At 38.0% G+C, this 72,089-nt stretch overlaps 4 protein-coding genes and 1 long non-coding RNA gene across 9 annotated transcripts; all 5 read left to right on the forward strand.

Moving 5' to 3' along the window:
* Positions 9,601-10,823, forward strand: LOC18770542. Its single transcript, XM_020568899.1, has 2 exons — positions 9,601-9,948; positions 10,002-10,823. The coding sequence occupies exons 1-2, from the start codon at positions 9,601-9,603 to the stop codon at positions 10,821-10,823; spliced, it is 1,170 nt and encodes a 389-aa protein (XP_020424488.1).
* LOC18770633 lies at positions 13,546-16,580 on the forward strand. Of its 4 annotated transcripts, none has more exons than XM_020567769.1 (5): positions 13,546-13,642; positions 14,670-14,760; positions 15,039-15,123; positions 15,585-15,737; positions 16,306-16,580. In XM_020567769.1, the coding sequence occupies exons 4-5, from the start codon at positions 15,615-15,617 to the stop codon at positions 16,363-16,365; spliced, it is 183 nt and encodes a 60-aa protein (XP_020423358.1). In that variant the 5' UTR covers positions 13,546-13,642; positions 14,670-14,760; positions 15,039-15,123; positions 15,585-15,614; the 3' UTR covers positions 16,366-16,580. The 4 variants fall into 4 exon arrangements, 2 of the variants coding, with proteins under 2 accessions (XP_020423358.1, XP_020423359.1); XR_002272442.1 differs by lacking the exon at positions 13,546-13,642 and adding an exon at positions 13,725-14,319; XR_002272443.1 differs by lacking the exon at positions 13,546-13,642 and adding an exon at positions 13,725-14,315.
* LOC18770924 (microtubule-associated protein 70-2) lies at positions 22,329-28,486 on the forward strand. 2 transcript variants are annotated; one of them, XM_007204158.2, is made up of 11 exons: positions 22,335-23,012; positions 23,337-23,422; positions 24,952-25,017; positions 25,117-25,287; positions 25,597-25,767; positions 25,887-26,042; positions 26,144-26,290; positions 26,838-26,909; positions 27,017-27,550; positions 27,640-27,827; positions 28,085-28,486. In XM_007204158.2, exons 1-11 carry the CDS (start codon positions 22,793-22,795, stop codon positions 28,104-28,106), a joined length of 1,833 nt encoding a protein of 610 aa, XP_007204220.1. In that variant the 5' UTR covers positions 22,335-22,792; the 3' UTR covers positions 28,107-28,486. The 2 variants fall into 2 exon arrangements, with proteins under 2 accessions (XP_020424167.1, XP_007204220.1); XM_020568578.1 differs by lacking the exon at positions 28,085-28,486 and having other exon boundaries at positions 22,329-23,012; positions 27,637-27,750.
* On the forward strand, positions 38,198-40,123 carry LOC18769831 (probable LRR receptor-like serine/threonine-protein kinase At1g34110). The gene has a single exon (XM_020568900.1). The coding sequence runs from the start codon at positions 38,198-38,200 to the stop codon at positions 40,121-40,123; it is 1,926 nt and encodes a 641-aa protein (XP_020424489.1).
* LOC109950278 lies at positions 65,898-67,774 on the forward strand. Its single transcript, XR_002272596.1, has 3 exons — positions 65,898-66,340; positions 67,519-67,678; positions 67,729-67,774. It is a non-coding gene; the product is annotated as an uncharacterized LOC109950278 (long non-coding RNA).

Here is a 72,089-nt window from a genome sequence, read left to right on the forward strand (position 1 = left end):
GATGGTGGTTATTAGTTTATTCCTATTGGGTCATGTATGGTGAATTTGAAGTATTGTGTGTTCTCTTTTTTAACAAAATTATATTTGTGGAATTTCAATTTTTTTTAGATCAAATTGTTCAAAAAATTAAATTATGAAGTTATTTAAAAAGATTAAATGAAGAAAAGTTATCCATGAAAAAAAAAATAGACTTAAACCATTTTTAAACAATTTAATAAAGTTGCAGATTTTGGGGGGAAAACCGGTTTGAGTCCGGACAAACCCAATGGTTACTTTTTGGAGAGAGGAAATTTGGATTTAAGTCCAAATGGGTTGGAGAAGGCCTAAGACCATCTCCAACCATTGGGGTGGAAACCCAAATTTTCAATTTTAAGTCCAAAATTCTTCTCCAACCCATGTATTTTGGGGGGTGGAAATTTGAGAAATGTCAAATTTGGGGTGGTCCAAGTTTTGCCTAAACTGGTATTTTATGTGGAGCCCAAAGTTTGCTTGGAAGTAGGGCTCATCAATGGACCGGGTCGGGCTAGCCCGGCCCAAATTTAATGGGCTTGGGCTGGGCCGGACTTTAAAGAGGAGAGAGAAAATACCGGGAAGGGTTTTTTTAGAAAATTTTAAGCCCAAGCCCGATCCATGGGCCAAGCTTGGAAAAGCCCATCGGGCCGGGCCGCAACAGACCTACTTCATTCGAAAAAAATCATAAACTTAATCATTTGGGCATTTTAGTCCAAATTTGAGATTAAACTCACTTAATTCCAATATTTTCATATCAAACCAAATTCATAAAACACCCAATAAAGTCATACAACTTAATAAGATTTTCCACAAAAATAATAAAATCAAGTATTACTTTTGAGGTTATTACATAATTAGACCGTAATACGTTTTAAGAAATAATTTTAAAAAATAATAAGTAGAAAAAAAAAATTTAAGAATGGTATGAATAAATATACAAATGTTTGGTGATGTGTTCAGGAAAAGCATGATTATATTTGGTGGTACAATTATGTTTCGTGATATGATTATATTTGGTGATATGATCTGTTGTTCATCTTATTTATATATATATATATATATATAATTGTTGTATTAATAATTGACACAAATTAATGTGCTAATCATCCAATTATAAACTAGGAATGAGTAAAGAAAAGTAAATGAAATGAAACAAATTATATATGTGATTTAAGTGATATTATCCTAATCCTAAACTCTTTATTATACATAATTATATATGAATGCGGGCCTAACGGGCTGGGCTTTAGTGGGTGGGCCGGGACGGGCTTCAGACACCCAAGTCCAAGCCTAGCCTAGCCTAGCCTAGCCCAAGGCCAGTTGGGCCATCTCAAAGCCCATAACGGGCCGGACCGGACTTTTTTCGATGGGGCGGTGGGCCCCCATTGGCCCATGAGCCCGCAGACCAAATGATGAGGCCTATTTGGAAGCCCATGTGAAGAAGAAAAGTTGATGGGCCCCGGGAGACAGCTTTGCTGTCTGGCCAACAGATTTGTGCCACATAGTTGGCAGCTCCAGCAAAAGTGATTCCAACGTCTAAAAATTCAAAAGCCGTGCTGTTTTTTTAAAAAAAAAAAATTATTTTTATAATTCCAACATCTATATTTTGCATCAACAATCAGGATTAATTTTAGGCAATCCAAACTGTAAAATTTCACATCCAACGACTCAAATTTTAATCTAACGATCAAAATAATATTTATAATTAATCTAAATCAGATCCAACCCCAAAACTTATTCCAAACTCTATAAATAGCCATTCATTTGGTAAATAATCCACCAAAAATCATTTTTTTCCTTTCTCCCTTTGTTCTATTTTTTCATTCTACTTTCATTCTTGTGAGAATGGCCCCAAAACCCCAAAGAGGTGTGAATTGGAAACCACAAGAAGATGAGGCATTGTGCAAAGGGTAGGTTTCTATCTCTGAAGATGGGCCTATTGGCACCAATCAATCAAAAGACTCATTTTCGTTGCATGTGTACCAAAAGTTTTTGGAAAATCATCCGGGCATGAGCGGAGCTGAGGTACGATGACAACAAGCTATTGCTTCTCAGTTCAAGATCATCAACCAACAATGTTCTCTATGGAAGGCATGTATGATAAAGACCGATGCAAGGCATGTGAGTGGCTCCAATCTTGAAGATGTGGTGAGTACCCATTTTTTTCAATGCTTAAATTTATAATTCTAATTCTTTTCAATTATTAACTTGATTTTTATTTTATTTCATGGGTATGATATGAATGCAAAAACACTTTTCTTGAATGATAATAAACCTCCAAAATAGACCTTTCAAGTTGTATCATGCTTGGCAAATCTTAAAAGATTACCCAAAATAGAACGACCTATGTGAATCTCCCACACAAACATTCAAAGATTCTTCTCATAGTGGCAATACAGTCAATTAGGAGGAAGATGAAGATGATGTGGTCATGCCTACTCCAAGGTCGTTGGGAAGAGATAAACAGAAGGATGAAAAAAAGAAAGGGAAAGGTGTTGAAGGTTATCTCAACCAAAGTGGAAAGTTCTTGTTTGAATTGGTTCAACATGCCTATCAAATCCAACAAGATAATGAGGCCAATGAACAGAGGATAATGTCTATGGACCTATCCAAATTTACTCTAAGAAAAAAGAAGTATTGGGGAAATAAGCAAGATGAAATTATAGAGGCCCAGATGAATACAATTTCCCCTTACAATCCAGAAGACAACTCTAGAGACTATTATCCAAGCCTTCCACATAGTGGTTATTAATTTATGTTTATTTGTAATTGTTGATTATCTTTATTTATAATTATAGTTTATCTTTATTTATGATTGTCATTTATTTTTCTATGATTAGTCTTTTTTTAAATTCAATGATAAACCACAAAATTCATTAAAATCACACAACCACTTTTATAATTTAAACACACAACGTAGCTCATTGCCTCTCTCATTTGCATCTCCAAATGTGGTTGATCAAATCATTTCTTAGATTGTGATGCACTTGCGAAGCATGGACTCTATTATGACGGACCATGTAGTCTGAGATAGTTTGTTTGTCTCGGTTTATATTGTACGTGATTGTTGGCTCAAGCTCATAAGCAAGTCTTTCTCTTGCTCTTCTAGATGTTCGTGGACAATTATCACCATCATCAGATTCTGCATCTAGATCTTCATACTCATCCTCAACAATCATGTTGTGCAATATTATGCACGTCATCATGATTGAATGAAGTTGTTCTTTAAGCCACATACGTTCAGGTCCCATAACAATTGCCCATTAAGCCTGAAGTATTCCAAAGGCTCTTCGAAATCATTCCTATAAGCCTCTTGTTTTTGGGCAAATAGTCTTTTTTTGTTTTGGAGTATCTGGTTGGGATCGTCTTAACCAATATAGCCCAATGAGGGTAGATACAATCAGCCAAGTAATAACCCAGATTGTGTGGCCAATTCGGTAGAATAACTGAAAGGACCCGCCCCGAATTTCCCAAAACCCGAGGCGAATCCTTTGGAATTCCCGACATCACCCCAATGCCGGGCCCACTTACTAAAAACCGAGACTTTCTGCCGAAATTTTGGTAGAGTCTCTCCTGTAAATTGGACATTTTCCAAAACTACAACCTGCATAAGAACACATTTAATAACCACAACTGGCAGCATGCACAATATAATTTCATGCAATTCATGCAAACGGCCTTCGGCCTTCTAATAATTCTCAATAAACTACCAAGCATGCTAGCAAATCAATTCATGCCTTAAACAAGGCAAATGATAAATTCAAATATAAATTTATGACTACTAAATTTCAACATACATCGTCTAACTTTTTCAATTTCAGCATACGAGGTTTTAACCTCCTAACACAATCACATCTATGTTCGTGGCTGCACCTAATAACCTTAGGCTGCTTATGTACCTTCACTGAGGGATCAAGCCACACGTAGTTCTTCCCTAAAACCTAAGTCCACACCTAGACAATACCTTATTTCATTTCTCTGTATATCACATAATCTCCCCATGCGCCGGTACTACCAACGCCACGTATGGGGCCTGTCAACACGCCGGATAACCTACGCCACATGCGACCATACCATACTATCACAATATCTCCCCATACGCCAGTACAACCAACGTCACGTATGGGGTCTGTCTCAACGCCAGATAACCTACGCCACGCGAAACCTACACATCATATCACATATCTCTCCATACGCCGGTACAACCAACGCCACGTTTGGGGTCTGTCAACACGCTGGATAACCTACGCCACGTGCGACCATACCATACTATCACAATATCTCCCCATACGCCGGTGCAACCAACGCCACGTATGGGGTCTGTCTCAACGCCGGATAACTTACGCCACGCGAAACTTGCACATCATATCACATATCTCCCCATACGCTGGTACAACCAACGCCACGTACGGGGTCTGTCGACACACCGGATAACCTACGCCACGTGCGCCTCCACATATTATCACGTAATCTCCCCATACGCCGATACTACCAATGCCACGTATGGGTCCTGTCCGCACGCTGGATAACCCACGCCACGTGGGACCTAACTTTCACAGGGTGTTACTTGTAGTGTAACCAAAATCCGGGGAAGTACCTAGGGTAGTGCGTATAGAACTTCAAAGTGACATTCTAGACTCTTTTGTACCCTTGTGCAAACATATAATTATATATATATTAATACTAATATTGTGTAAACCTCAACAATAGTCTAGCACCCGATAATCCCCCTTGGAAGGTGAGATTACTCTGGAAGACTCACGGTCAACCAAGGGTCAAACTACCATATCCCTGGTCAAACAGGCCTATGGTGCCCACGACCTCCAAATTCTGATCCGAAAGTTCCTATGGGTTCTACAAGGTATAGGACACTCGTCCTGCAAGTTTGGTCCAGATCGGACGGTCGGATCGCTCACGATCACACGATCTGACGATTATTATAAAACATAAACTTTATATTTATAAATCGGAACATCCGGGGCTCCGATTCACGATCCGTGAATTCCTACACGATCCTAGAAATACCTAAATTAACATATATTAAATTTAAGACCATCCAACGGTCCTAACCTATCGAACCCGAATAACGCGCAATAGGCGATATCCGTTCGATAGTCAAACGACGTCCGAATTGAGATCCGCAAAATCCTACGCACTCGTGACACCCTAAGGATCTCATTGAGACATAGTGCTAGCCCACTACCCTAGCCCACGCACCGCCACACGCGCCGGCAGCTTTGGGTATCCAAAGCGATTACGCGTCGCCGGAAAATCTCAAAACCACGGCTCCAAACTCCTACCCTAGGTATAACACCCTATCTGGAGCCACTTTTGTTCTTGGACCTACCCCAAAAACTGACCAGAAGTGGCTGGAATTGCGATCCCAAAACTGGCCAAATTTCAATTCGAAAATCGAATTGCCTACGCAAAGAATCGATCTAATCCTACCCAACCATCAGCTAGAGCATGAAGAGAGGATGAATTTCCATACCTTGATCGCCAGAAATGGCAGCCGGAGGAGGGAGATCGGAGCCGGCGAAGTTCGGGCAAAAACCGAGCGAAAATCGCCTTTTTCCGGCGGTTGGAGCGGCGGCCGATGTCGGGGGAGGGATGGGTCGTGACACCGAGGCCGAGCTGCTCCTTTTGGCACCGGTCCTGTCCGCAGCCGCGGCCGGTGGCCGGAGATACGAAGAGAGAGAGAGAGAGAGAGAGAGAGAGAGAGAGAGAGCTCGCAGGAGGGAGAGAGAGAGAGAGAGAGAGAAATCTGATTTTTATAAAAATCTCATTTCGAAATAATTACGATTGTGCCACTGGGTTTCTTTTGACCATATCTCTCTCGTTACAACTTTGATTCGAGCCCACTACGTGTCTACGAACTCGTCTCAGTACGACCTATCCAAAAATACTAGTCACTGCCCCAAACTCTCTCCAGGTAAGAAAGTGACCAAAATACCCCTATCTCAAGGGTAAATTTGTAATTTCCCCTAAATAATTCAATAACTTAAATAAGGGTTAAATTTGAAGTCGGGGTGTTAAAAATAACACTTCTTAAATAGACAAGAGAATGAGATGACCTACATGTCTAAAAATAATTGAATGAAGATAAGGAAAGATAGGGAAAGATAAGGGAATCCAATGAAGTGAGATGAACAAAGATGAGCAAGGTTCAGAACATGATTGAAACCAGACAATAAGAGATGGGAAATGGTTGAGAAAATAATTGAATGAAGATAGGAAAGATAAGGGAATCCAATAAAGTGAGATGGACAAAGATGAGCAATGGTTCAGAACATTATTGAAACAAGACAATAGGAGATGGGAAAGGGTTAAAAAAAAATTGAAGAACACATGTGGAGGTGGGCAAAAGTTCAGAACATTATTGGATGAGGAAAAAGGAATCCAATGAAGTAAAAGTAAAAGTAAAAATGGAAGACAATTATGGCAATAGCTTCAATGAAGGGTTCAAATTATTCCGGGCATACGCTAAAGTAGCAGCTCCAGCGATTGCTACCTCTTTAAAAAAAATCGTGTGGTTCCATTGTTCTTAATATAAATCATGTGCTACTTGTTTTTACTTTCAAAGTCCATGAAATAAAATGTTGTTGTACTTGTTTTTTTTTTTAAGTGAAATTCTATTTTATTTTTTATTTTTTAGTTTTTTAAGTAAAAATGTTTAGAAAATTAAATCACAAATGTTGAAACAAAAATAATGTCAAGAAAAATTAATGAGGAAAAAATTTTAGGGGTTAATTATTCTTAAATAATTTAATAAAGTTGTGGACTCAAAATATGAGTCTGCAAGGTTGGAGGAAAAAAAAATTTAAGTCCTAAAAATACATAATTAGTTGTATTTTAGACGATAGAAATTTGAATTTAACCCCAACATAGTTGGAGATGGCTTAACAATGGATGTCCGTGAGGGGAAACTATATATGGTTCAGTAACTCTGAAAAACCAAATTTTTTTTAGGATTAACTTCGCTTTAGTCCCTGTAGGTTTAGTGTCAGTATCGAAATGGGCCCCAAAGTTTGAGTTTTATCAATTTCGTACCCTACATTTCGAAATATTACCAATTTACACCAGCCGTTATATTGACCGTCAAAGTCAGACGTTAAATGCTGACGTGGCAGTCGTGGGACCCACATCATAACCAAATAGCTGTTAGAAAGCGACGTCACGATGGGCAATTTCGGAAGAAAAAAATCGAAGGAAAGGAAGAGTTCGCATGCGTTCCAAGGAAGAGTTTGATTACCTGAGTTGGAAAAATTGAACCAACTCAGTTTCTGAGTTGTGTTCGTACTGAAACAGACATAGAGGAGAGGTTGGAGAGGTTTTGAGGGTTTGTTCTTGTTTTGGAGTGCAAAAATTTGAAATAGACTGCAAAAATCATACTGAAACGGAGGTTTCCGAAAAGATCTGAAGAATATGAGTTGAGGACTTCGTCCGGAAGGATATGGAGAACCTTTCTATGGTACGTATGGCTTACTGTTCTAAGGTTATTGGCAGATGATGTTTTCGAGTGAAAGTTTCAAATAGAGTCAGTTTCGAGTTTGGTGTCGACTGAAAGTTTGGCTTTTATAATGGATTATGAGTTTCAAGGTAGGTGTCGGTATCACTGTGTCTATTTAATTGGTAGATGGAATGGTGTGAATGGTAGGTGGTATGCGGAAGTAAACGTTGGCTTTTGCATGTGGTCCTACAACCACTGGGAATCTTACCTTTTGTATATGTGTGTACTGACATAGAAACCTGCATTTGTATATGTGTGTTTGTATTTGTGTGTTTGTATATCTGCATTTGTATATCTGTATATGTATTTGTATTTGTATTTGTATTTGTATTTGTATGTGTATTTGTAAACAGGAGTACATGTATTTTGTTTTGGGTAAAATTGGTAAAATTCATGTGTGGTTTTCGACCTGCAGGGGATGAGGCAGGATTTTCTATTCAAATGTACCACAATGGTGAAATAAGAGGTAACTATTATGTGAATGGGTCTGTGGATTGGTTTGATTATTGTGATAAAGATAGAATGTCAATGACTGAGATAGATGCCATGGTCAAGGAGTTAGGGCACGAAGGTTTGATTAACTACTGGTACAGTATTCAAGGTGATAGTTTTGATGGTGGCCTAGTTAAGCTGAGTGAAGATACAGATGTCTTAGACATGCTAGTATTTGTGCCTGACACTAGGGTGATAAATATATTCCTAGAACATGTCTTGGCATGCACTAAAGAGCAGTTTTACAGTCAAGTGGGTTCAAACATATTTATAAATTTGGATGATGAATTTGGGACCAATAGTGGGGTAGTGATTCAAGAGCTTGATGACAATTGTGGTGCCATTGTTCCAGTGGGTGGGGGAGTATCCCAGGTGCAAAAGGTGAAAAAAACAAGTGTTGTAATAGAAGAGTTGAATGAAGAAGGGTTGAATGAAGAAGCATGTGGAGAAGGCAAAGAGTTGAATGAAGAAGGGTTGAATGAAGATGGCTTAAATGAAGATGGGTTGATTGATGAAGCTTCTAAACAAGGCAAAGAATCTGTCACTGTGAATAATGAGGAGAATTCTGACAAGGGCAAAGAAAAGCCAAGTCAAGGTTGTTCTGATAAAGGCAAAGGCAAGGTTGATGACATGTCACATAGGGTGAAGCGTGCATTTGGTAAAAAAAGAAGTGGCAGTTTGAGGAGGACAAGGACTATTCACCATAAAGACAAAGTTGTGGAAGGAAGGGTTGATGGCTACAGGACCGAGTTTCAAAGGCATTCCATGATGTTGAGAAGTGGAAGAAGTTTGGCAAATGCTGCAAACTTTGAAGGCTTGGATGATGATGCTTTTGATAGTGAGGACTCAGATTATATGATTCCCAAGAACTTCAGTGAAGATGAAGATGAAGATGATGTTTTTTTTTATGAATGGGTGGATGACCAAACTGAATGGACAGGGGCTAAAGAAACTGGGAATAAGGCTGCTCCTGATTGGCCTACAGATGTTGAATTGGATTCTGACGATTCTAAGTGCAGGGATTATGCCAAGTATAATTCTGATGAGGAAGTTGATAAGAATTGGCCAGAGTTCAATGCTGCAACTGACATGGCAGATCCAAAGTTTGAGATTGGGCTGTTGTTTAGTGATTGTAAGGTGTTTAGGGCAGCTGTCAGAGAGTACTTCATCTTGCAGAATAGGGATGTAGTGTTTATTAGGAATGAGGCTTTGAAGCTGAAGGCAGTTTGTGGGGACCCAGATTGTGAGTGGATGATATATGCTTCAAAAATGCAACATGAGAACACATTGCAAGTGAAGACATATGTAGGTGAGCACACATGTACACAGCTATGGGAGAACCCTACTGTGAAGTCAACATGGATAAGCAAGAAATATGTTCACAGTTTGAAGTCCAATCCCCAGTGGCCAGTGAAGTCATTGAAGGAGACTGTTGAGAAGGATTATAATACAGGGGTGTCAAGACAACAAGTGTATAGGGAAAATATAAGGCACTAAAGCTGATTGAGGGCAGTTTCAATGAACAATATTCAAGAATTTGGGATTACTGTGAGGAATTAAGGAAGACTAACCCAGGAACCACAGCAATGGTTAAGTGTGATTTCCAACAACAAGTGGGGCAACCAAAGTTTCAAAGGTTGTATGTTTGTTTAGGAGCTGCTAAGGAAGGCTTCAAAGCTGGGTGCAGGCCTATTATAGGTTTAGATGGGTGCTTTTTGAAGAGTGTTTATGCAAGGCAACTGTTAACTGCTGTGGGTATAGATGCCAATAATGAAACCTGGGTAATTGCTTATGCAGTTGTGGAATCAGAGTGCAAGGAATCTTGGATTTGGTTTTTGGAGTTATTGGTTAAGGATTGTGAGATTGTGAATCAATTTGGCCTCACCTTTATATCCGACAAACAAAAAGGTTTACTACTTGCTTTTGAGCAAGTGGTCCCTAATTGTGACCACCGGTTCTGTGCAAGACACATGTTTTCCAACTACAGGGTGCTTTTCAAAGCAAAAAGCCTCAGAGACAAGTTTTGGGAAGCATCATATGCAACCACTATCCCCCACTTTACAAGGCCATGGAAGACCTGAAAAAACTATCAAAGGATGCATATGAATGGCTAACCACTCCAGATAAACCTCCAAGGCATTGGTCCAAATCACACTTCAACACTCATTTGAAGTGTGACATGTTGTTGAATAATCTTTGCGAGTCCTTCAATGCTACCATATTGGAATGTAGGGATAGACCAATTCTGTCAATGTTTGAGTATATTAGATGTATACTGATGAGGAGAATACAAGCAAGAAAGGACAAAATGCTGACATGGAACAAGCCTATCTGCCCAAGGATATTTAAGAAGGTGGAGGGAAATAAAGCCAAGGCAGGTGCTTGTGTGGCAATGTGGTCAGGTGGAGGTAAATTCCAAGTGTCAGCTGGTGGCCATGCACAATATATTGTGGACTTGGAATTGAGAACTTGTTCTTGTAGAGCTTGGGATTTGCAGGGATGGCCTTGTGTTCATGCTATTGCAGCCATAAATTATAAAGGGGGTCTTAATGTCATGGATTTTGTGGATGACTGCTATTTGAAATCAACTTACTTGAAGACATATGAGAATCTCATACTGCCTATGAATGGGATGGATATGTGGGATAAGAGTGACTTTCCACCATGTCTTCCTCCGTCTTACTCTACACAGCCTGGAAGGCCAAGAAAATGTAGAACCAAAGAACAGGAAGAGCACAAGGGCAAGATGAAGATGAGAGCATCAAGAAACCAATCTGAAACTGCATTGTCTCGCATTCCTAACACATAGGACTCTCTCAAATGTGGACAATGTGGTAAAAAAGGGCACAATAAGAGGACTTGCCATTGGAATCTTCCCCCAAAAGCTAAACCTGCAACTAAGAGGAAGAGGGGTACTGAAAATACCCAGGTATAGCAACTCAATCTTTTTCAATTCTATCCCTTAATAACCCTAAGCGTTTGTTGCAAACTGATGTAGTTTTTATGTTGTAAACCACTCCATCTGACGCATCCACTCTAGCTGGTGATCCAAGCACCCTAAAGCAAAGATCCAAGCCTCCAAGGCGTGTGCAAAAAGGGAAGCCAAAACCAACTAAGAAAGGACATGCCACTTCTGAAGCACAACCAGCCTCAACTTTGCTTCCTCATGCATCAACTTCTGTTTCAACTGCAGGATCAAATGTTGTACATTGAAGCTCACTGAAAAAGCTATTTGATGATTCACGTTTTGTTGTTAGACTGGCAATTTGTGATTAGGAGGTTTTTGTTTTTGAAAAATTGGTCATGTATAACTAAGTGCTGACTTATTTTGATGGATGTAATTGCATTCACATAAGCCTCAACCACTGTGAATGCAAATACATCCACTGAAACTGCCATTTTGGAATGAATTTGAATGGACATGAAATGTGTACGATATGCAATGTTATTATCTGGTTATTTTGAGCCATTTTGAATGCATAATTTTATGAGTTTTTGGGTTGCCACTTTGCTTCATTATTTTGGTCATTCACTTCATTGTTCCAGGTGCATCCATTTTCTAACTTCCCTGTTACATTATTTTTGCCATTCCATTTTCTACAAATTTTGCCATTCCATTCACTTCATCAAGTTACAAAAAAGTCGGCAATTAAACTGCTACATAACAATTAAACCTTACCCCATAACCCTTAATCCTACCCCATAAGCCCTTAAGCCTTACCCCATAACCCTTAATCCTAAAATCCTAAACCCTTAAACCCTTAGGGGTCGTTTGGTACGGGGGACTGTCATGGATTGGATTAAGTATTGGTACTGTCTTGGATTGGCTTGGCTTGGCATAAGCTGGATAACACTTGTACCGCGTTTGGTGTATGTTTGATTGGACTAGGACTTTTTTTTTTTTTTTTGAAAAGTAAGATTTTTTTATATTTTTTTGACTTTTCTTCTCTCTCCATCTCTTTCTTCCTCTCTGCATTTCGTTTTTTCATTTTGGACGAAGCTCTCTGCTCCTCCTTCTTCTTCTCCTCTACATCTCTTTATCTTCTTCTTCTCCATTTTCTCTCCTCTTTTTTTGTCTACTTTTCTTTTCTTTTCTTTTCTTTTCAAAAAATTTCTCCCATCTTTTCTATTTTTTTCTAAAATTTTCTCTCCTCCTGTTCTCCATTTTCTTTCCTCTTCTCCTCCATTTTCTTTCTTCTTCTCTATTTTTTTCGAAAAATTTCTCTCATCTCTTCTTCTCCATTTTCTCTCCTCTCCTCTGTTTTGTTTTTAGAAAATTTTCTGTTCTCTCCTCTTCCTCTTCTATTCTGTCATCTCCTTCTTGGGTGGCTGTGGTTGGTGGCTGTGGCTTGTGGTCGTGGCTAGTGGTCATGGCAGGTGGTAGGGGATGGTGGTTGTGGCTGCTGCTTGGTTGGTCGTTGGTTGTGGGGCGATTGGGTGTGGTTGCTAGTTGCTTGGGTCGTCGAGACTGTTAGTCCCTCCTCTCCAGATGGGTTTAGCTAAGAACACCTAAGGAGGTGTTTTTGGTGGGCCCCAGTATTAGTTAATCCCATTTAAAATTAGAACTGGGTGAAACAAACATGGGATAAAACTTAAGCCAAGCCAGTCCAAGCTTGCACGGTGTAACAAACACACCCTTACATAACAATTAAACCATTACAAACTGCTACTAACAATACATTCATTCAATGGCAGAAGCTAATTCCAAGCTCCTCTTTTTGTTCACTCCACATCCACACATCCCTCCCAAAATGATGCTTGCAAATAGAACCCACGAAGCCACCAACAACACCCAAACGACCTTTTCTCTTTGTCTTGCCATTGCCATTGACTTCTCCAGCTTATTCCGCGATTTTAAAAGCCCAGGAATCACTGCCTTCGACCGTTCACACATGGCCGGATCAAACCATGCCCAAAATTCACAGCCCTTAAAACCCCTCTTAGTCTCACGTACCTTGGCTGCACACATGGAAAATCGCCTCCCAGGATTCGAATCTGTCCAAGAGGTTCGAATTGTAGCAGCCTTTCCGCACCAACACATCGGCGCCTCTTCATCCATTTCGCCCAGCCAATTGGATCTTCTTCGTTAGTTTCCCTCCACTTTTTTCCTCGCTCCTTTGCTCTCGAAAACACGAACACAAATCAGAAACTGAGTTGGTTCGATTTTTCCAACCCAGGTAAGTGAACTCTTCCTTTCCTTCGATTTTTTTATTCCGAAATTGCCCATCGTGACGTCGCTTTCTAACAGCTATTTGGTTATGATGTGGGTCCCACGACTGCCACGTCAGCATTTAACGTCTGACTTTGACGGTCAATGTAACGGCTGGTGTAAATTGGTAATATTTCGAAATGTTGGGTACGAAATTGATAAAACTCAAACCTTGGGGCCCATTTCGACACTGATATTAAACCTACAGGGACTAAAGTGAAGTTAATCCTTTTTTTTAAACGAGTCATCTATCGGGTTAGAAGTTTAAAATGGTTGGAAGGTGGGTCTTCTAAGTTTGAGATATTGGATCCGACCCGACCCAACAACACAATCCGTGGTGGGGCTGAAAATAAAGAGGCACTCACACACGGTCCTCTCCTCTCGCGTGGCTCTTCTTGCTCTCCATTGCGTTTGCGCAGGTAATTCCCAAGCTTCAACTCCAAGCCTACATTTTCTCCCTTCTCGGTTTCCTTTTCTAAGTGAATCAAAACTCTCTTCCATTTTCATCATTTAACATAATAAAACAATCAAATTTTTACTTCTAATTTCGTGTTTTAGTGATTGAGTGGTTGCAATCTTGTATTTCATTGGTAGTAAAATCCATATGAGCCTGCTAACTGTTTGATGAAATGCCTCTGGGAGAATCTCTGTCTTTTCTCTTTTTCTTGTGCCGTCTGTATTATAAGGGTTTTTTTTTTTCCTACATTGTTACGACCTCCATTTGAAGCTCAACTATAAAGGCCCAACTAGGCATGTTTGAGCTGCTTCTATTCACTGCGTTGTAATTTGTAGCATATGGCTATTGGAAACTTGTTGCATGAATTTTTCTACTGCATGCGTACATGTGTTGCTTTTTGGAATAAGTTTCTGAGCGAGCAAGCCTCTCTCAGATTGTGCCCTTCTCCTTCAGAGGGAGCGTCTTTCACAATGAGTTCAGAGTTCAAAGCGTGTTCTTTGTATTTAATGTTACAGAGGCTCAATTGTTTGAACAATTGGGGTCATCAATTTTGGGATCACAAGTGAAAACTTTTTGCATCTGATCACGAGTGAACACTACTAGCTGCCTGGTTTCCTCATCTTTGTGGTTAGCTGGTTGGTAGGCCCTTTTAACCTCTACGATGGGGACAGTGGCTTTTAGTAATATTTCCTTACCTTTGAAAAACGCATATTGGATCATCTTGTTGTGTATATTATATTGGCTTTTATAGCATACCTTTTAGTCTATGATTTGGAAAGTTTTCAAAAGGCAAGTGCTTGGTATTTAAGTTATAATTCTCTAAAAACTACTAAGCTAAAATAAAACCAAACCATATATGTGATCCGTTTCATTTTGTTAAGCATGAAACTGGAGGTCTTCCTCCTTATCCCTTGTATTAGATTGTTAGACATGGATCTGATACGGGTAATAACCTGATTCCTTCTGTAAATGTGAAAAAACAATTTCAGGAGGAGACAGGTTTGCACTCGGTGAAATCATCTCAGCGTACATCTGATTACTGGCCCATTGATGTCTTTGTCAATCTCTATTAAGCCTAATGTAAGTAAATTTTAATCCTGTTAAGAGATTAGAGTAAAATATACAATTGTGCTCATGTATCCCCTTCACATATACTTTCATGTGACTGATCTTGTTATATGAGACTTGTATTTCATTATTTAGTTGCTTTGGTTTCTCTGTTTTTGGTTGTTAGTGTAAGATCAGTTAAGTGGTTTCTCTGTTTTTGGTTATTAGTCTAATACTTATTAATATTTGTTAGTAGTCAGTCAAGTGGTTATGATAAGTACACATACTAATATTGATGTTCTGTTTTGCAGATAAATAATAGGATTGTCAGTAAATAATTGGATTGTCAGAGATTTTACTTCTCTCTCGTGGCTCTTTTCTTGCTCCATTGCGCAGGTATTTTCCAAGCTTCAACTCCAAGCCTACATTTTCTCCCTTCTCAGTTTCTTTTTTTAAATTGATAATCAAATTTTTGCTTTTAATTTCGTGTTTTAGTGATTGAGTGGTTGTCTTTGATTGTATTTCGCGTTTTAAATTGATAATCAAACTTTTACTTTTAATTTTTACATTAGCCTACCAACTGTTTGATGAAATGCCTCTGTGAGAACCTCTTTGTCTTTTCTCCTTTTCTTGTGCCTATTGCTCACTCAAATGGGTCTGTATTATAATTTTTTTTTTCCATTGTTACGACCTCCATTTGAAACTCGGAACTATAAAGTCTATCCACTGCATTGTAATTTGTAGCATATGACTATGGGGCAACTTGTTGCATGAATTTTTTTACTTTCTCATCATTGTGTGCATGTGTGTGTTGTTTTCTGGAAAAAGTTTCTGAACTATTATGGTCTTGATTACAGAGCTGAAAAAGAGTCTTGACAGTAAAGAAAATGCCAAATAGAACTCGACCTATGACTGCACTCTTGGTGTTTACTGGGCTGAATATTGTACTAGTTTCAACCATTACTCCAGTCTATGATTTTGTCTGCTTCCTTCCATACTGGGAAAGAAGGGTATGTTTTCTGTCACTATTTGTTAAGCAAATTATATTCCAGAGAAAAAAAAAATGGTATTAAACTTCTTAGAGAACTTTCGTTAGGTTGGCCATACACTTGCAGGATGCATCTTAAAACTAAGCTTGACCAACTCTTTACTTGTATAACTATGCTTGCTTCCACATGATGTTATTATATTCATTCACTTACCAACCTAAATCTTGGTCTTCCCGGTTTTGTATTGGTGAGGTCAAAGTTGTCAAACATAAACATCATTTTTGTTGTGTTGATTGTATGTTGGTCTTATGGATAATTTTGTTGCTTAAAACTTTCTGGTATGATCACTAAGTTGATATCTATTCCGTAATAGTGCCTTCGGTGGAATGAATTTGAAAGCTTGGAAATGTAAAATTAGGCATATGGTTACTGAATTTGATTTCTTCTGTTATTCAGTTTCTAAAATAAAAAACTGTAATCCCTCCAATCCAATGCGATCAGTTCTGGATTGGATTGGATTGAGTCAGTTGGTTGGTCTTTTAGATTCGTTTTGTGCATCCCAACATCTGGTATTTATGTTTCTTTGCAGAGAGAACGACGTCGTCAGGAACGTGAAGCAATTTTGTCAAATGGTCCTGAATCAAAATAGAATTATTAGTGAGGTCAAACCTCTTGAGTTACAGGTTTTAAGCTTTTTCTAATATTTAATGTAGTTCTGCTATATGATTTATTGTAAGATTTTAGTAAATTAAGGATAAGAAGGTATACGAAGCTTTTGCATGCCTGCTTATGGATGTTCTCTCCGTATTTTGTATAATCTAATTATAAAATATGTTTAAAATAAAACCTTAAAGATTTAGAGGAGATTGCAGTTCATGTGATGCAGGACAACACAAGGTGGGGTGTTGCCTATGATTAAGTAGAGAAGAATAGGGAGGAGAAAAGTAGGAGACAATCAAGGCACCAAGCCTTCAATAAGACTTCAATATTTCGTTCATCCAATCTGGTTTGCTTTGCAAGGAAGTGCCTTGCTTATAGGCTTCAAATATAACTCTTAGTAACTTGTAGAAATACAAAAATACTCATTAAATAAGAATTGAGTAATAACACTTATATTTATTTCATGATTCTTGCACTACCATGTACATTTCATTATAGCATTATCATGAAGAGGATTTTTTTTTTTCTCCCACTGTTGCATTATCATGTGTCCCCCAATCAAACAAAATTCCCTGTTCCATAGGCATTGCAACATCAATACTTCATGTAAGCTTGCTTCCTCTTGGTTGGTTTGGTTCTATACTTGCTATCTTAGTGGAGAAATATTTTCTCCCTTAGATTTTGAGAAGTTGCTAGATGATTTGAAAATCGTGGAAGTTAAATAAATCCGTTTGTTTAACATTATTGTTTTACATTTATTTCTACATCATTGAAAGGTCTATGATGAAGTTTGTAAGGCTTGTTAAGAAAGGTCTACTGGTGATTGATTTTGGAATCTACAACTTTAGCATTGAGGTTGAGGGTAGCAGTTTGTTGTGGGGAAACCAAGTGCTAGCTATAGAGAAATTGAGAGTAACCAAAATAAGGGTTTCTTTTTTCTTTTTCCAATTCAACTGCATCAAGCAATCCGCTTAATTATATCCAAGCACACGGAGGATATAATGAGTGCTTATAGAGGGGGTTTATAATGAAAGGGCCCTTAATAGCCGTGTGATTAAGTGCTGAGTTATTATTGGATTGTTGGATTGAACCTCCTCATTATAATCTCTCAACATAGCCCCACATTATAGAAGCTCCGGACTGAGTATGTTCTCTAGGTTTTGGGCTTTTAACTATATGCCACAAGTTTTGGTCTTTCACTATATGCCACAACAATATTGGGTCCTTGCAAGTGATACGTCTTAATGTTCTGTGCAAGCAAAGTGTTTTCTTTTTCTTCGTTGGTAAATATACAAGCAAAGTTTCAGAAGTATCATAAGGAACGGTAATGTTCAAGAACATGTAGCGGATAAAGTACTTGATCAAACTACCAACCACCCTCGTTCCTAAATTAGTGTCTTATCTTCCATAATAGGGAGCTCTTATTTATGCCTAATGATAATTTTTATCTTTTATACAATCAATATTGGAGGAGAGGGGAATCAAACCTAGGATCTCGGATGTATGGGTAAAATGTTCTTAACCACATGAGCTCTAAGCCCCTTGCATGTCCAGTGATTATTAAACCTAAGGATTTATACAACAATGATACTAAAATCACCAAAATATTCTAAGGATTTGTATTTCATATGTTATAACTTATAGCCTACCCATTACATGTTTTAGAACAGTTATTTTTGTGTGCACGTGCGACTATCACTTATTGATGCATATAAAATTTACAATTTATTAATAGTTGGAAATATCTGTATGAGCAACTCCGCTACTCTGAACCGTTGATACATAGTAAACACACAATACATCAATAATTGGAAGTCTTGATGATTCTCCTTTCTCTTGTATACACTATACTATTATTGTCTGCTATTCAAGTGAGAATCAAAACTTGATTTGACCCAACTCAGAAATCGTACAGATGAGCCAAGTGTCAGAGATCGAGGTACCATGTCTTAATGAGTGACAAATCATTAGGAAGAATGAGATAGATAGATAAATAGATAGCAATAAATTAAACTAAATAATTCTGCAACCAATATGTAACTAAATGAATAAACAAATAATATTTAGATAGATAGAGAGCTACAAGCTACAAGGAAGGAAGCAAAGAATTCAATTCAAGCTGTCAAAATTGTGATGTGCTTCCCTTCTCTACGCTTTCTCACTTCTTCCCATGGCATGTGCTCTTGTCCCACTTTGTGCCCTTTACAACATTGCTTTGCTTTCTCTTTCAGCATCAAATCCACTCCCCTCATTTCCTTCCTTCCTTCCTGCTTTTGACACATCATTGCTTAATGCTTGTACTCTTGTGTTTCCCCAACTCAACGTTCCTTCTAAATTCACATGTTCGATCAGACATCTTCATCATATGCTTGCATTTGGGTTTGCTCTCATAACTCTTTGACTGGATTTGTCTTCCTTTCTGGGTAACTTTATTTAAGGGGCAACTTTATAGGTTTTACTTTGCATTGTATTATGTACGGTATATTTTTTAGGTGTTTCTTTAAAGATTATCTTTGTAAAAAGTTACAAAATTCATAACTATTTTACTACTCAATTAAATGGTTGTTACTGTTAGTGTTTTATTGAACACAGTGTTGATAGATTTTGTTGATCACAACAAAATTTTTTAATAATTTTTAATTTGTCTAATTATTTACAAAGATGATTGAATGAAGATTATTGAAGTAAAATTCATAGTGGATTCCAAACCCCCCCCCCCCCCCCAAATAAAATGGATTATGTGTATATGTATATATTATTGGACACATATATGCATATATTTGGGACAAAAAAAATGCTTGCAACCCATGAAAACTACTACTTGTGGAAATTTTGAGTAAAACTCTATCTACATGAAAGTAGGATTGGTAGAAAGCCACAAACCATCAAACAAATCATCATTCATTCATGTGTCCATTTTTGTTTCCAAATGGAGAAGTAAAGGCAACTTATTCTCCCTTTCTTTTTCTGTGTTGTCAATTCACAATTTCCATATTCTCGTTTGGTTAGTTGTCAATTTGGTTAGCATTTCCCTTTCTCATCCAGAAATTTTGATGACCTTGATAAACTAACATGATGTACGTTGGCTTCTTCCCCCTCAAGCACAGTAAAGTCAAATTGTTGTTTGATAGACCACTTTAATTTATGGCTTAATTATTATGTTACCCCTTCGAATGGACGCTCGGTCTCACTTTACCCTTTAAAATTGAAATAACCCTGAATCTCTAAAGATTGCTGACATTTTCTCACTTTACCACTATCGTCCATTTTCATTCACAAAACTATTAAGTGTGCTGACGTGACATGGCATTTTAGTAATTTTACCTCATCTATCTTCTCTCTTCTCTCTGTGCCTCACTGTCACTCTCACTCTCACTCTCACTACCTCTCTCTTCTCTCCCCTCCCCAATCGAACCACCATCGCACCCCACCTCCTCCATCTCGTGTCTCTCCTTTTTACTTTCTTCTATCTACCTCTCTCTCCCCTCCCCTCTCCATCCCAGACCTAACCCTCCTTGGAATTACTCAACACATCCAAACCACCACCACCCAGCACCTCAGCTGACACCATGCACCATGTCTTCTCAAGACACCACCTTGTGAGACAGAGACAGAGAGAAAGTGCTTGCCTAGATTAGGGCCATGCCGAGAATGGAGGTGAAGGCAGTGGTTGCCCAAATTCCGACTTGTACATGCATAAACTTGGTCTCATCTCACAGGCCCAAATTCCGCATTGGATTCCATTTTGCAAGTTAGGAAACTCCACGACGATTTGCAAGCTTGCTAATGTGTGAAGAGAAGATGGAGGGTGGCTGTCGATGAGTTTTTTAAAATTTTGAGTTTAAAGATTTTTTTAAATATATCCAATTTTCTTACTCATCACATTCAAGGAGTTAAAATTACTAAAATGTTTGTGCCACTTTAGCACACTTAACGATTTTGTGGACTGAAATGGTAAAGTGAGAACATTTCAACAATTTTTAGAGATTCAAAGGGTTAAGTGAGAAAATTTCCGTTTCAGTGGATAAAGTGAAATCGAGCATTTGTTCCAAGAGGTGAAACAGTAATTAAGCCTTAATTTAATTTTGTCCGTTGCGTTTAAATTAAATAACATCATTCTACGTGTAATACATGTATGGTCAGAGAGAGAGAGAGAGAGAGAGAGAGAGAGTTGTAAATAACATGGTATTAAGGAGATAGAATGAAGTTCTAGACTCAACCGTGTTATGTTTTTTCTAAACTTCTCTTTATATTAATGTTTGTGTTATTTTATGTATTTTAATTTGGTATATTTATTTACATGAATTATTTTCTGAATTTTTTGTAAATAAAGCAATTAAATATCCTTATTTTTCCAACAAGAAGGGCAGGCTGAGCTTCAATGGCAATACAACCAATTTTCAGTGGAGCTTGTTAGTGAGAGTGCATATATATGAGACATCGGATTCCATTACTTGGTCCACATATGATAAGCACAATTTAGTCCCCGTTGTGTACTTCTTTTGCATTGGCATATACGGGATTAAATTACTCAACCAAATATGGAAATAAGATTTCTCTATTACTTTTGAAAAAAGAGGAAGAAGAGAGAAACAATAGTTATTTCCCTTAATTTAGAAAGGGAGTGCTAGCAACATTCTTTCTAACCTTCTCTTTTGGACATTCTCTCTTCTTCTCATGACAAGTGTCACTTTCCTTACACTTAAAACAATGTCATTAATGCTGAACTCCAAGCTTCGGACTCTAGATTCATAACTTCATATTGTAAAGTCGTACTCCAAACCCTAACCCTCTAAGCATTGAACTTCAGTCTTTTGGTCAATCTCAAACCTAAACTTGAAACCTGGATTAGAAACCTAGACTCATAACAATGTTATGATAACATAGAGTTAGACCCTAAGGCCCTGTTTGGTTAATGGAAAAGTAAGCTTGGGGATGAGAAATCAATTGCTTTCATATGTTTGGTAAGTCTATAATGAGAAATGATTACCTAGCACATGAGAAAGTAAAAGGGAAAGTGAAGCCCTCCTTCCAACTTGGATTTTGTTTTCCCTTCTCATAGGAAAGTTTGGGAAAATAAGTCAACATTAAATGCACATTTTTCATGACCATTTTGTCCCCATTAACAATTTAGAATTACAATATATCATTAAATGCATTTTTTTAAATTTGATTTAATATGGGTATAATTGAAAAATTATACAAACATTGTTTTCCATTCCTACTCAAAACAAATATAGGAAAGGAAATAATGTGATATCTCCCGGTTACTTTCCTAGCATTATCAAACGTGAGAAAAGAATCTTCCATTTCTCATCCCTTGGTAAATGACATGAGAAGTGATTTTCCCTCAAATTCGTTATGTGAACCAAACGGGACCTAAGCCCTAGACCTTGAACCATAACATTATATAGAATTAAACTCCTAAGCCCTACACCTTGTCTTACCTTGAAGTCATAGATCTCGTGCCTTGAGTAGAGTTGTGATGCTTGGCCTCGTAGCAAACACATTTCATAATTCTTGAATTTGAAAACAATTTTGTACTGGTATCAAACATATTTTCCAATCATAAGAGTATTGATATAAGCCACACTTTTTGAAATCTATTTTAGGCTTAAATAAATTATGACATCACATTATATTTTATAAACATTCAATAAGACTATGCTCATGCGAAAATTCCTTAGCATAGTTGATCGGTGACATTGTGCCTTATAATTGATTCATTATTTCTTTTTATATAAGTGATATTTTGGATGAAGAAAGATTTCGAAAAGAATTTCACATATATAAATAACTACTCTTAATTATTTTAATTAAACTTCTTACGACGAAAGAAAGATTAATTTTAAAATTACTTTCAACGTTGGAACGAAAAATCCACAATCATAAAAGTGTACAAACCCTTCAATCAAATCATTGGAAAAATATTTTATATGTTGACTTTAACAAGTAAATTCATTTGGAGACACAAACTGAGTTTTGTCATGAGCAAAAAAAAAAATTTAAATTCATTTGACGATGAAGAAATGAGTGTTGTCAGGTTTAGCAATTTGGACTTTGGCCCCTTCCTTTGATAGATGGACTCCAACCAAATACGGATGCAGCTAACAAAGCGTACACAGCACCACACAGTATAACTGCCGACATCCTCTATCCTGCGTCGTCGTTTCAATTATCTCTCTTGCATTTAAACCCCGCCTAAACCCCCATCTTAGATTCTTAATCCCTTTCCTTAAACAAAGAATAAATAAATAAATAAAACAAAATAATACAAAACTCACACTCACTAACACTGAGAACAGAGTAAATTATAGACTCTCAATCTCTCTCTGGAGCTCTCTGTTCTTGTATTTTAGGGCTCAGGGGTGTTGTGTGAGCACGGCAGCAGCGGATCTTTCTCCCCAGCTCCTCCAATGGCCAGCGCTACCGCTCACATTAGCAACGGCGACCACGAGCAGCCGCCAACGAAGCCGGCTGGGCTCACGGCCTCATCGTCGTTCAGGGCTCGCAGGAAAACCAGCACCTCCGCCGGAATCTCCCGAGCCGGCTCCGAAGTCGATGACATCATCACCCTAATGCACGGCTCCGATCCAGTCCGAGTTGAGCTCAACCGCCTCGAGAACGATCTCCGAGGTCTCTTCTTCTTTCCTTCTCCGCTCTCCATTTTCCCGGCAAAATTTGGAGCTCACATTTTCTTTGTACATAGGGAGAGATGATATTCTTATTTCATCAAATTGACCAATTCGTCGTATTTTCTGGAAACCAATTTCTTCTAAATTCAGAGCCGCATTTTCTTACTAAGGAAAGAAACGATGTTTCATATTTGTTAGAGCTTTGATTTTTTCTTTTTCCTAAAAAGAAATTTCTTATTTATAATTATATTTCGTGTACCTTATAATTTATAAGGTCAAATTTGACTGATACATACGGTTTTTAATTTATGAAATGAAATAACAGATAAAGATAGGGAATTGGGAGATGCTGTTGGGGAAATCAAGTCTTTGAGGAATTCAGAGCGCCTTAAAGAGAAGGCGGTGGAAGAGGTACTCTATTTTGCTTATAAAGCCCAAGTTGTGCTTCTATTTGCATTAGCAATTGGATTGATTTTTATTTTCTTATAACAATTTGCGTAGCGCGATGTTGTCAAATTTTGGTACTTTGTAGTATGTTATTAGCAAGTTTTGAGCTAGATAGGCTTGTGAAGTTGTGATTATGGTCATTGATTGTTGTTGCATGATCAAAGAAAGGAATCTTAATTGTTTTTTTAATGGTGGAATTAGCAATATACTAGAATATATGAATGAGGCAGATTTTGTCAGACTTTTATTTGCCAATTCTTTCTAAAGTTGTTTTTTTTTTTCCTATCAAACAATGTTTTACACCTTCTATTAGATGCAACAGTTATTTTGGAGAACATTTGCTTAAAAAAATACCCTTCCACTTCTTAAAATTAAAGAGCAATCTATTTCCATGCAAAAAATATTTGTACTTATTTTAAATACTGCAAACAATTTAGTATATGCATTTCATTTGAGGTAGGCAGGATTTTTTTATTTTTTATTTTGACTAATTGTGAGTCTACATACTGAGGTGTGCAATGCTATTTGATATCTATAAAAAAATGTCTGTAAGTGGAACTTCTGTACAACCAAGATGAGATTTTATAGTCTTCTATGTTAATCTTCAGTCTATTTATACTTAAAAGCTCTGTAAGTCACGCCTTCCGGTTGGTACGATTATAGTGAGGAGGGCTAAGCTGAAACCTTCAGTCTGCTATATTACCTAGTGGTTACTGGATTTTAAGTATGGTTTTATTCTAGTCTAACATTTATTGATCTAAAATTTATCAAGATAACCCCACTTATTCATTTGCCACGTTGTGAATGGATGTTTTGAGCTTCTAATGTTTTAGTCTTTTTTAAAAAAAAATTTATTTTATAATCATTTTCTTCTATTGTGATGGATTAACATTTTATTGCTTTAAATCTTGACTATTATATCCAGCATCTTCACTTAACAAACAGGTGGATGACTAGAACACCCACCTTTTGGGACATAGACATGGTGAAAATTTTATAATGCCACTTTCCAATGAAAGACTTAAAATCTAAATGATTACAAGAGTCTTAGCAATTGTGTTAAAGCTGTGTCAGTTTTAAGCAAAGCTTTATAAGCAAAATTTCCAATAGGACTCTTTTAACCTTTACCCTCCAAAAAAAAAGAACTTGAAATGTAATAGGTTATACATTTTTTTTTTACTGACAGTGAGTAGATAATTTTGAAAAATCCCTGCAACTTGGAGGAGATATTATTTATTAAAAAAATTAAGAAAATATCTCCTTTACCACACGATTATAGCCATATTGTTATTCGCAGTTTTGTTCTGTTCGATTTTTTATTGATGTCTTCTTCTGAGTGAGATAATTATAGGTTTATTACAAAATTATCAAGATTTTAAGAACCATGTTGAATTTTATTTATCAATGTATTGCTCTTTATTACAAAGGAGAAACTTCATGTTCTATCAGAAATGGGACTATCTGATTATTTTTCTGTTGGTTAATGATTCCAGTTGACAGATGAACTAAACAGGGTGGATGAAAAGCTGAAAGCAACTGAAGCCCTTCTGGAAAGCAAGGTACTAGTTGTATTTTCCTTTGCTCCCTCATTGTACTATCTTCTGCAACCAACAAATGCATTTCTGTTTGCAATATAATGAGTACACTATGATTTGCAGAATCTTGAGATTAAGAAAATAAATGATGAGAAAAAAGCAGCTTTGGCTGCACAATTTGCAGCGGAAGCCACACTTCGAAGAGTTCATGCTGCGCAAAAAGATGATGAAATGCCCCCCATTGAAGCCATCATCGCTCCACTGGAAGCAGAGCTTAAGCTTGCTAGGCAGGAGGTATATCTTTCTTTCTGGAATACTATGACCTCAATTTGTATTTTCATATATTCTTTTGTTCAACATTCTTAAGACAGATAGGATTGTGGTAAAACTTTTGATGTAGTAATTTTCTATGTCAATTTTCATCGTCTATTTTGGTTTCCATATTGGTTTATACATGTGAGGTTTAGAATGTTCATAATGTATTAGGTTTCCATATTCTTACTGTATTTATGGGTCTATTGATTCATGCACATGAAAAGAAAAATTAATGAGTTAATTTTAATTTTAATTTTTTTAATACCTTTTCATGTCTTGGTTTTTTAGGTAGCAAAGTTGCAGGACGACAACAGAGCACTTGATCGGCTTACTAAATCCAAGGAGGCTGCTCTAGTTGAGGCCGAGAGAACTGTTCAGATTGCTATGGTAAAAGCATCCTTGGTTGACGATCTGCAAAACAAAAATCAAGAGCTGATGAAACAGATTGAAATATGCCAGGTATGTATGTTCTCTGAGTTTTCCTGCTGCAGGCTATGTGTGTGATTGAGGGAATGTACCGTGGGTTTTGTACTAGCATTAGACACTATTTTTTGTAACATGTACTAGTGGATTATCAGGAGGAGAACAAAATTCTCGACAAAATGCACCGGCAAAAGGTAGCTGAGGTTGAGAAGCTAACACAAACTGTTCGCGAGCTTGAGGAAGCTGTTTTAGCCGGTGGAGCTGCTGCCAATGCTGTGCGCGATTACCAGCGTAAAGTGCAAGAGATGAATGTAATAAACATTTCTTGGAACTCCAGTTCTTGCAAATCACTTCGTAGTTGTTCTGAGTCTGTCACAAATGCAAACTGCCTCTAACCTTCAAGCTTGCGTAGGAGGAGAAAAAACTGTTGGAACGAGAGGTGGCTCGTGCAAAGGTCTCTGCAAATAGGGTTGCCACTGTTGTTGCAAATGAGTGGAAAGATTCCAGTGACAAAGTGATGCCTGTGAAACAATGGCTTGATGAAAGGAGATTTTTTCAGGCATGTTACAACTTCAATGCCACCTCATCATTTCTGCATGCAATTCCTTTAATTGGTACAAATAGTCATTTCGTTTCATTGTCTCAAGTTGCATCCTTAACCCAAGACCTAGTTATTATCAATTAACATGTGGACCAGATGCCTCGTCAGCCCAAAAAGAAAGCATGAATTGGATTTTTTTTCCTTCTTTAAATCGTTCTAAAAATATTTAATGATCATCTATGTTAACCCAAGGGGTTTAACATATGGAATTATCATCTAGTGCCATAGGTGACCGGCTATGATTATTGTTGGCCTACTGTCAAGATGCATATAGGATAGTGATAGAGACTACCCTGTATCCAGGACCTTAAAACAGATATCCCAACTGGAAAATGGTTCTTTATTGCATAGACCACATATAATGCTTACCCCAAATATTTGCAAATTGAGTAGTTGCTAGAAAACAGGATATTTGTGTGTGTGTGTGTGTGTGAAAACAGATCAAGAAAGGAACAGTTAATTTTATATGAGAATTAAAATGAAATATTTGACATGATTTTGGTAGGGAGAAATGCAACAACTTCGAGACAAACTGGCAGTAGCTGAGCGTACTGCAAAGGCAGAAGCACAATTAAAGGTATGCTAACTGTTTTGAATTTAGTCTGCTCTGACAAGTAAGGGTAACTGTTTCCTATTATGTGTTTAAGCCACTTCTTAACAGTTGAGCATTAATTGATTTCTTAGGAAAAATACCAACTAAGATTCAAGGTTTTGGAGGAAAAGTTTAAAGCATCGAATGGAAAATTCCGCCCATCCTCAGATGCAAGAATCATCAGCAATGGGCCTTCAAGGCGTCAGTCTCTTGGTGGAGCTGAGAACTTCTCTAGAGCGTCCTCTAATGGCTATCTATCTAGGACAAAATCGAATTTACAATCTGGTTTCAACCTTTCCAACACTGCTACTGCGATATTGAAACAAGCCAAGAGTTCATCTAGATCGTTTGATGGTGGTAGTAGATTGCTAGACAGAGATAAGCTATTACCAGATGCAACTGGGAAAGATAACACAAACAGTGCCAGTGATCAGACTCAGATGGATGAGACAATTGGTAGACATGAGGAGAGGGCAAATGGATCTTTGGCTGAACAATCCAGGACAGAGCATGAAGATTATGTTTCTGGAGTGCTGTATGATATGTTACAGAAAGAGGTCGTATCTTTGAGGAAAGCTTGCCATGAGAAAGATCAAACCCTCAAGGACAAGGATGATGCAATTGAGGTTAGCTAGTAGGATCTATCTCATTAATTTTGCAACCTCGCCCCACTTTTGTTTTGCTCTTAATTTGTTTCTTGTGTGGAATCAAGTAGATGTTGGCGAAGAAGGTGGATACACTTAACAAAGCAATGGAGGTTGAGGCCAAAAAGATGCGGAGAGAAGTAGCTGCCATGGAAAAAGAAGTCTCTGCTATGCGTGTCACCAAGGAGCCTGATCAGAGGGCACGGCGCTCAAGTGCTCCCCGAGGGGTTGTAAATAGCTCTCAGACACTTTCTTCTAGGTAAATAGTTGTGTATAATCTTTAATGGCCTAAAACTGATGCACTAGTTGTGGAACAGGCCGTCATTCTTGTTCCTGCTAAGTTCTTGATTATATAAAACAAACAAAAATGCATGGTGCGATATCTTTTTTTTCCCCTTCCTTTTTTGGTCATCACATGGTGTGATATCAAATGCTTAAAATTGATTGATAACTTTTGAGCTACTTTGAGTAGAAGACCATTGATCAATCTGAACGAAGTTTTCTTATTTCTTTCAGGAATGCACACAAGTCTAGGTGATTGACATGGCCGTGACACAATGGCCACATCAAGGGCGCCACACCAATTCTTCGGATCCGTAATCAATATAATTGTATGGTTTTGTCGTGATTTTTCGCTCGTCCCCATCTATTTAAGTTATCTTGTCCAGGTAGGCAATTTGTAAAGAACTGACTTAAGGTTTCTCAGGTCACCCTGCCTTGTATATTTCTTTTGTACTAATATTTCCCGGAAATATACCACCGAGGGTGTCATGAAAGTTATGAAAGAGATGTGGCTTGTTAGATGCTTTTCAAGGAAACTGCAGATATGATAAAACTCTGTATACCATAAATGAATATTGGTAAGGAAGTTCACGTTAAATCAATACAGCTTTTAGGCTATATAGCCTTTTCCAAAAATGGGTTTACTGGGTTGATGGCAAAAAAGGTTTTGTGCGGACAAAGGCTAGAGTTTTTTGTTTTTTTGAGGGTAAAAGGGACTTCATTAATCACATCAACATGACAAAGATATGTAGGCATGGGTATAGTGGCCTCGTTAAAACCTCCTTAGAGAAAACTCAATGGGGTAAAACTTCAGGGGAGGAAAAAAAGTGTCACAGAAGACTTAAACAACGACATTAGATGCATGCCAATCATCATAAACAGCATCCATGAGCCACAAAGGACCCACATCCATCTAGCACGACAAACTTTGTTCGCGGAGACTGAAGCGAGCAATTCGATGGGCAGCCTTATTCGCTTGACGAGGGATATATTTAACAATAATAGACACAAAACTGGCCAGAAGGCGACGCACCCCTTCCACCAAACCTCCCTCAGCTACAAGGCATTCCTCCTCACTATTAACCATAAAAACTGCCTGCAAGGAATCAGAGTCAATCTCCAGAGGCACCAGAGACGCATCCAACGCAAAAGAGATTCCGATCTTTAGAGCATACAACTCCGTGGCAAGTACAGAGATCCTGCTTGGAGCCCGCATAGCCAGCGCCCCAACCAAAATCCCTTGAGAGTCACGAACGATCACACCAGCTCCCTTAGCTCCTGTCTCCATATCAGCAGCCCCATCCACGTTTAGCTTAAACCACATATCCCTAGGAGGCTTCCATTTAACATCACGAACCGGCGAGGATAAACTCCATGATTGGCAACAGAAGACCGTTTAAATTCATCATCACAGTCCTTTGCTCGTTGAACCAAAGTTCCGGGAGGGGTGGGTTGAGAGCCGAGCAGCACCCCATTTCTTTCATTCCACAACACCTACATAGTGAACGCAAAAAGGGACTGCTTATCAGGGGGAATAAGAGTCTATGCTGCATCCACCCAGTTGCCAGCATCAGATAAATTAAGAGGAAGAAAATCGCTGGGAAAATCTAAAGCCTCCCACACCTGCAAACAAACGACATAGCCCACCAACGCATGCAGCGTGGTTTCTCTCGCAGCAAGACAGCGGCAGCAGACATCCTCCTGTGTAATCCCGCACCGAAACAGTACCTCCTTGGAAGGGAGGATGTTTTGAGCCACCCGCCATAATAGGTGGAGGATTTTCTGTGGCACTTTCAATTTCCATAAGTGCTTCCAGCTCTTCAAAGAGGGAGAGCAAGGACCAGCGCCACTCCCAGTTGACTTCTCCTCTAGCCGCTTATACTCCAGTGCTACCCAGTACCCACTCTTAACCGAATATCTCCCATTTTTGGTAATGTTCCATATTTTGCGATCCAAGTATCACTCATCAAGGGAATAGAGAGGATAGCTTCAGCTTCTAGAAACGAGAAAGTTTCATAGACCTTCCCCACATCCCACCAGCCACTCACTGTCATAAGATCACAAACACGAGAGGTAGGAAGAAGAATAGGAATAGATTGGATAGTGAAAACTATGTCATAAGGCACCCACGGGTCACTATAAATATGAACCAAGCAGCCATCGCCAATGCGCCACTGAAGGCCCAAACGGAGCAAATCCCGCCCCTACAGTAAAGATTGCCAAGTAAACGACGGAAGCGACCCACTCGAAGCAGCAAGAAAATCAGAGTTTGGAAAATAGCGCGCCTTTAGCATACGTGCAATCAGTGAATTTGAGAATTCCAACAACCGACATCCTTGTTTACATAGAAGTGCTTGATTAAAATTTGTCAATTCTCTAAACCCAAGCCCCCCTTCAGATTTGTGTTGGCATATGAACTTCCACGTTTTCCAATGAATACCTCTACCATCGCTTTTAGACCACCAAAATTGGGCTAGGATGCTTTCGATCTCACGGCATAATCCGATGGGCAGACAGAACACACTCATGGAATATGACGGAATTGCCTGACATACTGCTTTAATGAGCACTTCTTTCCCAGCCTTGGATAGGAGCTTGCCTTGCCACCCATTCACTTTATTCCAAACTCGATCTTTAACAGTACGAAACAGTTTCTTCTTATCCTTTCTGATGATGGTAGGGAGGCCCAGGTACCGCTCGTGGCAAGGGGCATGTTCAGGAGCTGACAAATATCTTCCTGCAACGCCCTCGGGGTAGAAGGGCTAAAACAAATAGCAAAATTTTCAAGATTGACCTTTTGTCCAGAAGCTGCCTTATACACTCCAAAATATACGTGTCAACTCTAGAGCCTCAGCTGTCCCACCGTTACAAAACAGAAGGCTGTCATAAGCAAAAAATAGATGGTTAATAGCAGGAGCAGAAGGGGCAATGGAGACACCCTGCAGTGTAGAGTCCTTCTCTGCCTGCTGAAGTAGAGCGGAGAAGGCTTCAGCCATAATAAGGAAAAGATACGGTGGTATTGGATCCCCTTGCCGTAACCCTTGAGAGGGGATAATATGCCCAAAAGGCCATCCCTGAATTAATAACGAATAAGAGACAATAGTCACACAGCCCATAATCAATTGAATAAACCGAAGTGGGAAGCCTATAGTCCGCAACATCTTCTCCAGGAAGTGCCATTCAACTCGGTCGTATGCTTTGTGTAACAACCCAAAACAAAATATCTAAAAAGAAAGAAAATATCGAAAAAGTAAAGAAAATATCTTTTAGCGAAAAGACAATTTTGCCCTTGCATTATTTAATGGGGGAAATTTGACTTTTAATCGAGAAATAATTTGGGAATTTCGCTTGCTCCGTTGCGTAGAGCACGGCGAAAGGAGTCCGTAAACACGGAGTGGGCCCGAATCGGAGTTGTAACGAAAGAGTTATGGTCGAAAGAGTCTCAGTGGCATAACCGTAAATATTTTGAAGTTGGATCTATAAAAAACCCAGCAGCTCTCTCTTCTCGCGCAGAAAACGACCGCCGCCTTCCAGAGCTCGCTGGCGCCGCCTCCGAGCACCCCTGGCCACGGGACCGGTGGCGTTGGAACCGCCATCGAGTCCCCTACCTTTTCCACCTACCTCCACCCTTGGACCGCCCGGAGCTGATCGGAAAACCATGTTTTCCGACGGATGTTCGTCCGATTCCACCCGAACTTGCAGCTCGATTTTCTCCTTCAATTCTCCACCAAATCGATCGAGTAAGGTATGGTTTCTCAGTTATTTTTCACGTTCTAGCTGATGGATGTATGGGTTTCGATCGATTTTAGCTCTAAAGCGATCAATTTTCGACTTGAATTCTGGGGCCCCGGATACTCCGAAATTGCGAACCCTGGGGCTAGGGTTTGGATTTTAAGCGATAATGCGATTTTGGCTAATCCGACCGTCCGTTTCGGACCAAATTTGCGGAACATGGTTCCTTCTCTATGAGGAACCTTTAGAAAAGCCCAGATTGGCCATCGGAGGCCGTGGACCCGCGGGGTCTCGGGTCGGCCGATTGGGCAGCTTATCGCTTAGTGGGGCTTCGGGTCTCTTACGACCATTCTAACTATCTAAAAAGCTAAGGTGGGCATATGAGTAACTTGAAACGAGTATACGTATTTCTAGGAGCCGGGGGGCAGGGTGTTTAGTTGAAATTCTTTTTATTCAGCAGTTTATTAATTTAATCTTTATGGGTAATCAGGCACCAGGAGCCCGACAGGATCGCAGAAGAGACCTTCAAGAGGTCCAATTAGCTCGGACCATCTGTGAGTGGACTTTCTTTCATGAAGTATTTTATATAAATGAGTTATATAGAGGATTCTATAAATAAGATTTCATAAATGATTTTATATTGATTTTATATAAATAAGTTTTTATAAATAAGTTTATTTGAATAAATTTCTCTATTTGGTCTTGAGTAAGCTTTATTGTGGTTCCGAACATGATTAGTACAGTAACCGTTCTATAAGTCTGTGCTGCTTACTTATCAGTTATAGAAACAGAATTTGAGGTTAGAATCAGTTGAGATCGCAGCACAACTTGAGCTTTACAGTTATTACTCAGATATTTTTTTCTAAAGGAATTTATTTTAAAACCACCTCGTACCCATTTTCTTTGGTGATTACCCACAGTTGGACCGATGTCTACGGACATCTAGTCCGATTTCAGTTTATGTCAGTGCACTTGACTTTGCCTCACGAGTTTCGGGGACGCTCGGACCGTGAGTGCCAGGATTTGCGGCTCGGCAGACTTGGTGTCCCGAGACCTGCCAGGATTGCGGCTCGGCTGACTCTGTGTCCCCGAGACCTGCCAGGATTGCGGATCAGGCTGACTACGGTCCCCTGCATCCTGCCAGAGTGACTCGAGCTGACTTGGTGTCATCGAGGAATCTGCCGGCGGATCAGGCTGATTATAGTCCCCTGATTTCGCCAGTTTGCGGCTCGGGTAGACTGCGTGGCGCCCGAGACCTGCCAGGGGAATTGACGGACATGACAGGGGTACAAATAGGTGGTATTTTCAAAGGATTTTGAGTTTTCTTTATTTAATTATGATTTTGAATTATTTTATATCAGCTGCTCTGATTTTTCAAGCATTGATACCTCTATATATTTGTTCAGTTATGCAAGGTTTGAATACAGAACTTTTATACAAGTTTGATTTCAGTGTTTTATGCAAGCTTTGATTTCAGTGCTTTTGTGCAAAACTTTTCGAGCTTGAATATGATTTATATAGAATGTCTTGAGTTTAGTATGCGTTAACTGAAGAGTACGTATTCAGTTTTATTTAACTATTTTTACAATGGGGGTTATTATGGTTATAAAGTTGTTTCTAAGAACCTTATTTTTGTCCACTCACATTTTTCAACCTGTTTTTCGCCCCCAGGCTGTAGAAGTGCACGGGATCCACCACCGGGCCATTCAAAGTTTTCGCGTCACCACGTAAGGTAGAGTTTCGTAGAAAGTCCTTGAAACTTTGAAAAATTTAGAAAATGCTCTGATATCTAGTATTAGTGGAAAAGTGGAGTTGAGATCTATTACTTGAGATATTCTGGCAGTTGGTGTGAATTTATTGATTGTTTAACAGGTGAAAAATTTTGGGATTGGTCAAAATACAGGGGAGACTCTGCCGAATTTTCGGCAGAAGTCGAAGGAAAATTTTAAGGAGAATTTGTTACGAGAAGGGTAAAAGGGTCTTTTGTGCCCGACATTCGCCAGGTGTCGGACACGCACAGGACTTGGCTCGAATTTCAAAGCGAAAATTGGGTTGGGTCCTGTCACTTTGGCCATATCTGACTTCATAACTAATTTCCTTTTACCTATTTTTCCCCTTCTCTTCAGACATCGTACAGTTTCAAAAGCCGCTAGGACATTGTCCAAAATCATACGGTTTGGGATAAACGCACTCTAGAACTCAGAAATAACCTCAGGCAGCACCTTCTTTAGTCTGTTGGCAAGAGTTTTAGAGATCATTTTGTTGAAGACATTGCATAAACTGCTAGGGCGATATTCAGAAACGCGAGTGGGAGAACAAACTTTTGGAATCAAAGTCACCAGGGTATGGTTAAACTCGTTGACGCCATCGCTGCCATTTAAAACTCTCAAACACAAATCACTAACATGCTGACCCACAATGTCCCAATATCGTTGGTAGAAGAGGGCGGACATACCATCTGGGCTCGGAGCTTTCGATGGGCCAATGGATTTAAGAGCTATTTCTATTTCAGCTTTAGAGTACGGGAGAAGCAGATTTTGATAAGACCGTGATGACACTCGCGCTTGGACAACATTAAAAATCTCCGCATCAGCAGCTCTAGCATCTGACTTAAAAAGGCTGGTAAAAAACTCCACAAAAACTCCCCCTATTTGATCATAGTCCCGTTGCCATCGATTATGAACATCTAAAATCCCAACAAGAGCATTTGTCTTCCTGCGACTTGTGGCTTGCTTATGAAAAAATGATGTCTTACGGTCTCCATAACGAAGCCAATTGACCCGCGATCTCTGTTGCCAGTAGATTTCTTCCTGTTCAAGACACTTATCAAGCTCAGTTTCAACCAGGTTACGGGTATGAAAAGTCTGTGACGACGGCTCTTCCAACTGGAGATTTGCTAGCCTACCACATAGTTCTTTAACTTTTTTGGGGACCTGGCCAAACTTCCTAGCACTCCAACACATCAAGTTGCTTGCACAATTTGCTAAATTATAAATGGGTGACACTACAGTCTGCCAAGATTGACGAACCACCTCACTACAGTTAGCCTCAGTAGTCCATGCCTCCTCAAACTAAAAACGACGGCGACCTCTAAGAAGTCTATCATTGGCACCATGTGGACTGTCAGATGCAATAAGAATCGGATGGTGGTCAGAGGAGGCAGCAACTAAATGATGGGACGTGAAGTTGCCCCAGCGTTGCAGAAGTGCTAGATTTCCAAAACCTCTATCCAATTGACCCTCCACATTAGCAAAGTCCTTTCTTTTATTGCTCCACGTAAATGGGTAACTGTAAACTCAAGCTGAAACAAACAACAGTTTGCAATGGCCTGTTTAAAATCCTCTATTTGCGCAGTACCTCTCAATCGGCTCCTACTCTTCTCATGACATTCCATGACCTCGTTGAAGTCCCCACAGCACAGCCAGGGCCCATTACCCACCTACCCAAACGCCTCAGCAACTCTCTTGAATGATGGCGCTGGGTTTGGTCAGGATGACCATAGAAATCAGTCACTCTGAGAGACTCTGAAGTGGCTACAGTAACCCGTACATCTATATGTCCCGGAGAGGAAGAGAGTAGATCAATTTGTAGCCCCGATCGCCAGAGTAGACCTAACCCTCCTGAAAAGCCAACACGAGGGACACAAACCACCCCACCAACACCTAACCTTGTATGTAACTTTCCCATCTGTACTGCAATCATAAGCATTTCAATTAAGAAAAACACATCTGGCCTCTTATCCTGAAGAAAGCTCTTTAGGTCACGGAACGTTCGTCAGTTGCCAAGCCCCCGAACGTTCCAACTGAAAACTAACATTGAGCCCAGGGAGACCCTTCAAGGCTGGTCTCCTCCGCTTGTTCAGTAGTTACATTAACATATAGACGCCGTTTTTCGGGGGCACCAAACCCTCCCTGCTAGCTAGCCTCCGCGTTCGGGTGAGCTACCAGATGCTTTCTTTTAAGGGAAGGCGCAGAGACACCCTGCATACCGGTTCCAGTCGGGTCAACCACTCGCAGAGACAAAGGCTAGAGTTAACTCATGCTTTCCTTTTGTCCCCCCGTCTCTTGATATAATTTCCTAGAGATAAGTTGGCTCACAAGGATTTGCTATTCAACTCTTATATGAAATATTCTTCCTCATCGTTCAAAGAATATACCGTCATCGAAAAAAAAATTTAAAGTCTTTTATTTGAATTGATATGATAGAACCAATATTGTTCCCAACTTAACAATTTATGTCTAGTATTGTGGGAGCAAATTTTCCCATGAGAATATTCGCCCAAGATTCCTTTGTCTTCTCTGCCTCTCTTTCTCCTTGTAAAACAGATCGGAGTAAATGGACCACACCCGGGGGGGTGTTGGCCAATGGCCCTCCGATGCCTAAGTTAGGTAGGGTAATTCAAGGAAAACCGGGTGGCCGAAGCTGTGTGTGGTGGCCGGAGCCTTGTGTGAGAGAGAGAAAGAGAGGAGGTGGCTAGGGTTTTTGAGAAATAATTTATGCAGAGTTTTAGTAGGAATTTAGGCGTACCTCAACCTTTATGTGTGGCCATCCTTTTATAGTGGTTTCAGAGGCTAGGGTTTCAGAGGAATAATTCTGTAGATGGAAAGGAATTATTCCTCCCCGATTTGGAATTGATTTGATTAATTAGGGATTTGATTCATTAGGGTAAATCAAATCCCTAATTGGGGTAGGTATCAAATCAATTCCTAACTTAAATAGGTAACTCCTCATTTAATTGGGAATTGGGGTAGGAATAAAATTAATTCTCGACCCGATTAGGTAATATTCTATTTAATTGGGTAATCTCCAATTAAATTGAATAATTCCCAATTAGGTCGAATAATTCCAAATCGGGAAGGAATTATTTAACCTAGTAATTAGGTTCCCACAAGTATTGTGAGTAGAATTATACTCAATGTACTCATTTAGGTTGTCCAGGTATTGGTCTGGGGAAATTGGCTCGGGTTGGAGGTTGATAGGGTGGTGGGTTGTTAGGGAGAGAGAGAGGAGAGAAGGGTGCTAGAGATTAGTGCATGTGGTAGATTGTGATCTTATAATATTACATAAACACCATTGGCTTATGCATACTGCTTGATTTGTAAATTATAAACAATTTTCATTTTTTTGATAATGTCCTCATATGAATTTCGTAGGATTTGAGAGTTAATATATATATATATATATATAAGGATTTTTTGTTTCTTATCTATGACAAGTTATTTACACTATTACCCTCTGAGGTTTCTTGTGTTTTCACAAAACCCCTTCAGCTCTCAAAAATTACATGAACACCCCATGAGGTTTCAATTTATTTTCACAAAACCCTTTTCGTTGATTGTTTGTCCAAAAATTGATGATTTTATTGAATTTTTTTTTATACAAATGACAAAATTAACCTCAGAGCATTCACAATCATGTTCTCTATTTTTTTAGTTAAATTTTAGCTAAAAACACATAAAAGTTATTTTTGGAGCTCTCTATAAAATTTAAACTTCAATCATGCTCTCTAGTTTAGGGAGTCATAAATGTTATAACTCTTTTTTAATTGGTCCATCTCTATTAAAAAATAATAATAAAAATAGTTAGCATTGATTAAAGGTTTGAAATACTCATTAAATAAAGCATCATTAAATTATAGGGAGCCATTAGGAGTCATTTCTCTCTCCTTAGATTTAGGAGCTCCTAGAGGTCTCCTTATTTTATAAGGTGGATAGAGAGCATGGTTGGAGTTGTATTTTTCCAATTCCTCCCTAAAATTTGTCTAAGGATGTGGTTTAGGGAGCTCATTGTGGATGCTCTCAATGAAGTACATGCAATCTAATCTCAAAGGACAATTGTCATTTGGAGAATTTTTTTGGTATAAAATCATCAATTTTTAGATGAAAAATAAATGAAAATGAACTTTGTGAAAACAATTTAAATCAGGGGGTGTTTGTGTCATTTTTAAAACCTTAAGGAGTTTTGTGAAAAAGACAAAAATCTCAAGGGGTGTTAGTATAAATAACTCTTCTATAACTGCCTCTAATAGTTTATTTGAAAAATATGTGACGCAAGTATTCTTTTGGATATTATTTGTCTAACTTGTACTCCATATTTGTGGTCTTAAATATCCCATTGACTGAAATTGCTACTTTAAACTTCAAAGTAATTATCTGGCTTAAGTGTTGATGGGGTTGGACTATTTACCCCACAACTCAACTTGACTTTGAAGTCTTTGCATGCATGATCATAACAATGTCGTTGTGTGTATTTTACCTTTATCAGAGATTTGTAAGTCGTTTAATCGAAGTTCACACAATTTGTGTAGGTAGGGACCGGATTATGGAAATTTTTCGTTCTTGGTAGAGTGTCCGTGACGCATAATTTTGAACAATTCGAAGTGTACACATTCTCAACCATCTGAATTCTCATTTGCTCCTATATATAGGGCATCTTTGTACTCTTCAATCTTGCAGACTCATATCTTTAGTCCTGCAGATCATCCCATTGCATAAGAATCATGGGTCACACCAGTGCTAGTGCTTCCATCCAACTTGTTTCACTAATTATACTATCAGGATTTTTATCCTTTGGAACCATTAAACTCGGTTTCTGCAGTGATGATCATAATGTGGGATGCATAGATATAGAGAGGAAAGCACTTCTCAAGCTCAAACAGATCCCTGGGACTGGCTTTCGTCTTGGGTGGGAGAAGATTGCTGCAAATGGAGTGGTGTAGGCTGCAACAACATAACTGGAAGTGTCAACAGGCTCGATCTTCACAATCGCTATTCAGATGGGTTGGATTATTCCGGAGCAAAAGTGTCTGCATTTGGATTTGGTGGTGAGATCAATCCTTCTTTGCTTGTTTTGAAAGATTTGGTTTACTTGGATTTGAGCATGAATAACTTTGAATGTGTCCAACTTCCAAGTTTCATTGGATCACTAGAAAAACTGAAATACCTCAATCTCTCTCGTACATCTTTTGTTGGAGTCATTCCCCCCAATCTTGGAAACCTCTCAAGGTTGCTTTATCTTGATCTTAGCAATTTCCTTGATAATAACCCAAGTGAGACTGACTTTCAGTGGCTTGCAACTCTTTCTTCCTTAAAGTACCTTAACTTGGAAGGAGTGAACCTTGCCAAGGCGACATCCTATTTGCTTCCCACTATTAATATGCTCCATTCACTTGTTGAATTGCATTTGCGCTCTTGTGGACTTTCCATCCTTCCTCTCACTCTTCCTTCTATCAATTTCACATCCCTTTTGGTTCTTGATCTCTCAAACAACAGTTTCAACTCCATGATACCTCCTTGGTTGACCAATCTCAGTGAACTAGAGATGTTGGATTTGTCAGGTAACAGGCTGACAGGAAAACTGCCTGATTCTTTGGGATATCTTAAAAGCTTGAGATACCTGAACTTGTCAACTAACTCATTTCAGGGTTCAATCCCAAAATCAATTGGAAATTTAACATCTTTGGAGGAGTTTGACCTTCGATGGAATCTAATGAGTGGGATCATCCCAGAAAGTCTTTGGGAGCTCTCATCGCTGGTTTCACTTCGTCTCTCTGAAAACACATGGGAAGGTGCCATTACAGAAGCTCATTTTGCGAAACTTGGAGGCCTGAGAGAAGTATCAATTGCAAATAATTCCCCAAACATTTCCTTGGTTTTCAACATAAGTTATGATTGGATACCTCCTTTCCAATTAAGATACTTCATCATTACATCATGCCAACTGGGTCCCAAATTTCCTACATGGCTTAGATATCAGACTGAGTTGACCACGGTGATACTCCGTAATGCTAGGATTTCAGACACCATACCAGATTGGTTTTGGCAGTTGGATTTGCAATTAGATTATCTAAATGTCGCTTTTAATCAACTAAGCGGCAGGATGCCCAATTCATTAAGATTCAGAGTTGATATCATTGTTGATTTGACTTCAAACCGCTTTGAGGGCCCACTCCCACTCTGGTCCTCAAACATTATCGAGCTATTTCTTAGAGACAATCTATTTTCAGGGCCAATTCCTCATAACATTAGTCAAGTGATGCCCAATTTGACACATCTAGACATTTCTGGGAACTCTTTGAGTGGAAGCATTCCCTTGTCCCTTGGTAATTTAAGCCATTTTGAATTCATGATTATCTCAAATAACAACTTGTCTGGTGAGATTCCTCATTTTTGGAACAATATACCATCATTGTATTTTGTAGACATGTCAAACAACAGTCTCTCTGGTACAATCCCAAGATCCTTAGGCTCTCTTACTTCACTCAACTTCTTGATCCTCTCTAGCAACAACTTTTCAGGTGAAGTTCCTTCCTTGAAAAACTGCACTGACATGAGGATTCTTGATCTTGGTGATAACAAGTTTTCTGGACCAATTCCGGCTTCCATAGGAGAAAGCATGCTCTCTTTATTGATTTTAAGCGTGAGGTCCAACTCATTTACTGGAAGCATCCCTTTACAATTATGTGGCCTTTCCACTCTCCATATATTGGACCTCTCATACAACAATCTTTCTGAAAATGTTCCCCACTGGAAGCATAGGTAATTTGAGTGGCTTTAATTCTGAGGTCACAGACAAAGATACAGAAACTTATGGTCAATGGAGAAGATTGGAGGTGGTGTTGAAAGGATGAGTGCTTGTATATGACTCCATCCTTTACCTTGTTAATAGCGTTGATCTCTCGGACAATAACTTGTCAGGAGAGATGCCTGTGGGAATAACAAGCCTAATAAAGTTGGGCACCTTAAAATTTGTCCTTGAATCATTTGACAGGAAATATTCCAGCAAATATCGGAAACTTGAGGTCGATAGAAACTCTTGATCTATCAATGAACAAACTTTCAGGTTCAATTCCACAGAACATGGTTTCTTTAACATTTTTGAATCATCTGAACCTGTCAAACAATAACTTGTCCGGGAAAATTCCAACGGGTAACCAGTTTAAGACCTTTGTTGACCCGTCAATTTATGAGGGCAATGATGGTCTTAGCGGGTGTCCATTACCAACTGGTTGCCATGATAATGAAGAAGCACCTCAAGTTCCAAGTGGAGATGGAGGAGAGGATGATGACAGCAAACTTGAAAAGCTATAGTTCGTCATCAGCATGGTGATAGGTTTCTGTGCAGGGTTTTGGGGAGTTTTTGGAACTTGGCCATGAAGAGATCTTGGAGATATGCCTATTTTCACTTCCTTGACAAAGTGAAACATGTTGTCCTTGATTTTGTCTCAGCCATTGGTTCTTATCTGCAGAAAAGATCATAGAACAAGCTGCGAATGTGAAGGCACTTATGTATGCAAGCAAATAAAGCAATGTTTAGTATTGTCCTTTACAAATTTGTAAGTTGGTTGTAATATGCATTTATACTTGTATGTGTTGTGCTAGAAGCACCAAGCCGTATGGAAATAATTGCTTCAATACATTTCGAAATCGAGAAATTTTTACTAGAGCAGGTGCTGCTAATTAACCCAAGGATTAACAGAAAATAAATGTAAAAACAAGAAAATAAAAGATTTTACGAAGTTTCTCATAACAAGTATAACTGAGGTATGTCCTAGAGCAGCACATCAACTATCAACAAATTGGGATGTTTACAAAGTGTTTGGCAACCTCACAACCCAAAGCGCCAAATACACCCAATAACACTCACCGCAGAAAAACAAATAGGGGAGGAAATTATGAACCTTAACTAATGCTCTCTGGGCCCGAGTGCTAAAAGGACCTTCATGGGTTTGGACAAGTCTTCTGGAAGGAAAAAGGGCAGTCATTGATAGAGGTCGAACACAAATCCTAAATGGTGAGAATACTTGTATCTGGTCTGACAGCTGGTTCCCCCCTCCACATGATGGTCGCATTACTCCGATCAACCCTGTCCCCCCTTCTGCACCCTAGCATGTAAATTGTTGGCGTGTGCGTGAGTTCAGGAAATTGATTTCCTAATTAGTGTAGTTGACTAATTCTTGTACAATTAGGACTTTGTTTCCTAGTTTATTTTATTTCCTTGTTAAACCTGTAAAACCCTATGTAAACATATAAATAGCTCATTATGGAGATGAATAGAAAGTATCAGTTTTGCCTAAACATATATTTCTACTTGGTATCAGAGCCACCGATCTAGTGGTTTCTTGTTTATCCCAAACCCTCTAATTGAATTCAAACCTATATTGAGTTCATAAGTTTTTCTTCCATCCTCCACATATATTGGGTTCATACTTCCACACCATCAATTCCCGCTGCGATGACAACACCCGAGGCTTCCCTTGTTCTCCCGGATAGTTCTTCGACCTCCGCTGCACAACCTCCAACTTCGTCGGTTCCACAGATTGTCACCATCCAGAATGATAATTCTGCGTTGCCTACAGGAGTTATTCTCAATGAGACCAATTATGCTCTTTGGTCTCAACTCATGGAAATTCGAATTGCTACCCGTGGAAAGTTGGGCTATCTTACTGGCTCTATTTGTGTGCCAGCCGAATCTGCTCCTACTTTTGATGCTTGGACCACTGAAAATCTACAAGTTAAAGGTTGGTTAATTGATTCTATGTCCCCTGAGTTGATGGGCCGCTTTATTCATCTTCGCACTGCCAAGGAGATTTGGGCTGCTGTCAAGAAAATTTTCTATAATGGATCCGACGAATCTCAAGTTTACTAATTGAACAGGAAGGCATTCACCCTCAAACAGAATGGCTAACCTGTTTCCAAATATTATAGCATGCTTCAGTGTCTTTTCAGGAACTGGATCATCGCGACCCCCCATTTATGGTGTGCATTGCTGACACTGATACATACCAAAAAAAACTCGACCGTCTTCGAGTTCATATTTTTCTTTCTGGATTGGATCCCGAATTTGATCAAGTCCGTAGTGAAATCCTCCGCAAGGAACCTAAATTGGATCTCAACCAAAGTTTTGCTTATGTTCGCCGTGATGCACAACAACGCGCCAATTTTACTGGTGCTGCCGCCTCTCTTGATGCTACTGTCATGGTGGCTCAACGTTCCAAAGGACCACCTTCATCTCATGGGAGTTCATCGACCCAGGGGGTGAAGGACAAACCAGTTTTCAAGTGCACTCATTGTGGTGGTTCAAAGCACACTCGTGAACATTGTTATGAATTAGTTGGCTTTCCATCTTGGTGGGATCATTCTAAGAATAAAAGAAATGGTCATAAGGCACTCCAAGCCTCTGCTACTCCAGAGACCCCCCTGTAAGTGGCAACAAATCAAATGAACATACTTCTGCATCTACGTCCATGGCTACATCAGGTACAACTGGTTATGCATTGAATGTTTCTTCCACCTTATCCACCAGTCATGTCTGGATTATTGATTCAGGCGCCTCTGATCATATGACATGTGATTCAAATAAAATCACATCTTTGTCTCCATCTTCACAGTCGGTAGTATCCAATGCAAATGGTAGTTCCTCTCCTGTTGTTGGAGAGGGTTCTTTATCCCTTACAGATTCGTTACACCTGGATTCAATACTTGTTGTGCCGTCATTGGATTTTAATTTGCTATCTATTGCGCAAATTACTCATGCTCTTTCTTGTACTGTAACATTTTGGCCAAATTGTTGTATTTTTCAGGACATCCTCACAAGGAAGATAATTGGTTATGGTACTAGAAAAGGCAAGCTGTATTTTCTGGATTTGGCAACAAGTGGTGAGACTCGAATTTCTCAAGCCTTCAAGACTAGTGGAGATTCGACTGAGAAAAATCAGAATTTTATTTGGTTGTGGCATAGACGGTTGGGTCATGCCTTCTTTGGATATCTTAAAAAGTTGTTTCCTTCATGGTTTAGTAAACTTTTAGATTTTAATTTTAAGTGTGATGTTTATGAACTGGCAAAAAGCCATCGAGTTTCCTTCCCTTTGAGTATGAATAAAAGTACGGTGCTTTTTGCAATTGTTCATTCTGATGTTTGGGGTCCTGCTCCAATTTCTACTTCTTCTGGTGCTCGTTGGTTTGTTACCTTTACTGATGATTGCACACATATGACTTGGATTTCTCTCTTCAAAACCAAGGGGGAGGTGTGTACCACATTTCAACAGTTTTACAAGATGGTAGACACTCAGTTTCATGCACAAATTAAGATCCTTCGTTCTGATAATGGGGGTGAATTTGTGAATCATGATCTTTGTCAGTTTTTAGAAGCTCATGGAATTGAACATCAACGAACATGTCCATATACTCCTCAGCAAAATGGGGTAGCATAGTGAAAAAATCGTCATTTGTTAGAAGTGGTTCGAGCTTCATTGTTTGATGCTCAAATGCTTCTTCTTTTTAGGGAGAAGCAGTGTGTTCTGCTGCGTATCTTATTAATCGGGTTCCCTCCAGTATCTTGAACTTCCAAACACCATTACAAGCCCTTCGTCAGTTTTGTGCCCTTCATTCCACTCCCAATTTGGAGCCACGAGTTTTTGGATGTGTAACTTTCGTTCATCTTTATACACATCAGCGCAACAAGTTGGAGCTTTGAGCACTCAAGTGCGTGTTTATTGGCTATGCCCAACATAAAAAAGGGTATCGCTGCTATCATCCCCCTACTCAGAAGCTCTACATCACTATGGATGTGGTTTTTCGAGAAGAAGAAATGTATTTTTCTGGGGGAGTTCAGGCACAGGCGAGTCCAGATACTGTTGATGATCAGTTCGACCTAGAAGGATTCGTTACTTTGGAGTCGTTATGTCATCCGACAGTTCAGGATGCACTAACCAACTCGTCAGATACCACTCTAGAAACTACGCATGACAGTCTTGATGACCGGTCACGGTTGGTCTCCTCACCCACAACTCAGTCACCCGGTCAGGGGGAGAAGAATGATGTACTGATGCCCGTTTATGAAGTTTTTGTACCATTTAACCAATTATCTTTTGAGGTGTCTTCTGAACCTACAACCCAGGTAATGTCCTAGAACATTGATGTTGAAGATTTATATTTAACTGATTTGTTTTCAGACGATCCATCTAATGAGATACATCTACAACCATACCAATTACTTGTTCGTAAGAATCGTGGTAACCCAAAGATTCAATATGAAGCGGATCCCAAAGCTAAAGTGAAATACCCGATTAGCAACCATGTTTCCACTCATAGATTGTCCGCACCACATGCCATGTTGATAAAACAACTAGATTCTTTGTCTACACCAAGCAGTGTACAAGAGGCTTTGATGGATTCAAACTGGAAACAAGCAATGAATGATGAGATGCAAGCTCTTCAAAAGAATTCCACATGGAAACTTGTTCCTCTCCCAAGTGGCAAACGAACTGTGGGTTGTAGATGGATTTATACCATTAAGTTGAAGGCAGATGGATCGATCGAACGGTACAAAGCTCGATTGGTGGCAAAAGGGTATACTCAGAGATATGGAGTGGATTATCAGGAGACGTTTGCTCCAGTAGCAAAAATCAATACTGTACGAATCCTGATATCACTTGCTGCAAACTTGGATTGGCCATTACACCAATTCGATGTCAAAAATGCTTTTTTACATGGTGATTTAGAAGAAGAAGTTTATATGGATCCTCCGCCTGGATGTAACTTGAGTTCCGAATCGAAACACTATGTGTGCAAATTAAAGAAGTCTTTGTATGGTTTGAAACAGTCACCTCGAGCATGGTTTGGGCGGTTGACAAAGTCTATGAGGGCATTTGGATATAAACAAAGTAATTTTGATCATACTTTGTTCTTGAAGCATAAGGAAAATAAAATTATAGCTTTGATAGTATATGTTGATGATATGATCGTAACAGGTGATGATCCTGATGAAAGAAAAGCATTGCAAGAGTCCTTATCTAAGGAGTTTGAGATGAAAGATCTTGGTACACTTAAGTATTTTCTCGGGATAGAAGTATCTAGATCACAGCAAGGTATCTTCTTGTCTTAACGAAAATATGTTATGGATTTATTAACTGAAACGGGGATGCTGTGGTGTAAACCAGCTAATACGCCTATGGAGGAAAATCACAAGCTTGGTGAGTGTACTGATCATAAACCAACTAACAAGGAGCAATACCAGAGCCTAGTTGGGAGGTTAATTTATTTGTCACATACGAGACCGGACATTGCATATGCTGTGAGTGTTGTAAGCCAGTTTATGCACTCTCCAAGTAAAGTTCATAGAGATGCAGTGAATTGCATCTTGAGATATTTGAAATCAACTCCTGGTAAAGGGTTAATGTATTCAAAGCAAGGACATCTGGATGTAATTGGGTATACAGATGCAGATTGGGTTGGGTCCCAAACAGACAGATGATCCACTTCAGGTTACTTTACTTTTGTAGGAGGTAACCTTGTTACTTGGCGTAGTAAGAAACAAAATGTTGCAAGATCAAGTGCGGAGGCAGAATATAGAGGTATGGCACATGGTGTTTGTGAGTTGTTATGGATTAAGCATGTTCTAACGGAGTTAGGTTTAAAGCCTAAAAAACCCATGGAATTATATTGCGATAATATTGCGGCCATTAATATTGCTCATAATCCAGTTCAACATGATCGAACTAAACATGTTGAAGTGGATATGCATTTCATCAAAGAAAGATTAGAAGACGAGACGCTTCAGTTCCCGTTTGTAAAGTCAGAAGATCAGTTGGCAGATATCTTGACGAAAGCAGTTTCAAGCCGAGTATTTCAGGACACGCTGAGCAAGTTGGACCTTGGTGACATTTATGCTCCAACTTGAGGGGGAGTGTTGGCGTGTGCGTGAGTTCAGGAAAGTGATTTCCTAATTACTGTAGTTGACTAATTCTTGTACAATTAGGACTTTGTTTCCTAGTTTATTTTATTTCCTTGTTAAACCTGTAAAACCCTATGTAAACATATAAATAGCTCATTATGGAGATGAATAGAAAGTATCAGTTTTACCTAAACATATATTTCTACTAATGAGCTTTTTCATGTCCGTGGGAGATATTGGAGATTGCATGAAGTCGAGAATTTTATTGATAAGGAAGCTATGGAGCTGATTTCCCGTATTAAAAGATGGTGGCCAGATATAACCGGCCTGGGATCCTTCTGTGGTGGTGCTGCTATTCCTACCACCACAGTTACGGCTCTTATTGCAGAATCTGAGGCGGCTATTCAGGGTCTACTGCTTGCTAGTGTTACGAACAAGAAAAAAGTCATTATGGAGTCGGAATGTAGCACTTTCATTGATAGCATTAACAACTCCAAATGCAGAGATTGGACTATTCTCAGGATGGAGTCCAACTTTGAGTCAGTTGAGTGGTTTTGGTCCCCTCGGAATTTGAACATGAAGTGGCAAGGATTGGTTTAGGTGCGGTGGATCTGCAAAGATGGGCTGATAGGCCACCTCCGTCCCTGGTTCGTGTTCTGGTTTCAGATGGTCTCTCTTGTCCCCCGTAAGGGACCTGGGTGGTTTGTGAGCATCGCTGACAATGGTCGTGGGGTATGCTACATCTTCTATGCCTTTTAGTCAAAAGCTTCAAAAATCCTTTTTAGTATATATTAAAGTAAGAACACAGTGTCATGATTTCTTATAAGGCTTGTCAAGATATTCTAAAGTTCACATGTAGTTTGATGTGCCTTTATACCCTATCATGCCTTTCATACTTACATTTCTCATATGTATAGTCAATATGTCTAGAGTCTGTAAATTGTTCATTAAACATTGTTAAGCATGCTACGTAAATTCTGTAACGCAGTAAACATTTTGGAGCAGATAATGAAATACCTACCAAAAACAAGCAAGAGGTGGAATACCACAAAGAGAAAGTGTACCTAATAAAAAAGCAGTGGGAACAGTGAAGATTCATGTGGTCTTTCTGTCTAGGTGCCGGTAGTCCATGTCTTCACAGACATGTCTATTTCACCGAGCCCCTCCGGTTTAGGTGGACAACCCGGCAAATAGACATCAACAGGAATTAGCTTATCAATTATGGGAGCATATATAAAAGAAAATCTGAATTTTTTTCTTCTCATATTGCATTGATAGTAACCTTGAATTTGCAACCAACCATTAGAAATTTTTCTGAATACTCTTCTCAAGAATATGTACACTAACTTTCAATATATGTTGCCACTATCTTTACCTATTTTTCTTTTTTTCTTGTTCATTGCTGATTCCGACTGATATGCACCCACCCAGCAACCAAGAAATAATCTGCTCTGGAGGCTCTGTTGACGGTATTATTTCATAAACTGTCATTCTCATTTCTAATGTTTGTGTAGAGGTAGAATGCAATCCACTTCACATTGCATAGGGTTAGTTACTTTTTTCATTAAAACCAGAAAGATAATATTATATCAAAAAATTAGGTTATAAAGCTGCTCTAAATAAGTCAAATATCACTACTACAAAAATTGACATAGACGACGGGAATTCACTGTCGTCTAGAAGGTTTTTAAACTGTCGTGAAATCGACCGCCATATTTTGATACATAAAACAATGACGGAAAAAAACCACTGTCTTTAAGACATACAACGTCATACCAAAATAAAAACCGCTGTCTAATTACTTTATAAACAGCAAAAAAGGAAAACTTCGACAACCTTAGACGACGGTTTTAGTAAAATAGGGAAGTTTAAAGCGTATTACATGTCAAGAACTACATACACGCTGACATAAAAAAAGTTATCCACGTCGCTATTTGAAAAAAATACCGTTGTGGTTTATATGTACTACTAAATAAAAAAATTGACATCTAAAATCTATGAAAAAAGCAACCAAAAAAAAAAAAAAAGACGATCTTAGACGATGCTTACAGAAAAGAACAGACGTCTAAAGGGCATTACATGTCAAGAATCATATCGTAGCCGACATAAAATGTATTAACCACGACACATATGTAGAACGACCGATGCTTATAAAATATTCCACGTCGCCAACCAAGAAAAAACCGCCTTGTTAAAATTTTTCCATGGCTGTTTCTTGCGAGAACCAATGTTTAAATGATGAAAAAAAGCCACTTGGACAGTGTACGACACTTTTTTTATTTATTAAAACACTGACGTCTGAATAATTTAACATGTCACAATTTTATTACACACCGACGTAACAAACCCTAACCAAGCCCCAATTGTTTACCCACAGTCGTTAAAAATGATTTTCACAGCATGAACAGGAAATAAAACGCTGTTGATTAGAGTTTGAATGGTGGTTAATGTAAATTAAAGGTCGTAGTGAATCTTTTCACTACGTACCTAGAATACAATTTGTCGACGTTGTTAATTTAGTTACCACGTCGGTTTTTGTATAGGACTGGATGTGGTTTCCCTCTCAAAGTAGCTTTTATAACCCTAATTGACGTGTGTATTCTCTAAGACGTCAAATGTTTTAGCCTAACCGACGTGCAGAATAGCTGTTACAACAGTTAATGGCACTGAGTTGCCTTTATTGCCCTCTTTAGACGACGTAATTTTTATCGGTGGAAGTAGTATTTTCCTAAAATTCGTCTGTTGGAGTACTGTTCCGTCATGTTATTCTTAAATCTATGACGTGCATTATTTTCATGACCGTCGTTGTTGTTAATATCTATTTGCCGCGTGTAATTTAATTTTAATTAATCGACGTGTTTTCTTTTTCAAATGGCGATTTTTATTTCTTTACAGTCTTTTGCATTGTCATTCCACGTCGTTTGTAAAAGATACGAAACCCAGTATTTTTAATTTTGGATTTGTCGTGCCCAAATCTTGCATAATGAAAATGATCAGAATAATGTCAAACATTGAAATTTATTGCAAAACTAATGTCATACAAATAACTGCATAACTAATGTCATACATTACAACAATCAATCAATCCATATATCTTCACACCCATCTCTAATATTTTCACTCCCAAACTCACCCACTAGGTCATCAAATGTGTCAACATTTGGTATCCCTCTAGTAAATGGCTCACACTTACTTTTAATATCACCTAGCACATCATCACCAATAACATCATTATATTGTCTATTAGGCATTGATAACACTACCGACAAACCACGATGCATTGGGTCGTCAACAAAAAATACTTGTTTGACTTGAGAAGCCATAACAAATTGGTCATTCCTATGTCCAATTTTACTTAGATCCAAGTTCTTCAATTACAAGGCCCGAAGTGTTATCTATCCAATCACACCTAAAGACTAGGATTCTCAACTTTTGGCAGTCAATGTCCCAAATTTCTTGAAAGACACCATAAAAACCCATATTGGAGACAATAGGGTTTTTATCCTTGGCATTAGCAACTTGCATAGTATGTGCAAGTAAATAAACTCCACTGTTTTGGATAGTTCACACATCATCTTGTGCCTTTTTTTTTTTTTTTTTTTTTTAAATTTAACACCATTAATAAGAAAGTTCCTATATGATGGCACTGCCATGCTTGGACCAGCTGCTAGCCACCTCAAATTTTCTAATACGCCATTATTCTCTTCCCCATTAAGTTCACTTTGAACAAGCAAATTAATTATATATCTTAATTCAATCTAACATAGAAAGAAGAAAATTAAAAGTTCAATATGTTATTCTCACTACTACAAAAAGTGAAAAAGACGACTAGAAAACAACGACGGTAGAACAAAAAACAGTCGTTGTGTTTGAAAAGACGACGGTAATATAAAATCATCGTGGATGAATAACTTAAACAACTAAAAAATAGAGATTCCCATGAATGTTTTTAAAATACGACACACCAAATTAAACAAGTGTCGTCTTATTGATAAGGTTTTGCTTCAGCGTAAAACTCTGAGCCTAAAAACAACGACTGTAGTTATGAATCCACTGACGTAGAAAGTAAAGACGACGCTTTTCAACAACAGCCACTGTGTCTACTCATAAATAAACATGACCATATTTTCTTAGTCAACATCGTATAATTTCAAAGGAATCCATGTCGGTATATTACAAAACATCGCCGTATTAAGTCCATGTACCACGACGGTAAAGTTGAATTTATCGACATTTTATTCAAAGGATACTTCGACGGTATCTATTACTCTACTGTCCGGGGAAGATGTACTAACCACATCAGTTTTTCAATAAACGACGTATAATATCATTTACCACGTTGTGAACTTAAATATACTGTCGTATTTATTACCTTTATACGTGTGAAATCTTACCATTGGGAATTCTATTCCTCATCATAATCAATTCACAAATGTGAGAGAAAGGCAATATTTTAGACGTTGATGATGTATGTATCTTTGTGTCTTTGAGATACACAAAGGCACATACACATCAAAATCCAAAAAATTTTCCTCTAAAATTTGATGACGGCAGCCACACATCAACATCCAAAACATTTGGTTTCAAAAAGATAATTTTTTAGAAGTTGATGATGCATGCGTATTTGTGTCTTTCAGATAAACAAACACGCACACACATCAACATCCAAACCATTGCCTCCAGAGAGGTGAGACAGAGCTAAGGGCAAGAAGAAGTTGGAACCCTAATTGAAAACTGAAACTGAAAGAATGCATGAAAAAAACCCTATTTATAAAAATAATCTTCAACATCCACGTCGGTTCTATTACATGTACCGACGTCTAATCCACGTCAGTGCGTAATACATTGGGGTTGTCTAAAAAAAAACCATGTCAGTTTAGTAAACTAAACTCATCGACTTTAAGACAAACAAAGTCGGTTATTCATAAAACGATGACGTGGTAACTTATAATATCACTTCTTCAAAAATAAACTTTTGACGTGTAGTGCCTAGAGAACCACGTCGATTTCGGAATACAAAAAGTCAACTGGCTTATTACTAACCACTTCGGTTTCTACTATTATAACGTCGTGGTAAGTTCATACTAGGGCGGTTTTAGTCAGAACCGTCCTCGCATTGATCTTTGGGATAATATATAAACTTTTTAGTCACCTGACCTAAACTTTTACGTTCTCTCTAAAATTTTCAGTTTTCTCTCAGTTTCCCACTCATTTCCCAAAAGCTGCTTGTCTGATTCTCTTCATCTTCCTCGTATTTAGTCTCCAAAACTCCAAAGTTTAATTCCGAAGAAAACTTTCCTTGCAAGCCAAAGGTATTTTCTCACTTTTTTTTTTCAATATCATTTGAATTTTTTTTTTTTAAAGAATGAGTCTCACTGAGGTTTGAAACAAGACTCAGGTTTGAAAAGGACGAAATCTTTCACTGGTCCCACTCTCAGGTCGTGTGAGGACGACGAGTTTGTCTTGTATTTGACGTTTTTATTCACACACCACGACGGTAATTAAATTTGTGCTATTTCAATAGCACGGCTGTTCTTAATAACCAACGTGATGTGAGAATAAATACGACGTTTTAAAGATAAAATCGTCATCTTATTTGAAACGAACGTGGGAGAGAGAAATCTGAGCCCTTTTTTTTTTCCTGTATGAACTCATAATAAGACGATGGTTTTATATACTTCGCATCGTTTTAATTATCTTACCATGACTTATTTGCACATCCACGTTTCTATAGGTTAGCACAACTGTTTTATTTTTTTGCCAACGTCTAAACTTTAATATTACGTCAGTTTTTTTACTTGACAGTCATCGTTTTTCTTGTAGTTTGTATTTCCCTCTAAACATGGTTTTGAAATCTCAAAGTAAGGAGGCTCAAGTGTGAAAAGCTTAAAGCAAGGACCACATGAGTGAAGCCAAATATGTTTAAAGCAATCCCGCAAAGAAGATGAGATTTATTGCAACATCCGAGAAAGACCCAAGCTCTGTGACATTTGATGAGGAGACAAAATCGACTCGCGGTATCAACACAATGAGCTGTGTTGTGAAGAGGAAAATCCAGAAGATTAAGCATATGGTTGAGTACAATAAAAGTGGCAGACCACATGGCAAGGCTGCTATTGAGATGCAGAGTTACATTAGTGTTTTGACACGCACCAGAGTCCCTCTTGTGGACAAGAAATGGACTTAATTGCCTAAGGACCTGAAGGAGCAGGTTTGGGAAACTGTTCAAATGGCTTATGTTGTTGGGGAAGGGGGCAAGAAGATGGTGCTGTTGTCTACAACCAAAAAAGGAAGGATTTCAAGTCTACCTTAACTAGGCAATTTATCCTTCCATTCGCAAATGAGAAGGAGAAGTTAAAGGAACCCCCTCAGCTTTATAACTTCATAGAGAAATCGCAATGGGATGCCTTTGTAGCTTCAAGGTTATCCCCAAATTTTGAGGTTGTGCATTCTGAGTAGTCACAGAGAAGGGAGAAATGCGAGTATAACCATACGTTGTCTCGAAAAGGGTATGTTGGTTTGGAGGATCAATTGGAAGAAACCATGCCCGGTGAAAAAATCGATCAATCTCTGCTATGGAAGAAGGCAAGAGAAGATAAATAGGGAAACATCCCTGATCCAAAGGTTGCAAAGAAGGAAAAATTAATCGTAAGTCTCACTGACTCTGTTCTAAACTTGTAAAACAGAGGTTTTATTTTTTATTTAGACGTCGATCTTTTTAGTAATCGTCGTTAGACATGAAACCCCATGACGGTTTTTATTTACCGCCGTTTAAAAATATATAACGTCAGTATTTTTTTGAAACCGATGCATGTATTGAATTACCACGACGGTTTATATTTCTAAGTTAGACGTTTTAAATTTAAGTTTAAACTTTCTTCATATTCATTTAGACGTCGTATGTTTTAGTAACCGTCGTTAGACGTGAAATGCCATGATGGTTTTTATTTACCACTGTTTACAAATTGATATGACGTCGGTAGTTTTGGTAAGCTGATGTCTGTATTGAATTACAACGACGGTTTTGTATTTCTCTGCTAGACATTTTAAATGAAATTTTAAACTTTCTTCATATTCACACGCACACATACTCTCTCTCTCTCTCTCTCTATTTCTCTGCAATTGGTTTGTACACTATTACTGGATCTATGAATATTTTGGTTAAGGTTTTTTTTTTCTCTGGATGTCAAATGTACGACGGTTTTTTCATGGACTGATGTTAGAATACATACAAAATGAAGGTAGTTTCTGACCGATGTGTTAAATGATTTACCACGTTGTCTTGACTGCTTTACCACGTCGATTAATTTTTTTATTTATAGTTATTTATTTAATCTGTTTTAACTATCTGTTCACTCACTAACATTCTCTCTCTCACTTTTAGGATGATTTGAAAAAATAAGTCTTCGAGGGGACTTTGACTGTCTCTGGGAGCATAGATATTTTGACCTTGGCTTTGGGAACCCCTGAGCATGGTGGGAGAGTCAGAGGTGTTGGAGCTGGGGTTTCCCCAACTCAATTCTTCAATTTGCCAAGACAGCAGAGAGTAAAATTTGCTGACAAATTGAAGGAAAGTGTTATGGAGGCAGTGAGAGAAGAAACCAAAAAGATTGAGGCTAGGGCAAAGGAAACTGTTTTGGAGGCAGTCAGGTCAAAGAGGGAAATTTTGTTGAAACAATTCAGTCAACTAATTCCCAACTTTGATCCCAACTTGCTCAATAAAACTCCAATTACTCCAATTCCTTTACTGCCTCAAGAGCAAAGCCCAAAAAATCCAATGTCTGACAAAGCAAGTTGCTCAAATGTGAGATCCCTTGTTTTGGAGGAAGAAAATCCCACAAATGATGCTGATGCTGCTGAAAAATGGCAAAATGAAATGGTAAAATCTCTGACATTTGATTTTTTCTTATTTATAATTTAAAATAGATGTTGTTGATAACCGTCATCTCAGTATTTTACTATGTCAGTTTTTATTTTATAAACCGCTATGTATTTCATTGAAGCCTTCGCTGCATTTTAATTAGACGACCTCTCTATAGTGTAGCGACGTTAGAACATATACACAACGACGGTTATGTCTTTACCGTGGTCTATAACCTCTACTCCGTCAGTATGTTTTAGAAACCGTCATTTATATTATATACCACGTCGGTTTGGGTGGTTTAGTTAGAGTTGTTTATTAAACTTGATGTACAAACTAACTTATATTTCTTTATTTATTTCGTGTAACGTGATCTCTCAAAGCTAGACATGCCACCTCCTCTGTTAGCCCTATGCCAATTTGTCGAGACCAGGTTGAAGCCTGCTAACGAGACCATTAGAATTCACATTCCAGAGGAAGTGTTTGGCACTGATCATGATACCTTCCTCTTGTGTGATGATATTTTACAGTTTGCTTCCATGGTTGAGATTGGATCCACAATGATTGCAGTATACATGAGGTAATTCTAGAAATCCAATATATATATATATATTTTTTACATTTCCTTTCTTTTAAATTAAAATCTCATTTAATTGAATTTCATATATTTAGGTACCTATTTGACTATTTAAAAATGGCAAATATGGTAAACCTTGTTGGCCTCGTGGACTTTGGACAAGTCAGCTCTCAATCTGGAACGTCATCTTACCATTCAAAACATCTCTCAGATCATCTGAAAAACATAAATTGGGATCAATTTTATTTGGTGCCTTATAATCCAGGGTTAGTCCCCTTAACTATACTTGGTGCCTTGTAATACTTTTCTTTGTAGTATATTTAACCTATATGGATCATTATGTGTAGGGGTCATTGGGTGTTAATAATTATGAGACGAGCTAAGGAGACTGTCTATTACATGGATTCATTGCAAACCGCTTTGTTGATGAAGACATGAGAAATATAGTGAATACGTAAGTTAATCTATGAAAATCTAAGATTTTTTTTATTTCTGCATTTGAATGATACGATGGCTTTTTCTAGTACCGACGTTATAATGAAAACACAATGACAGTAAGTTCAAACTGACGTTTGAAATCATTTACAACGTCAGTATTTTCTATAAACCGTCGTCTTAATTGAAATACCACGTTGTTTGTGTTTTTCATTTAAGGAAGTTTTAATTTTTTCTGTTCAACTTTTGGTTATATGTCATTTTTTTTGTCGTCACCGACGTTAGAATGCTACACAACGATGGTTTTTATTTACTGACGTTTGAAATGAAATACAACTTCACTTGTTTTACAAAACCGTCATCTTTACTTATTTACCATGACGTTTAATATTTTTTATTTAGATTTTTAGTTTTGTCATTAACACTTTTTGTTTTCTTGAAACAGTTCAATCAAAATGTATTACTCTCACACGGGCAAACAATCATCACGTAAATCAGCCATATGGAAAAATCTACATGGCACTCCTCAACAACCAACAAATGTAGAGTGTGGCTATTACGTGATGCGTTTCATGAGAGATATAATTCATGATCCAGGCCTAGCATTTGAGAAGAAGGTAAAAGGAAAAATTTAAGATATAATTTCTTTATTTTACTACCACAACTTTTTCTTTAAAAACCGTCGTTTTAATCTATATAACACGTCGGTTTTTGTTCTTTATTGGCAGTTTGACAAGAAAAAAGAACCAATTCAGTATGTACAAGAACATATTGACGAAGTCAGGCTGGAATGGGCTGAATTTGTTGGGCTGAATTTGTTAAGAAGCAATTACATAATAATAAGTGATGTAATTTATTTTAACAATATTTAGGTTTATTTTAATTTATTGACAATGTACATAAATATATTTTTGGTACATGAACTATCATAAAAAAAATCAAATTTTGTTTGAATTTTTTTTTTTTTGTTTAGGATATTTATGTCGTTACATGAACTAAAATGACAATAAATCATAAAAACTTAATTTAATTCTCGAAGACCGACGTCTCATTGTAATTTACACATCTCATATGTATAAACAATCGACGTCTTATTGCAGTGGGAAATAAAACATCGATGGCAATTCTTAAAAATGACATGTAATAGAGAGAAACACCACGGTTTATATATAAAACTGAAATCTACGAAATTTTTTTGCATAGATATACTACGTCCATTAGTACAACAAGAACGACGTCTTAAGTGTTTCTTGACCAAATGTGATGTTGTACACATAAACAACGTCGGCATCTACAAAAGAATCGATGTTGCGAATGCTACCCACGTCGGTTATTCAGCACAAGCTGACGTTGTAAAGACGAACCACGGCGGTGGCTGAATTTCGACGTCTAACATCATCTAGGACGACGTCATGTGTTGTTTTACAACATCGGTTATGTACATTTGTCATTTCAATTTTATATGACTTTTATATTTTATTTAATTCCTAATATTCATAATAAATTCAAAACAAATTCCAAAAAATAAACTAACAACTACCATGCACTCATTGAAAGATCTCTCCCCTAAAGTTTTAAAAAATGTAATTTTAAAAATATTTTTTATTGTATTTAATTACTAATATTCATAATATATTTAAAAATTCTGAAAAATAAATCGACAAATTCTATGCACTCATTGAGACAATATCTCCCCGTTAAAAGCCTGAAAAATTTAATTTTAGATTTCAAAATTACAAGTGATAACAAAAGTCAAAAATATTTACAAACAAAGCACAATAGTCCTTATACTTTCCATAACATAACCCTAAGGTTTATGTGATCCATTGGTGGTCATAAAATTCAAAATTATTTAATCTAGATTTTAGCCTACTAATATAGAAGGCATTGTTGTAAGGAGTCCGTAGCAATTTTCGGTTCATTTTTCTCGTACTTGTGTATTTTTTTTAATAATTAATTATTGTAAAATTTAGGGTTTAGGGTTTAGGTTTTATTGAAACGACGCTGGTTTTCTCTCGTTCTTTTTGGTCAATTACAATTTTTCGAATCCCAGGAAATGCAAACCAAATCTAATTATTTAATATTTTAGACGTCGGTTTTTATAAAGGCGACCTAAAAGTGATTTACAACGGCGGTAGTTTACCTTAACCGTCGTCGTAAATGTACAATTAAACGACGACTGGGTTGTATTTACCATCGTCTTTGAAAAACACGGTCCTTTGAAATTTTTGACCGCGATCTAAAATTTTCAGAATTTCCCTTTAACCCTAAAATATTTCCTTCTCTCTCTTCAACATAAATTTGTCTTAAAGTTTTCGCTCTCTCTCAAAGCATTGGGTATATTCTCTGAGCTCTCTCTGAAGCATTTGTTATATTCTCTTAGCTCTCTCTCTCAATATCCATGTAAGTATATTCTCTCAGCTCTCTCTCAATATTCTCTTAGTTTGTAAAATCCATAAATGATTTCGTTCGTTTTGGTAACTTTGGTTTCTTAATATATGTTTTGGGAGCTATGGGTTCTTACTTGGGAGCTATATATGGGTTCTTTTATGTTTTGATGTTTGTATTCTGTTAAGGGTTCTTGGAAAAGGAATGGGGATGGAAGATTTAAACTTTGATTTTTTTGTAAACCACGACGACAGTTGGTGGAACAAACCGTCATCTAAATTTTTAGGATACGTCGGGTTTTCTTTTGCTGTCGTCGTCTGAGTTGTTGTTTGCATTTGGTAATCTAAAGACGACTGTTTCTCCATTTACTGTCGTCTTTAGGCTACCAGAACCTAGGACCCGGTTCTTCAAAAAGCAATACAAATATCTGGGTTTGGATAGCTTAAAGACATCGGTAACTAGATATGCCATCATCCGAGTCTTTGTTAGACGACGATTATTTAGTAAAAATCGTCGTCTGATTCTTGTTTAATTTATTTTTTTCAATTTATTCTCTGCTATGTGAATAAAGTAGTGTTTCATTGCTGGTCTTTTTGTCACATCCCGGGATCACGGTTTTGTTTCTAGGAGCTCACGAGCAACTTCCCAGTGGTCACCCATCCTGGGATTGCTCTAGCCACAACTCCCTTAACTTCGGAGTTCTCATGACTCCGAAACCAGTGAGCTCCCAAAAGGCCTCGTGCTAAATGGAGGCGGGCATGTATATATAAGGCACATCACCCCCTCTCCGTTGGTCGATGTGAGATGTTACACTTTTCACTTTATTATATATATGATTTTATAGTGTGCGAGATGGATAAGTCATGGATGCATGCAGATAGAAGATTGAAGGCATATGAGTTAGGGGTGGAAGGATTTTTGAATTTTGCTGTTGAAAATCTTGGAAATACAACTCATATTCGTTGTCCATGTGTTAAATGTGGGAATATTCAATTGTTTGGGGTTGGAATTATAAGGGACCACTTATACTTTAATGGAATTGACCAAAGCTATAAGATTTGGACATGGCACAGAGAACCTTGGGAATGGACTACTAATGCTAGTAGAAATGTGGAAGAAGATGAGCAAAGTAGGTTAAGTTAGAATTAGGGATGGATGAGAATGATTTAGGTGATATTGTTTTTAATCCTTATGAGTTTGCCAATGTGATTGGGGATGGAGATCAACCCTTGTACCCTGGTTACAGTAAGTACACGATGTTGTTGGCTTTGGTAAAGTTATATAATTTGAAAGCAAAACATGGGATGAGTGGTGTTTGTTTTACAGAATTATTAATACTTCAAGGAGATTTGCTTCTAGAAGGAAATACACTACCTTCCTCTATGTATAAGGCAAAAAAGACATTGTCTGCTTTAAGGATGAGTTATGAGAAAATCCGCGCATGTCCCAATGACTGCATCTTGTATAGGAAGGATTATGAAGATTCAACTAGTTGTCCTACTTGTGGTATCTCAAGGTAGAAGGAAGACAAAGATTCAATCTTGAAAGAAGGTGTGCTAGCGAAGGTGGTATGGTATTTTCCTCCAATTCCAAGGTTTAAAAGGATGTTTCAATCACATAAGACAGTTAAGAGTTTGACTTGGCATGTTGCTAGAAAATCAGTTGACGGTCATATGTCTCGTCCAGCGAATTCCCCGTTTTGGAAACTTGTTGATGATAAGTGGCCTGAGTTTGGTAAAGCGCCGAGAAACTTGAGATTGGCTCTCTCATCTGATGGATTCAATCCCCATAGTTCTTTAAGTAGCAAATACAGTTATTGGCCAGTCATCTTAGTTACATATAATCTCCCACCTTGGCTATGCATGAAACGGAAGTTCATGATGTTGACCTTAGAGCCCAGAAATGATATATACGTCTACTTAGAGCCTTTGATTGATGATTTAAAATCTCTATGGGATGGGATTAGAGGAATGTATGATGCACACATAGGAGAATACTTTACACTCAGAGGTATATTACTATGGACAATTAATGATTTTCCTACCTATGAGAACTTATCTGGTTGAGTCGTTAAAGGATATAAAGCTTGTCCAATATGCGGCAATGATACACCTAGTCATAGGTTGAAAAATGGCCACAAAATTTTGTTACATTGGGCATAGAAAATGGTTAGCAATCAATCATCCGTATTGGAGGCAGCGTGTAGCTTTTAATGGGACACCTGAATATGGCACGCCTCCCAGGCTATTAACCGGAGAAGAAGTGCTGCACATGGTTGAAGATATTAATTACATATGGGGCTCGAAAAATGGGGGAAGTGTTGGTGAGAATGATGGTGATAGAGTTTGTTGGAAGAAGAAATCAAAATTCTTTGATCTTGAGTATTGAAAATACCTTCCTATGAGGCATGTCCTAAATGTTATGCATATTGAGAAGAATGTTTGCGATAGTTTCATTGGTACATTGCTGGAGATCCCTGGAAAAAAATAAAGATGGGATTGCTGCTCGGTTAGATTTATTGAACATGGGGGTCGTTGATTTCATTTGTGGTTGCTATGGTGCGAATTGGTTCGTTCATTTGGTCCTTTTCTTCATTAGATAACCTTCTTTTCATTTGTTCTCTTGTTTGTCTCATATCGCATTCTTCCTCTTTTGTTGGGTTTCCTTCTTCAAATTTTCAGATATGTCTTTCTTTTTATGTTCTTCTTTTTTAATCGCGTCTTCTTTTGATGTTTTGTAGGTAGTGTTTCGACGGATGGTTCTGATGCCTCACCTGTTGGATCTCCCGATCACGCCTCATCTCCGAGATTCAATGACAGTTGTCCGACGATGACGTGATCAATTTTCTGGGACCGGCGGTCTCTTTGAGGATCTCAAACAAAAAATTATTAAGCAGGCAAGATCTCTCTATATCTCTCTATTTGAACATGTAGATAATGAACCCTAGGAGCTTAATATATGTTTGTATCTAGAAGAAAATACGGTTGGTTTAATATAAGATCATTTAAACAAAAAATCTGATTTAACACTGTATAAAACAGGTAGAAACCTACTTACCCTCTATTTGTTTTCTAAGAAAATGCAAGAAAAAAAATAGAAAATTTCATCTTTTTAAACATTTTACTGTTGTTTTGTGGGTAGGAGTTCAATAATTATGCTTAAAGGGCGTTTGAGGTCACCCACTTAATAACATTAGTACTTTTTATTGAAATCACTTGGGTTTCTGTGGAAACTCAAGGACATAAAAGCAAAAGTTTAAGTCTTTGTTCTATAATTATGTTGGATTGAAAATTTGGTGCCTTTGTTCTTTCTTGCATGTGCTTGGAATTACAATGAAAATTTTCTTTCATTGTTTTTTTGTTGTTGAAGGGTTTGAGCATGAGGACAAAGGTGATTTTGCAAGTTCACCAAAGTATTTAAGGTAAAAACCATATCCTCGAATTGCTCTTTTGGACCAAAATTAAGCCTTTTGTTTGATGGTTTATCATCTGATTGGGTTATATGTTTGAGCTTATGGATTGGTTCATAGTGGATTTGAATTGACATGCAGAGTTGCTTGGGTGAAGTTGATGACTGTGTGCGTTGTTAAGGTTTGGATTACAAAGGGAGCTAAAGATCTAGAGAGAGTGAGAGAGGTAGCTAGGAGAAAACAGAATTTTAGAAATGTTCTCTGGTGCAATCTACCAAACCATTGCAGAGATCACACCTTTTGTATATTTCTCATTCTCTCATTACATCAGCTAATTAGTACCTTTCAATTACAAGGGCCAATGTGAATGTGACACATGGCACTACAAGGCCTAAGAGTCATTGGAAACTAACTGACTGCTTTACACCTTACACTTGGCATATGAGCTCAAGTCACTTAACTAACATAATGCTTAATGAAGCTAAGAGTAAAAATAGACTAAGTAAATTACTAACTAAGAAGAAATTAGCTAGTCAATTTACATTTCAACACTCCCTTCTAAAGTGCTAGCTGATTTCACACCAAGTAGACTTCTCAAATAACTGAATCTATCCTTGGAGGGAGCCTTGGTAAAGATGTCAGTAATTTGTTCTTCACCTTTGCAGTAAACCAAATCAATCTCACCATCTTGAATTGCATCTTTGATAAAATGAAACTTCCTACGAATATGCTCACTTCTTTGGTGAAAAACTGGATTTTTAGACATGGCTATAGCTGAAGTGTTGTCACAGAATAGAGTAATAGCTGTGGCTTGTTCTTCTCCAAAGTCTTCAAGTACAAATTTGAGCCAAATGGCCTGTAAGGTTGCTTCAGGTACACTCACATACTCTGCTTCTACTGTAGAAAGTGCTACACTATGCTGCTTAACTGAGGCCCATGAAAATACACCACTTCTAAATGAAAATGCATATCCTGAGGTGCTTTTCATGTCTTCTTCAGATCCACTCTAGTCACTATCACAGTAACCAATCAATAGTGCATATTTTCCAGCTGCATACTCAATTCCATAGTCAATTGTTCCTTGTATGTACCTTAGAACTCTTTTAACAGCTCCATAGTGCTGCTTAGAAGGACTGTGCATGAACCTTGCAAGTAGGCTAGCAGAAAACATAATGTCAGGCCTAGTTGCAGTTAAGTATAAGAGACTTCCAACAATTTTCCTGTACAAGCTTTCATCTGCAGCTTCACTTCCATCCTCCCTTTGTAATTTATCAATGGCAATTAAAGGAGTGCTCACTGACTTGCAATCTTTGAGCCCAAATTTATCTAAAAGAGTGAGAGCATACTTCTTATGGTGTATGAATATGCTCCCTTCAGTTTGTGTTACTCCCATGCCAAGGAAATGGTGGAGAAGGCCTAAGTCTGACATTTCATACTTGCACATCATCTCAACCTTGAATTCTTCCATCATTTCATCCCTGCTTCCTGTATATACTATGTCATCTACATAGATTGACACAATTAGTTTCCAACACCTTCTTTGACTCTCACATAAAGATTTGCTTCACTTGGACTTCTATGGAAACCACACTGAGTTAAGTAACTATCAATTTCGCTATACCAAGCCCTTGGAGCCTGTTTGAGTCCATACAGAGCTTTTCTTAATCTATACACTTTACCTTCAGCTCCTTGAATCACAAAACCTTCAGGTTGATTACATAGACTTCTTCTTCAAAAATGCCATTCAAGAAAGCTGATTTGACATCCAATTGACACAGTTTCCAGTCTTTCTGTACAGCTAGTGCAATGAGAGTTCTAATAGTGTCTAACCTTGCTACTGGAGCAAAGGTTTCATTGAAATCAATCCCTATTTTCTGTGTGTAACCCTTGGCTACAAGTCTTGCCTTGTGTTTTTGAATGGAGCCATCGAGGTTTAGCTTTGTTTTATATATCCACTACACTCCCACAATTGGTTTGCTGCTTGGTCAGTCAACCAATTCCCAAGTGGAATTCTTCTCTATCATTGATATCTCTTCAGTCATAGCCTTATTCCAAGCTTTATCTTTGGCTGCTTCATTGTAACTTTCAGGTTCAATAATACTCATTTTGCATTGAGCATAGACCTCACTTAAGTTCTTCCATTTTTGTGGAGTATGATCAAAAGTTTCAGAGATTGAAACTGATGAATCATGCGTAGCTGACTCCATAGAGTTTTGCAGGTCATGAACCACTTGTGATCTCTGTGGAGATTGAACTGATTGAAGTGATTCACTAGAACATGAACCAATTTATGATATTCTCGGACTTTCTTCATCATCCCATGGAATAGTCACTTGTACTGCTTCATTCAACTCCCAATTCCATATTGCTTTCTCATCAAAGATAACGCTCCTTGAGAGTTCAATCTTTTTAGTTTCTAAGTTAAAAACTCTATACCTTTTTTCACAAATCCCATATCCAAGAAATACTTCTTTCATTCCAGTTTCCTCTAGCTTGTGTCTTTTCTAAGAAGGAATATGGATATAGCACAATGAGCCAAATATTCTCAGGTGTTTGACACTTGGTTTTCTCCCACTAAACTTCTCAAATGGTGTTGTGTTGTCCAAAGCACTTGTTGGACTTTGATTCTGTAGATAAATAGCTGTGTTCACAGCTTTTGCCCAAAACTTCAATGGAATCTGCTTCTCATGCATCATGGTTCTTGCCATTTCTACCACTGTACGATTCTTTCTGTCTGCAACACCATTCTGTTGTGGAGAGTAAGCTACAGTCAGTTGTCTTTCTAAACACAACTCTTCACAGAAATTTGATAATTCCAGTGATGTATATTCTCCACCCCTATCACTTCTTAGCTATTTAATTTGATAACCACTCTGCAGCTCAACCATCCTTTTGAACCTTTTGAAAATGTTGAATGCTTGAGACTTGTGCTGTAAGAAAAACACCCAACACATTCTCGAGTGATCATCAATAAAGGTGAGAAAATATATGTTCCCTCCAAGAGTGGAAACCTGCATTGGACCACATATATCTGAGTGAATCAATTCAAGTGGTTGAGTAGCTCTCCATGTCTTTTCTTTATCAAATGAGCTCCTGTGACTTTTGCCTATAGCACAACCAGAACAGACTTTCTCAGATCCTTGTAGTTTAGGTAAGCCCTGCACCATGTCTTTCTCTTGTAGAAATATTAAGCTAGTGTAGTTTAGGTGTCCATATCTTCTGTGCCACAACCAGGATGATTCTTCCAGAGTTGCTTTATTTGCCATGGGAGGATTGACATATTTGAGATCTAAGGGAAAACATCTGTTCCCTTTCATTCGAACTCTTGCAATCAACTCTTTCATCTGCTCATCTTCATAAATGTCAACCTCATTATCACCAAACACCAACCAATAATGCCCATGTTCTATCATCTGTCCTACACTCAATAGATTCTCATCCAAACTAGGTACAATCATAACTTCTTTAATGTACCTAGTAACACCTTGCACATCTATAGCGAAAGTACCTTTGCCTTTTGATTGTACTAAATCACCCGTACCCATCTTAACTTTACAGTTCACACTTCTATCTACATCAATAAGCAAAGAATCATGGGCAGTCATATGGTTACATGCACTGTCAACATACCAAACATTCACATTTCTTCCAATAGTAGTAGAATGGCAAGCATAAAACATAGTTGCAGGTTCTATTACCTTACTAGCCAAGTTTGCAAGTCTCTCAGTCTTATTGGATTGTTCACAGTCTTTAATAAGATGCCCAAAATGATTGCACCCATAGCACTTTGGCTTCCCTTTAAACCAGCATTCACCATAGTAAAGTTTGTCACAATGCTTGCATTTCCCTTTAGTTTGATCTGATTTTTCTCCTTGTTCATGCAGGACTAGAATAACAAAATGGTGCAATTATATCTATTTGTGGACTTTGAAATAGAAAAAAGGTTTGCATCGTTTAATCGCCTCCACTTTATTTTAATTTCTTTCCCTTTTATTAATTTTGATTGTATTTCTTGCCAATGATGGGATTGAACAGGCTTTTGAATTGGTAATGGGAGGTGACTGTTTGTGCTTGAATAAAGGCTTGCCATTGCCATTGCTGCTGTTGTGGGACAGAACGAGTGTGTATGTACAGAAGTTGCGGTATAGAATTTCGTCAAATATTTTGGTTTTGGACTTTTTGTGTTGAAGAAATTTACAATAAAGGTGTTTTATGATGTTGACTGACTTTGAAGGTGCTACAAGAAAAAGCGAAGTAGGGTTCGGCATTTGGACTAGCAAAGAGGTTTGTCAATCGTTTTTCTCATCCTCAGTTTTTTCTTTCTTTCAGTAAGTCGATTACATCTCAGCCTTAAATTCACTGTTTTTTTTTATATATTTCAGTTTAATTTATTGAGACAATTTCTGTTACAGAATTCTAAATTATGCATTTTTTTACATTTTAGGGTACTGGGATGCTTGGGGGGGTTTTTTTTATTTTCTTTTCCACTGCATATTATAACTTAGATGGGCATGCTTCAAGAAGGTTGGTTTTATTCTTGAAGAATATCCATTTGGTTTTAGACATAGTTTATTTAGTTAAATATATGGCTACTAGTGAAATGGATTAGCCAAATTCTTAGCATTGTTGTAAACAGTCATCTTAAGTGGAGGTTTGTTGTATGAAATTTGTTAAACAAATATCTAGAAAATTATCTTCACAGTTTCTTAGGTTCCATTTAATTTGGTATTTGTTTTTGTGTGATATATTTTTCTTAGGGCGTGTCAAATGGCAAAGCTGCAATTAATGGTGTTGTTTTTGTGTTGCGGTTCCACCGGTACCAGGTTGTTGGGAGGAAGCTCCCTACGGCATCCGATGAGCACCGCAAGATTTACCGAATGAAGCTTTTGGCCACCAATGAGGTTCGAGCTAAGTCCAAGTTCTTGTATAATCCTTAGCCTTGGCTTTTATGATCCAGATGTGCATTGGTGAATTTTGGGTTAAACTTAATATTGTTGGTTGATTTGTTTGGATTATGTATTTCCTGAGGAAGCTGAAGAAGGTCAAGAAGAGCAATGGCTAAGTGCTTGCCATTAATGAGGTTTGTTCTCTCTGCCATTTATACTTTATTTTTTTTTTCTAATTAATAAATTTGTACCCATTTTGATTATTTGTCAGTGTCTAATGTAGTAAATGTTGTTTTGCAATGGGGAAGTGGTTCCTCCTCAACTCTCCTCGTGGCGAAATCCAATTTGTTGCCAAAGGTCTCGCCTTTTACCCCAAAGCGTCACTCTTTTATCACATTTATTTCGCTTTTTTCTAATTTTGTTTCAATCATTTGAATCGCATTTTGCATTTGATGTTTGGCTTTGGTGGCAGATGTGAAGGAGGCTGCGTCAGAGGCATCCCCTCGAAATGCCCGGTTGAATTGGAGACGTATGCTTTCTTTTCTTTTTTTGTCTTTTTTTTTCCTTCTTCAAAATTGAAGCCTCCACTTTGCTGAATAAAGGCTCCTCTTGGCTTTAGTGTTTCATTTCGATGAATTTTGGGCTTTCACATGTGTCTCTGAAATTGCAAACCTTTCTTTTGTATTGGGGTTCCAATTTTCCGAGTGATAAGTTTTTTCTCTTTTTTTTTTTAATATTTACTCTCATGTCTGTGTCCAAAACATTTTTTTTTTTATAGTACGTTTTGTGCAATGACAGATATATTATAGGAATAGAAGATGAATCTGTCTTTTCAACAAACAACAAGAGTTACATATTCCGCGAGTACTTTACTCCACCAGTTTTAGAATGAGTTTTTTAAAAAAAAAACATATATATTTTTAAACTCAACATTTAATTTTGAATTTTCCAATGAAAATGACACAATTTTTGGAACAGTTTTCTTCCGATAATGGGAGTAGGCAATTAGCAAAAGATAAACTACCAAAATCGAAGGTAGGTTACGGGAACCCAAATTATTGTAAAGTTTGATTGGTAAAGATTTAAACGTATGTTAGATTGACAATGAAAAAGTGAAAGATCAATTATAGAGAAATGGGTGGCGCGAGTGGTCTAAATTGTTGCATGTCTTCCTTATATGTGCATATTCTGTCTGTAATTCTCTGTTTCATGATTGATTTGATTATCTGTTTTTATCCTCTGGGTTTGTTGGGATGTTAATAAAGTTTTGTGCTTTTGCAAAATATTGGTTCATCCTTTCAATTTATATGATATGAATGTGTCCTGTAGTATGCGTATTTTAGATTTCTTATTTGACGATTTATGAGCTGAAATGGGATGTGCCACAATTTGGTACATACATGCCGCCACTAAGCTGTGGTTTGATTTGATATTTGTGGAAGTTTTGCGACTCATTTATAGATTCGTACATACGGACAGTGGCGGAGCTAGAAGCTTATTTGTGGGGGGGCCAGTACCATAAATGCAAAATTATATAGAGTTATATTTTAACTAATATTGTAGTTGATGCATAAGAAAGAATTGGGTTTTCATGGAGTTTAGGGGGGCCCTGGCCATGGCAGGCCTACATGTGGCTCCGCCCCTGCATACGGACCTTTAAGAATGAAAATTTCCTTTTATGGCAACCCATAACAAATACCAATGTAGCTTGCAGGGCTTGGATTGTGCATCGAGTACTGAAGAGCTTGGATTGTGCAGCAAGTACTGAATTTGTTGTGGCACTGGAACACCAAGGAGTTTGTAAGTGAAAGGAGCTGCCAGCAAAGGGCTAATCTTCTACAAGTGGTGACTCAGATTTTTGTTTTTTGTATGCTCAATGATTCTTTGGCACTTCTTACTTCGGCATTTAATTAATAGAGGAAGAGGAAGAAAAAGTAAAAACGGGCATCCAACATTCAAAAACTTTTATGTGTTATAAAATGACCTGGAATATGTGCGAATATTGAGCTGCACGTAAAGTAGATGAGACACAGTATTTAACGAGGTTCGGCTATGCCTACGTCCCCGGAGAGCAGCAGTAGTAACTTTTCCACTATGTAAAATAATAGGGCTACAACTTTAGTGTTTACAATATGTGTGGCTCACTGAATTTTCTCTCTAGGAGAATTTCTCTCTGCTCTCTCTTTCCTCTTTCTTCCTTCTCTTCCTCTTGTCTCTTTCCTTTTCTCTCTTTCCTCTTCTCTCTTTCCTCTCTTCTCTTTCCTCTCTTTGTTTCTTTCCGTTTCCCTTTCTCTTCTTTTTCTTTTCCCCTCTTTCTTTTCTCATTTCTCATCTCTCTTTCCTTTCTCTTGGTCTTATTTATAGGCTGAGAAAGGATACCCGTGAGTGTACAATAAGAGAAAGTTGCAGACAAACGTTACCCAAAGTCTCCAAATGAATAGTTAGTGGGCTCTACACAAAAACTTTTACAACACTCCTCCTTGGAGACCACAAATGATATGTCAGTTGCTTCATCAGACTTTGCTTGGTGAAAACCTAGTAAGGTAGAGAACTGATGGAAGGAAGAAAGAAGAGTACAACAATCTGTATAGCATACTTCTGGATGCTCCCCCTGATTAATATCTCCCCCTGATGTCTTCATAACTATCTTTTGGAGTGAGAATCTTTCGGAGTGAGTGAATGATGTAGCCACCAACAATGCATATAGTAAATATATTTCCAGTGAGCTATCTATGTAAATCATAGAAATTTTCAGAGTCCGTGTTTCCAACAAAACCTGGGCTATTTGTAAGATCATATGAAAGAATATGCCCATACATGGTGTTATGCGGAGATAGCATCAAATATACCTCACATCATCCCAAAATGATGGTGATGGAGTTGAGCCTTATCTGGAAAATATGATGTCCGGTCCAATATACTTCCGGAAAATCATTAAAGTGTCCAACGGATAATCCTCATAAAAATGCTTCAATACTTTCTTAGTATAAGCAAGAATCTCGTTGGCATAATGCTCGATCCTTAAGTCGAGACAAATATTTCTTGAATTCTGCAGAAGCTTTAATGTGTTACAATCACATTATAATCAATGTACTCATTGAGGTAATTTATGCATATTAATATTGAGTACAAATTTTGTGCTTCAAGCACATGTCCTTTAGGGACTTGCTTTATGCAATGTCAATCCGCTTAACGGATTTTGTCTAAAAAGGGGATTAAACTTTATGACACATTATATAGCTTTTACCCAGCTATTTATATATCTTTAGGAAAATCGCTTCTGGCGATATGCTCCGTGCATTTAATAACCCTTAAAGATAATATGTTGGTCTCCGTAATTGTGTAATAAGGGGGGCACAATTGAATCTGTAAATATGGAGAAAACCCAACATTCCTTGTTTCTGCCAGAAACATTGTGTCATACAAAGTAGGTATATTCCCTTTTATTCCGAACACCCAAGTATAAATTTCAGTATTAACAAATTTTGGGGTTCGTATTGCGGGTTTGTTCTTTCACGTTCATTCTCATTTATAATGGATTTACCTCGTTCCATTTTGGCCAATAATATTGTCGACATTTAATAATTGAACGTGGTTCCAATCAACACAGCCCATTGATGATTTGAGTAGCTACTCCAAAACCAAAAATTGTCATTCATCAATTCATGATCCCACCATTCTCATTTGCATGCGCATACATCAATTATAAGCATTTCTTTGCTTTTGGGTACCCAAGCCACTTCAGGGGGTTTTTATTATGTGAGAATGTGGATTATAACCTCCAATGGAGCGTTATTTTATAGTAGGGCGTGGATAATCTCCATTTAGGGAGTTGGAACATTTAGAACCCATATATCTGTCATGCTGCAGGCATGCCACAGATTAATACATACATGTCAATTAATTTATGGGACTTTAACCCATATTATGGGACTTTAACCCATATAATTTGCTACGCATTAGGTGTGCATAATATCAATATTGACATGTCAAAGGATTGTCCTTTCGGGACTTCAATCCACATCATTTGCTACGCAACAGGCGTGCATCATATTGATCACTGCTATACCCATATTCTGTTCTTATGGGACTTTAATCTGTGCAGTGTATTATCAATGTATCCAACTTGCAATCTGTAAAATTTGCGTTAATAATTCATGGATACATACAAGCCATTCTTTTGGAACGGACTTATCTCCCCATTTGGTTACCTTTCAAGATAAAATATCAAATAGGTATATAAGCATAAAATAACACAAGTATTGCTTACATCCTTAGGTGGGAGAAACTTTTCTCAAGTATCATTCAAGCTCGTATCGGCCCAGTAAATATAAAGTATCGCTTGATGATCTTGTTATATCCTGCAAGAGCAAAAATCACAATTCTTTTCTCTGTAAAAAATAAATAACTCTCAGAGTTAGGATCACTGCATGGATTCTTTCTTCGGATGTTCATTCTAAAGAAATAAAATCCCTTATGAACAGAGAGTTATAAAAAGAAAGAAAAGATACAAAAATTGTGATATTGATTGCAAGGTAAGGTAAGCAATCAAGGAAGGAAGCTGGTGGGAGCAGACAACAAGCTCTCATTTCTCCTAGTCTAGAAGGACCTCAGGAGATTAGAGCATAAGGTCGCCTTCACAGTTCCCTGATGTGGCGGAAACATGATCAAGGATAGTCTTGCTTCCTGAATGGATGATCAGAGATAGTCTTGCTTCTTGGGCATATTGAGTGCTTACTGATAAGAAAAACAAGTAGATATCGCATCACTAGGTATGGAGTAAACTGGATGTCTTCTGCAAAGAAAATTTCGTTAGTAACACATTTATACACAAATACAATGAATAGGTAGAACCGGTGAATTTCAAATTAACCATAGGAAGATTGCGAGATTCTCGGGATGCTTTTGAAAAAGTAGCTCCGTGAAATCCGCAAAGCAAGATCGGCTTTTGACGAAAATAATACTTTGAAAACGCCGAAAGTGCCGACAAACATTAATGGAGGCCACGTGAAGTTTTGGAATCTGGGAAAGAAAAAGATAATATGGGGATCTGAGATAATATTGGGATCCTGGAAACTGTAGCCATATTTCCTCCTATAGATATGGCCTTTGCAAAACTTGATTGGAGCAACTGCGTTTCAACTTGCTCCTTTCCTGTTATAATAATTGCGCACATTCTTAAAATTTGCACCTGTGGTTTTTACGTCTTTTCAAAATGACGGTTTGGAACCTTGTGCCTTATAGGTTCAAATAACCACATTGTCTCTCCCAAATTTCATATTTTAACGCATGGTAGCCCGGAACTTTTGGCCTGGGCACAAACTCAGAATTTATTTGCCCTTTTCAAATGGACATGAAATATGAATTGAGTAAAAGCTACGATAATATCGCAATATAGTAGTGAAGAGCATTAACTACTATATACCCACAGCCTCAAATTCGGGATTTCTCATATATTTGAATCCATGTGATTCCAGCCCAGATATAACAAAATATGTGGGGAGCCTCAATTCATTATTTGAGGTTTATATTGATATTATCCATTTCGCGGTGTATTCTTAACAACCGGAATTCACAAAATATATTTCTTCCTTGAGGTGTCGATTATAACAAAATCGAACTTTATTAAATTCATCATCTTCTTATGCCAAAGAAATATGTGGCATACCACAATTTGCAATAATACCTCAAGGGTTGTCCATTTAATTGTTGGAACTTCAGGTTCTCAACACTGTTAAATTTTGAACTTCAGGCCAAAGCCACATATTCTCATGGTATGGACATTTTTACAATTTTCTGTACATATTTCGGGACTTCAAGCCCTTACATAATTGTCCATATTTTGTGGAACTTCTGGCATCTCATTTAATTGCTCATCCATGAGTTTAAGGAACTGCAGGTTCCCTTTTGTATATAGTGACGGTTTACCCAAAATGGTTCATATTTATGCATACGTCACTATTTATGTGAATAGTACTATTCATCAAGTCATGAATACGTATCTATTCATCTGCCAGTACAGTTATCATCAATGTGTACGGCACTATGAACCAATACGGTACTGTTACATCATTAAGGAACTCTAGGTCCTTATTTACATGTCAGGGATCAAGGACCCTTAAGTCCGATCACATGTTTACAAATACAGTACCGGAGAGACTGCCAGCTCTCATATTAATATCATCATCAAGGATCTTCAAGTCCTGATGTAATTGTATGATGAGGATCAAGGAACTTCTGGTCCTGATCTGCATACTGTAAAAACTCATCATACAGCA

This window comes from Prunus persica, chromosome G7 (assembly GCF_000346465.2).
Source record: "Prunus persica cultivar Lovell chromosome G7, Prunus_persica_NCBIv2, whole genome shotgun sequence".
In the NCBI taxonomy this organism is placed as follows: domain Eukaryota; kingdom Viridiplantae; phylum Streptophyta; class Magnoliopsida; order Rosales; family Rosaceae; genus Prunus; species Prunus persica.

Excerpts from the sequence above, each read along its gene's own strand:
- LOC18770542 (XM_020568899.1), top strand. The coding sequence starts at position 9,601 with ATGGTTAAGTGTGATTTCCAACAACAAGTGGGGCAACCAAAGTTTCAA. Across the intron at positions 9,949-10,001 it reads TACTTGCTTTTGAGCAAGTG|GGTGCTTTTCAAAGCAAAAA; the intron begins GTCCCTAATTGT and ends TTCCAACTACAG.
- LOC18770633 (XM_020567769.1), top strand. The coding sequence starts at position 15,615 with ATGCCAAATAGAACTCGACCTATGACTGCACTCTTGGTGTTTACTGGG. Across the intron at positions 15,738-16,305 it reads TTCCATACTGGGAAAGAAGG|AGAGAACGACGTCGTCAGGA; the intron begins GTATGTTTTCTG and ends GTTTCTTTGCAG.
- LOC18770924 (XM_007204158.2), top strand. The coding sequence starts at position 22,793 with ATGGCCAGCGCTACCGCTCACATTAGCAACGGCGACCACGAGCAGCCG. Across the intron at positions 25,768-25,886 it reads AACAGATTGAAATATGCCAG|GAGGAGAACAAAATTCTCGA; the intron begins GTATGTATGTTC and ends GTGGATTATCAG. Across the intron at positions 26,291-26,837 it reads ATGAAAGGAGATTTTTTCAG|GGAGAAATGCAACAACTTCG; the intron begins GCATGTTACAAC and ends TGATTTTGGTAG.
- LOC18769831 (XM_020568900.1), top strand. The coding sequence starts at position 38,198 with ATGCATAGATATAGAGAGGAAAGCACTTCTCAAGCTCAAACAGATCCC.